This window comes from Ambystoma mexicanum, chromosome 2p, assembly GCF_040938575.1.
Source record: "Ambystoma mexicanum isolate Mex_15411 chromosome 2p, UKY_AmexF1_1, whole genome shotgun sequence".
In the NCBI taxonomy this organism is placed as follows: domain Eukaryota; kingdom Metazoa; phylum Chordata; class Amphibia; order Caudata; family Ambystomatidae; genus Ambystoma; species Ambystoma mexicanum.
The window spans coordinates 1,505,225,721-1,505,297,809 of NC_090923.1; positions in this window are offsets into that span (position 1 = coordinate 1,505,225,721).

A 72,089-nucleotide genomic window follows, 5' to 3' on the forward strand; every position below is an offset into this window, starting at 1 on the left:
CATGTTAGAGGTAGGATCTCAGGTTTGGTATTAGAGGCATTGAGATATGACATCTCATGCCATCAGAAGGGTCTCGGGATTGGAATGGGAAGGAGTTGGATATCACATCTCATGCTAAAGGGAGGGTCTAAGGTTTGGAAGGGGAAGGATTTGGACATCACATCTCATGTTATTGGAAGGATCTGAGGTTTGGTATTAGAAGCATTGAGATATCACATCTCATGCTATCGGAAGGGTCTCAGGTTTGGTATAAGCATTGAGATATCACATCTCTGCTATCGGAAGGGTCTCAGGATTGGAAGGGGAAGGATTTGGATATCACATCTCATGTTATTGGACCGGTCTCAGGTTTGGTATTAGAAGCATTGAGATATCAAGTCTCATGGTATAGGACGGGAGTTTGATATCACATCTCATGCCATGGTATGGTTCTCAGGTTTTGTAGAAGCATTGGGATATCACATCTCATGCTATCGGAAGGGTATCAGGATTGGATTTGGAAGGAGTTGGATATCCCATCTCATGCTATAGGAAGGGTCTCAGGTTGGAATAGAAGGAGTTGGATATCACATCTCATGTTATAGGAAGGGTCTCAGGATTGGAATGGGAAGGACTTGGATATCACATCTCATGTTATAGGAAGGATCTCAGGTTTTGTATTAGAAGCATTGAGATATCACATCTCATGCTATAGGAAGGGTCTCAGGATTGGAATGTGAAGGATTTGGATATCACATCTCATGCTAAAGGAAGGGTCTCAGGTTTGGTATAAGCATTGAGATATCACATCTCTGCTATCGGAAGGGTCTAAGGATTGGATTGGGAAGGAATTGGATATCCCTTCTCATGCTACAGGAAGGGTCTCAGGTTGGAATGGGTAGGAGTTGGATATCACATCTCATGTTATAGGAAGGGTCTCAAGATTGGAATGGGAAGGAATTGGATATCACATCTCTTGCTATAGGAAGGGTCTCAGGTTTTCTATTAGAAACATTGAGATATGACATCTCATGCTATAGGAAGGGTTTCAGTATTGGAATGGGAAGGATTTGGATATCACATCTCATGCTAAAGGAAGGGTCTCAGGTTTGGAAGGGGAAGGATTTGGATATCATATCTCATGTTATAGGACGTATCTCATGTTATAGGACGGGTCCCAGGTTTGGTATTAGAAGCATTGAGATATCACATCTCAAGCTATAGGAAGGGTCTCATGATTGGAATGGGAAGGAGTTGGATATCACATCTCATGCTATAGGAGGAGTCTCAGGATTGGAATGGGAAGGAGTTGGATATCACGTCTCATGTTATAGGAAGGGTCTCAGGATTGGAATGGGAAGGAGTTGAATATCACATCTCATGCTAAAGGAAGGGTATCAGGTTTGATAGAAGCATTGAGATATCACATCTCATGCTATAGGAAGGAACTCAGGATTGGAATGGGAAGGAGTTGGATATCACATCTAATGCCATAGGAAGGGTCATCAGGTTTGGTATAAGCATTGAGATATCACATCTCTGCTATCGGAAGGGTCTCAGGATAGGAATGGGAAGGACTTAGAATTCACATCTCATACTATTGGGAGGGTCTCAGTTTTGATATTAGAAGCATTGAGCTATCACATCTCATGCTATCGGAAGGGTCTCAGGATTGGAATGGGATGGAGTTGGATATCACATCTCAAGCTATCTCAGGATTGGAATGGGAAGGAGTTTGATATTTCATCTCAAGCTATAGGAAGGGTCTCAGGTTTGGAAAGGGAAGGATTTGGATTTCACATCTCATGTTATAGGATGGTTCTCATGTTTGGTTTTAGAAGCATTGAGATATCACATCTCATGCTATCGGAAGGGTCTCAGGTTTGGAAAGGGAAGGATTTGGATTTCACAGGTTATAGGATGGTTCTCAGGTTTGGTTTTAGAAGCATTAAATTATAACATCTCATGCTATAGGAAGGGTCTCAGGTTTGGAATGGGAAGGAGTTGGATATCACATCTCTGCTATCTGAAGGGTCTCAGGATTGGAATGGGAAGGAGTTGGATATCCCATCTCGTTATAGGAAGGGTCTCAGGTTTGGTATTAGAAGCAATGAGATATCACATCTAATGCTATAGGAAGGGTCTAAGGTTTGGAAGGGGACGGATTTGGGTATCACATCTCATGTTATAGGTCCGGTCTCAGGTTTGGTATTTGAAGCATTGAGGTATCAAGTCTCATGGTATAGGACGGGTCTCAGAATTAAAATGAGAAGGAGTTGGATATCACATCTCAAGCTATAGGAAGGGTCTCATGATTGGAATGGGAAGGAGTTGGATATCACATCTCATGTTATAGGAAGGGTCTCAGGATTGGAATGGGAAGGACTTGGATATCACATCTCATTCTATAGGAAGGCTCTCAGGGTTGGAAGGGGAAGGAGTTGGATATCACATTTCATGTTAGAGGTAGGATCTCAGGTTTGGTTTTAGAGGCATTGAGATATCACATCTCATGCCATCAGAAGGGTCTCATGATTGGAATGGGAAGGAGTTGGATATCAAATCTCATGCTAAAGGGATGGTCTAAGGTTTGGAAGGGGAGGGATTTGGACATCATATCTCATGTTATTGGAAGGATCTCAGGTTTGGTATTAGAAGCATTGAGATATCACATCTCATGCTATCGGAAGGGTCTTAGGTTTGGTATAAGCATTGAGATATCACATCTCTGCTATCGGAAGGGTCTCAGGATTGGAATGGGAAGGATTTGGATATCACAATTCATGTTATAGGAAGGGTCTCAGGTTTGGTATTAGAAGCATTGAGATATCACATCTCATGTTATAGGAAGGGTCTCAGGTTTAATATTAGAAGCATTGAGATATCACATCTCATGCTATAGGAAGGGTCTCAGGAATGGAATGGGAAGGACTTGGATATCACATCTCATGATAAAGGAAGGGTCTAAGGTTTGGAAGGGGAAGGATTTGGATATCACATCTCATGTTATTGGACCGGTCTCAGGTTTGGTATTAGAAGCATTGAGATATCAAGTCTCATGGTATAGGACGGGAGTTTGATATCACATCTCATGCCATGGTATGGGTCTCAGGTTTTGTAGAAGCATTGGGATATCACATCTCATGCTATCGGAAGGGTATCAGGATTGGATTTGGAAGGAGTTGGATATCCCATCTCATGCTATAGGAAGGGTCTCAAGTTGGAATAGAAGGAGTTGGATATCACATCTCATGTTATAGGAAGGGTCTCAGGATTGGAATGGGAAGGACTTCGATATCACATCTCATGCTGTAGGAAGGGTCTCAGGTTTGGAAAAGGAAGGAGTTGGATATCACATTTCATGTTAGAGGTAGGATCTCAGGTTTGGTATTAGAGGCATTGAGATATCACATCTCATGCTATCAGAAGGGTATCAGGATTGGAATGGGAAGGAGTTGGATATCACACCTCATGCTAAAGGAAGGGTCTCAGGTTTGGAAGGGGAAGGATTTGGATATCACATCTCATGTTATAGGACGGGTCTCAGGTTTGGTATTAGAAGCATTGTGATATCACATCTCATGCTATAGGATGTGTCTCAGGATTGGAATGGGAAGGAGTTGGATATCACATCTCATGCTATAGGAAGGGTTTCAGGTTTGGTAGAAGCATTGAGATATCACATCTCATGCTATAGGAAGAGTCTCAGGTTTGGGAAGGGAAGGATTTGGATTTCACATCTCATGTTATAGGATGGTTCTCATGTTTGGTTTTTGAAGCATTGAGATATCACAGCTCATGCTATCGGAAGGGTCTCAGGTTTGGAATGGGAAGGAGTTGGATATCACATCTCATGTTATAGGAAGGGTCTCAGGTTTGGAATGGGAAGGAGTTGGATATGACATCTCTTGTTATAAGGAGGGTCTCAGGATTTGAATGGTAAGGAGTTGGATATCACATCTCATGCTATAGGAAGGGTCTCAGGTTGGAATGGGAAGGAGTTGGATATCACATCTCATGTTATATACAGGAAGGGTCTCAGGATTGGAATGGGAAGGATTTGGATATCACATCTCTTGCTATAGGAAGGGTCTCAGGTTTTTTATTAGAAACCTTGAGATATCAAATCTCATGCTATAGGAAGGGTTTTAGGATTGGAATGGGAAGTATTTGGATATCACATCTCATGCTAAAGGAAGGGTCTCAGGTTTGGAAGGGGAAGGATTTGGATATCACATCTCATCCAATAGGAAGGGTCTCAGGTTTGGAATGGGAAGGAATTGGATATCACATCTCATGTTATAGGAAGGGTCTCAAGTTTTTTATTAGAAACATTGAGATATCACATCTCATGTTATAGGACGGTTCCCAGGTTTGGTATTAGAAGCATTGAGATATCACATCTCATGGTATAGGAAGGGTCTCAGGGTTGGAATGGGAAGGAGTTGGATATCACATCTCATCCAATAGGAAGGGTCTCAGGTTTGGAATGGGAAGGAATTGGATATCACATCTCATGTTATAGGAAGGATCTCAGGTTTGGTATTAGAAGCATTGAGATATCACATCTCATGCTATAGGAAGGGTCTCAGGATTGGAATGTGAAGGATTTGGATATCACATCTCATGCTAAAGGAAGGGTCTCAGGTTTGGTAGAAGCATTGAGAAATCACATCTCATGCTATAGGAAGGGTCTCAGGATTTGAATGGCAAGGAGTTGGATATCACATCTCATGCCATAGGAAGGGTCTCAGGTTTGGTATAAGCATTGAGATATCACATCTCTGCTATCGGAAGGTTCTCAGGATTGGATTGGGAAGGAGTTGGATATCCCTTCTCATGCTATAGGAAGTGTCTCAGGTTGGAATGGGAAGGAGTTGAATATCACATCTCATGTTATAGGAAGGGTCTCAGGATTGGAATGGGAATGATTTGGATATCACATCTCTTGCTATAGGAAGGGTCTCAGGATTGGAATGGGAAGGATTTGGATATCACATCTCATGTCATAGGAAGGATCTCAGGATTGGTATTAGAAGCATTGATATATCACATCTCATGCTATAGGAATGGTCTCAGGATTGGAATGGGTAGGAGTTGGATATTACATTCTTGCTATAGGAAGGGTCTCATGTTTGGAATGGGAAGGAGTTGGATATCACATATGCTATCTGAAGAGTCTCAGGTTTGGAACGGGAAGGAGTTGGATATCACATCTCACGTTATAGGAAGGGTCTCAGGTTTGGTATAAGCATTGAGATATCACATCTCTGCTATCAGGAGTGGCTCAGGATTGGAATGGGAAGGAGTTGGATATCCCATCTCATGTTAAAGGACGGGTCTCTGGTTTGGTATTAGAATCATTGAGATATCACATCGCATGCTGTAGGAAGGGTCTAAGGATTGGAATGGGATGGACTTGGATATCACATCTCATGCTATAGGTAGGCTCTCAGGTTTGGTATAAGCATTGAGATATCACATCTCATGCTATAGGAAGGGTCTCAGGATTGGAATGGGAAGGATTTGGATATCACATCTCATGCTATAGGAAGGGTCTCAGGTTTGGTATAAGCATGGAGATATCACTTCTCATGCTATAGGAAGGGTCTCAGGATTGGAATGGGAAGGTGTTGGATATCACATCTCATGCTATAGGAAGGGTCTCAGATTTGGTATAAGCATTGAGATATCACATCTCATGCTATAGGAAGGGTCTCAGGATTGGAATGGGAAGGAGTTTTATATGACATCTCAGGCCTTAGGAAGGGTCTCAGGTTTGGTATAAGCATTGAGATATCACATCTCTGCTATCGGAAGGGTCTCAGGATTGGAATGGGAAGGAGTTGGATATCCCATCTCATGTTATAGGAAGGGTCTCAGGTTTGGTATTAGAAGCATTGAGATATCACATCTCATGCTATAGGAAGGGTCTCAGGATTGGAATGGGAAGGACTTGGATGTCACATCTCATGCTATAGGGAGGGTCTCAAGTTTGATATTAGAAGCATTGAGATAACAAATCTCATGATATCGGAAGGGTCTCAGGATTGGAATGGGAAGGAGTTGGATATCACATCTCATGATAAAGGAAGGGTCTAAGGTTTGGAAGGGGAAGGATTTGGATATCACATCTCATGTTATAGGACGGGTCTCAGGTTTGGTATTAGAAGCATTGAGATATCAAGTCTCATGGTATAAGAAGGGTCTCAGAATTGGAATGGGAAGGAGTTGGATATCACATCTCAAGTTATAGGAAGCGTCTCAGGATTGGAATGGGAAGGAGTTTGATATCACATCTCATGCCATAGTATGGGTCTCAGGTTTGGTAGAAGCATTGGGATATCACATCTCATGCTATCGGAAGGGTATCAGTATTGGATTTGGAAGGAGTTGGATATCCCATCTCATGCTATAGGAAGGGTCTCAGGTTAGAATGGGAAGGAGTTGGATATCACATTTCATGTTATAGGAAGGGTCTCAGGATTGGAATGGGAAGGACTTGGATATCATATCTCATGCTATAGGAAGGCTCTCAGGTTTGGAAGGGGAAGGAGTTGGATATCACATTTCATGTTAGAGGAAGGATCTCAGGTTTGGTATTAGGGGCCTTGAGATATCACATCTCATGCTATAGGAAGGGTCTCAGGATTGAATGGGAAGGAGTTGGATATCACATCTCAAGCTATAGGAAGGGTCTCAGGTTTGGTATAAGCATTGAGATATCACATCTCATGCTATAGGAAGGGTCTCAGGATTGGAATGGGAAGAAGTTGGATATCACATCTCATGCTATAGGAAGGGTCTCAGGTTTGGTATAAGCATTGAGATATCACATCTCATGCTATAGGAAGGGTCTCAGGGTTGGAATGGGAAGGAGTTGTATATGACATCTCATGCCATAGGAAGGGTCTCAGGTTTGGTATAAGCATTGAGATATCACATCACATGCTATAGGAAGGGTCTCAGGATTGGAATGGGAAGGACTTGGATATCACATCTCATGCTATAGGCAGGGTCTCAGGTTTGGAAAGGGATGGAGATGGATATCACATTTCATGTTAGAGGTAGGATCTCAGGTTTGGTATTAGAGGCATTGAGATATCACATCTCATGCTATCAGAAGGGTCTCAGGATTGGAATGGGAAGGAGTTGGATATCACATTTCATGCTAAAGGGAGGGTCTCAGGTTTGGAAGGGGAAGGATTTGGAAATCACATCTCATATTATAGGAAGGATCTCAGGTTTGGTATTAGAAGCATTGAGATATCACATCTCATGCTATCGGAAGGATCTCAGGTTTGGTATAAGAGGCATTGAGATATCACATCTCATGCTATAGGAAGGGTCTCAGGATTGGAATGGGAAGGAGTTGGATATCACATCTCATGTTATAGGAAGGATCTCAGGTTTGGTATTAGAAGCATTGAGACATCACATCTCATGCTATAGGAAGGGTCTCAGGATTGGAATGGGAAGGAGTTGGATATCACATCTCATGCTATAGGAAGGGTCTCAGGTTTGGTATAAGCATTGAGATATCACATCTCATGCTATAGGAAGGGTCTCAGGATTGGAATGGGAAGGAGTTGGATATCACATCTCATGCTATAGGAAGGGTCTCAGGTTTGGTATAAGCATTGAGATATCACATCTTATGCTATAGGAAGGGTCTCAGGTTTGGTATAAGCATTGAGATATCACATCTCATGCTATAGGAAGGGTCTCAGGATTGGAATGGGAAGAAGTTGGATATCACATCTCATGCTATAGGAAGGGTCTCAGGTTTGGTATAAGCATTGAGATATCACATCTCATGCTATAGGAAGGGTCTCAGGGTTGGAATGGGAAGGAGTTGTATATGACATCTCATGCCATAGGAAGGGTCTCAGGTTTGGTATAAGCATTGAGATATCACATCACATGCTATAAGAAGGGTCTCAGGATTGGAATGGGAAGGACTTGGATATCACATCTCATGCTATAGGCAGGGTCTCAGGTTTTCTATTAGAAACATTGAGATATGACATCTCATGCTATAGGAAGGGTTTCAGTATTGGAATGGGAAGGATTTGGATATCACATCTCATGCTAAAGGAAGGGTCTCAGGTTTGGAAGGGGAAGGATTTGGATATCATATCTCATGTTATAGGACGTATCTCATGTTATAGGACGGGTCCCAGGTTTGGTATTAGAAGCATTGAGATATCACATCTCAAGCTATAGGAAGGGTCTCATGATTGGAATGGGAAGGAGTTGGATATCACATCTCATGCTATAGGAGGAGTCTCAGGATTGGAATGGGAAGGAGTTGGATATCACGTCTCATGTTATAGGAAGGGTCTCAGGATTGGAATGGGAAGGAGTTGTATATGACATCTCATGCCATAGGAAGGGTCTCAGGTTTGGTATAAGCATTGAGATATCACATCACATGCTATAGGAAGGGTCTCAGGATTGGAATGGGAAGGACTTGGATATCACATCTCATGCTATAGGCAGGGTCTCAGGTTTGGAAAGGGATGGAGATGGATATCACATTTCATGTTAGAGGTAGGATCTCAGGTTTGGTATTAGAGGCATTGAGATATCACATCTCATGCTATCAGAAGGGTCTCAGGATTGGAATGGGAAGGAGTTGGATATCACATTTCATGCTAAAGGGAGGGTCTCAGGTTTGGAAGGGGAAGGATTTGGAAATCACATCTCATATTATAGGAAGGATCTCAGGTTTGGTATTAGAAGCATTGAGATATCACATCTCATGCTATCGGAAGGATCTCAGGTTTGGTATAAGAGGCATTGAGATATCACATCTCATGCTATAGGAAGGGTCTCAGGATTGGAATGGGAAGGAGTTGGATATCACATCTCATGTTATACGAAGGATCTCAGGTTTGGTATTAGAAGCATTGAGACATCACATCTCATGCTATAGGAAGGGTCTCAGGATTGGAATGGGAAGGAGTTGGATATCACATCTCATGCTATAGGAAGGGTCTCAGGTTTGGTATAAGCATTGAGATATCACATCTCATGCTATAGGAAGGGTCTCAGGATTGGAATGGGAAGGAGTTGGATATCACATCTCATGCTATAGGAAGGGTCTCAGGTTTGGTATAAGCATTGAGATATCACATCTTATGCTATAGGAAGGGTCTCAGGTTTGGTATAAGCATTGAGATATCACATCTCATGCTATAGGAAGGGTCTCAGGATTGGAATGGGAAGAAGTTGGATATCACATCTCATGCTATAGGAAGGGTCTCAGGTTTGGTATAAGCATTGAGATATCACATCTCATGCTATAGGAAGGGTCTCAGGGTTGGAATGGGAAGGAGTTGTATATGACATCTCATGCCATAGGAAGGGTCTCAGGTTTGGTATAAGCATTGAGATATCACATCACATGCTATAAGAAGGGTCTCAGGATTGGAATGGGAAGGACTTGGATATCACATCTCATGCTATAGGCAGGGTCTCAGGTTTTCTATTAGAAACATTGAGATATGACATCTCATGCTATAGGAAGGGTTTCAGTATTGGAATGGGAAGGATTTGGATATCACATCTCATGCTAAAGGAAGGGTCTCAGGTTTGGAAGGGGAAGGATTTGGATATCATATCTCATGTTATAGGACGTATCTCATGTTATAGGACGGGTCCCAGGTTTGGTATTAGAAGCATTGAGATATCACATCTCAAGCTATAGGAAGGGTCTCATGATTGGAATGGGAAGGAGTTGGATATCACATCTCATGCTATAGGAGGAGTCTCAGGATTGGAATGGGAAGGAGTTGGATATCACGTCTCATGTTATAGGAAGGGTCTCAGGATTGGAATGGGAAGGAGTTGAATATCACATCTCATGCTAAAGGAAGGGTATCAGGTTTGATAGAAGCATTGAGATATCACATCTCATGCTATAGGAAGGAACTCAGGATTGGAATGGGAAGGAGTTGGATATCACATCTAATGCCATAGGAAGGGTCATCAGGTTTGGTATAAGCATTGAGATATCACATCTCTGCTATCGGAAGGGTCTCAGGATAGGAATGGGAAGGACTTAGAATTCACATCTCATACTATTGGGAGGGTCTCAGTTTTGATATTAGAAGCATTGAGCTATCACATCTCATGCTATCGGAAGGGTCTCAGGATTGGAATGGGATGGAGTTGGATATCACATCTCAAGCTATCTCAGGATTGGAATGGGAAGGAGTTTGATATTTCATCTCAAGCTATAGGAAGGGTCTCAGGTTTGGAAAGGGAAGGATTTGGATTTCACATCTCATGTTATAGGATGGTTCTCATGTTTGGTTTTAGAAGCATTGAGATATCACATCTCATGCTATCGGAAGGGTCTCAGGTTTGGAAAGGGAAGGATTTGGATTTCACAGGTTATAGGATGGTTCTCAGGTTTGGTTTTAGAAGCATTAAATTATAACATCTCATGCTATAGGAAGGGTCTCAGGTTTGGAATGGGAAGGAGTTGGATATCACATCTCTGCTATCTGAAGGGTCTCAGGATTGGAATGGGAAGGAGTTGGATATCCCATCTCGTTATAGGAAGGGTCTCAGGTTTGGTATTAGAAGCAATGAGATATCACATCTAATGCTATAGGAAGGGTCTAAGGTTTGGAAGGGGACGGATTTGTGTATCACATCTCATGTTATAGGACCGGTCTCAGGTTTGGTATTTGAAGCATTGAGGTATCAAGTCTCATGGTATAGGACGGGTCTCAGAATTAAAATGAGAAGGAGTTGGATATCACATCTCAAGCTATAGGAAGGGTCTCATGATTGGAATGGGAAGGAGTTGGATATCACATCTCATGTTATAGGAAGGGTCTCAGGATTGGAATGGGAAGGACTTGGATATCACATCTCATTCTATAGGAAGGCTCTCAGGGTTGGAAGGGGAAGGAGTTGGATATCACATTTCATGTTAGAGGTAGGATCTCAGGTTTGGTTTTAGAGGCATTGAGATATCACATCTCATGCCATCAGAAGGGTCTCAGGATTGGAATGGGAAGGAGTTGGATATCAAATCTCATGCTAAAGGGATGGTCTAAGGTTTGGAAGGGGAGGGATTTGGACATCATATCTCATGTTATTGGAAGGATCTCAGGTTTGGTATTAGAAGCATTGAGATATCACATCTCATGCTATCGGAAGGGTCTTAGGTTTGGTATAAGCATTGAGATATCACATCTCTGCTATCGGAAGGGTCTCAGGATTGGAATGGGAAGGATTTGGATATCACAATTCATGTTATAGGAAGGGTCTCAGGTTTGGTATTAGAAGCATTGAGATATCACATCTCATGTTATAGGAAGGGTCTCAGGTTTAATATTAGAAGCATTGAGATATCACATCTCATGCTATAGGAAGGGTCTCAGGAATGGAATGGGAAGGACTTGGATATCACATCTCATGATAAAGGAAGGGTCTAAGGTTTGGAAGGGGAAGGATTTGGATATCACATCTCATGTTATTGGACCGGTCTCAGGTTTGGTATTAGAAGCATTGAGATATCAAGTCTCATGGTATAGGACGGGAGTTTGATATCACATCTCATGCCATGGTATGGGTCTCAGGTTTTGTAGAAGCATTGGGATATCACATCTCATGCTATCGGAAGGGTATCAGGATTGGATTTGGAAGGAGTTGGATATCCCATCTCATTCTATAGGAAGGGTCTCAAGTTGGAATAGAAGGAGTTGGATATCACATCTCATGTTATAGGAAGGGTCTCAGGATTGGAATGGGAAGGACTTGGATATCACATCTCATGCTGTAGGAAGGGTCTCAGGTTTGGAAAAGGAAGGAGTTGGATATCACATTTCATGTTAGAGGTAGGATCTCAGGTTTGGTATTAGAGGCATTGAGATATCACATCTCATGCTATCAGAAGGGTATCAGGATTGGAATGGGAAGGAGTTGGATATCACATCTCATGCTAAAGGGAGGGTCTCAGGTTTGGAATGGGAAGGATTTGGATATCACATCTCATGTTATAGGAAGGACCTTAGGTTTGGTATTAGAAGCATTGAGATATCACATCTCATGCTATAGGAAGGGTCTCGGGATTGGAATGGGAAGGAGTTGGATATCACATCTCATGTTATAGGAAGGATCTCAGGTTTGGTATTAGAAGCATTGAGATATCACATCTCATGCTATAGGAAGGGTCTCAGGATTGGAATGGGAAGGAGTTGGATATCACATCTCATGCTATGGGAAGGGTCTCAGGTTTGGTATAAGCATTGAAATATCACATCTCTGCTATCGGAAGGGACTCAGGATTGGAATGGGAGGAGCTGAATATCACACCTCATGCTAAAGGAAGGGTCTCAGGTTTGGAAGGGGAAGGATTTGGATATCACATCTCATGTTATAGGACGGGTCTCAGGTTTGGTATTAGAAGCATTGTGATATCACATCTCATGCTATAGGATGTGTCTCAGGATTGGAATGGGAAGGAGTTGGATATCACATCTCATGCTATAGGAAGGGTTTCAGGTTTGGTAGAAGCATTGAGATATCACATCTCATGCTATAGGAAGAGTCTCAGGTTTGGGAAGGGAAGGATTTGGATTTCACATCTCATGTTATAGGATGGTTCTCATGTTTGGTTTTTGAAGCATTGAGATATCACAGCTCATGCTATCGGAAGGGTCTCAGGTTTGGAATGGGAAGGAGTTGGATATCACATCTCATGTTATAGGAAGGGTCTCAGGTTTGGAATGGGAAGGAGTTGGATATGACATCTCTTGTTATAAGGAGGGTCTCAGGATTTGAATGGTAAGGAGTTGGATATCACATCTCATGCTATAGGAAGGGTCTCAGGTTGGAATGGGAAGGAGTTGGATATCACATCTCATGTTATATACAGGAAGGGTCTCAGGATTGGAATGGGAAGGATTTGGATATCACATCTCTTGCTATAGGAAGGGTCTCAGGTTTTTTATTAGAAACCTTGAGATATCAAATCTCATGCTATAGGAAGGGTTTTAGGATTGGAATGGGAAGTATTTGGATATCACATCTCATGCTAAAGGAAGGGTCTCAGGTTTGGAAGGGGAAGGATTTGGATATCACATCTCATCCAATAGGAAGGGTCTCAGGTTTGGAATGGGAAGGAATTGGATATCACATCTCATGTTATAGGAAGGGTCTCAAGTTTTTTATTAGAAACATTGAGATATCACATCTCATGTTATAGGACGGTTCCCAGGTTTGGTATTAGAAGCATTGAGATATCACATCTCATGGTATAGGAAGGGTCTCAGGGTTGGAATGGGAAGGAGTTGGATATCACATCTCATCCAATAGGAAGGGTCTCAGGTTTGGAATGGGAAGGAATTGGATATCACATCTCATGTTATAGGAAGGATCTCAGGTTTGGTATTAGAAGCATTGAGATATCACATCTCATGCTATAGGAAGGGTCTCAGGATTGGAATGTGAAGGATTTGGATATCACATCTCATGCTAAAGGAAGGGTCTCAGGTTTGGTAGAAGCATTGAGAAATCACATCTCATGCTATAGGAAGGGTCTCAGGATTTGAATGGCAAGGAGTTGGATATCACATCTCATGCCATAGGAAGGGTCTCAGGTTTGGTATAAGCATTGAGATATCACATCTCTGCTATCGGAAGGTTCTCAGGATTGGATTGGGAAGGAGTTGGATATCCCTTCTCATGCTATAGGAAGTGTCTCAGGTTGGAATGGGAAGGAGTTGAATATCACATCTCATGTTATAGGAAGGGTCTCAGGATTGGAATGGGAAGGATTTGGATATCACATCTCTTGCTATAGGAAGGGTCTCAGGATTGGAATGGGAAGGATTTGGATATCACATCTCATGTCATAGGAAGGATCTCAGGATTGGTATTAGAAGCATTGATATATCACATCTCATGCTATAGGAATGGTCTCAGGATTGGAATGGGTAGGAGTTGGATATTACATTCTTGCTATAGGAAGGGTCTCATGTTTGGAATGGGAAGGAGTTGGATATCACATATGCTATCTGAAGAGTCTCAGGTTTGGAACGGGAAGGAGTTGGATATCACATCTCACGTTATAGGAAGGGTCTCAGGTTTGGTATAAGCATTGAGATATCACATCTCTGCTATCAGGAGTGGCTCAGGATTGGAATGGGAAGGAGTTGGATATCCCATCTCATGTTAAAGGACGGGTCTCTGGTTTGGTATTAGAATCATTGAGATATCACATCGCATGCTGTAGGAAGGGTCTAAGGATTGGAATGGGATGGACTTGGATATCACATCTCATGCTATAGGTAGGCTCTCAGGTTTGGTATAAGCATTGAGATATCACATCTCATGCTATAGGAAGGGTCTCAGGATTGGAATGGGAAGGATTTGGATATCACATCTCATGCTATAGGAAGGGTCTCAGGTTTGGTATAAGCATGGAGATATCATTTCTCATGCTATAGGAAGGGTCTCAGGATTGGAATGGGAAGGTGTTGGATATCACATCTCATGCTATAGGAAGGGTCTCAGATTTGGTATAAGCATTGAGATATCACATCTCATGCTATAGGAAGGGTCTCAGGATTGGAATGGGAAGGAGTTTTATATGACATCTCAGGCCTTAGGAAGGGTCTCAGGTTTGGTATAAGCATTGAGATATCACATCTCTGCTATCGGAAGGGTCTCAGGATTGGAATGGGAAGGAGTTGGATATCCCATCTCATGTTATAGGAAGGGTCTCAGGTTTGGTATTAGAAGCATTGAGATATCACATCTCATGCTATAGGAAGGGTCTCAGGATTGGAATGGGAAGGACTTGGATGTCACATCTCATGCTATAGGGAGGGTCTCAAGTTTGATATTAGAAGCATTGAGATAACAAATCTCATGATATCGGAAGGGTCTCAGGATTGGAATGGGAAGGAGTTGGATATCACATCTCATGATAAAGGAAGGGTCTAAGGTTTGGAAGGGGAAGGATTTGGATATCACATCTCATGTTATAGGACGGGTCTCAGGTTTGGTATTAGAAGCATTGAGATATCAAGTCTCATGGTATAAGAAGGGTCTCAGAATTGGAATGGGAAGGAGTTGGATATCACATCTCAAGTTATAGGAAGCGTCTCAGGATTGGAATGGGAAGGAGTTTGATATCACATCTCATGCCATAGTATGGGTCTCAGGTTTGGTAGAAGCATTGGGATATCACATCTCATGCTATCGGAAGGGTATCAGTATTGGATTTGGAAGGAGTTGGATATCCCATCTCATGCTATAGGAAGGGTCTCAGGTTAGAATGGGAAGGAGTTGGATATCACATTTCATGTTATAGGAAGGGTCTCAGGATTGGAATGGGAAGGACTTGGATATCATATCTCATGCTATAGGAAGGCTCTCAGGTTTGGAAGGGGAAGGAGTTGGATATCACATTTCATGTTAGAGGAAGGATCTCAGGTTTGGTATTAGGGGCCTTGAGATATCACATCTCATGCTATAGGAAGGGTCTCAGGATTGAATGGGAAGGAGTTGGATATCACATCTCAAGCTATAGGAAGGGTCTCAGGTTTGGTATAAGCATTGAGATATCACATCTCATGCTATAGGAAGGGTCTCAGGATTGGAATGGGAAGAAGTTGGATATCACATCTCATGCTATAGGAAGGGTCTCAGGTTTGGTATAAGCATTGAGATATCACATCTCATGCTATAGGAAGGGTCTCAGGGTTGGAATGGGAAGGAGTTGTATATGACATCTCATGCCATAGGAAGGGTCTCAGGATTGGAATGGGAAGGACTTGGATATCACATCTCATGCTATAGGCAGGGTCTCAGGTTTGGAAAGGGATGGAGATGGATATCACATTTCATGTTAGAGGTAGGATCTCAGGTTTGGTATTAGAGGCATTGAGATATCACATCTCATGCTATCAGAAGGGTCTCAGGATTGGAATGGGAAGGAGTTGGATATCACATTTCATGCTAAAGGGAGGGTCTCAGGTTTGGAAGGGGAAGGATTTGGAAATCACATCTCATATTATAGGAAGGATCTCAGGTTTGGTATTAGAAGCATTGAGATATCACATCTCATGCTATCGGAAGGATCTCAGGTTTGGTATAAGAGGCATTGAGATATCACATCTCATGCTATAGGAAGGGTCTCAGGATTGGAATGGGAAGGAGTTGGATATCACATCTCATGTTATAGGAAGGATCTTAGGTTTGGTATTAGAAGCATTGAGACATCACATCTCATGCTATAGGAAGGGTCTCAGGATTGGAATGGGAAGGAGTTGGATATCACATCTCATGCTATAGGAAGGGTCTCAGGTTTGGTATAAGCATTGAGATATCACATCTCATGCTATAGGAAGGGTCTCAGGATTGGAATGGGAAGGAGTTGGATATCACATCTCATGCTATAGGAAGGGTCTCAGGTTTGGTATAAGCATTGAGATATCACATCTTATGCTATAGGAAGGGTCTCAGGTTTGGTATAAGCATTGAGATATCACATCTCATGCTATAGGAAGGGTCTCAGGATTGGAATGGGAAGAAGTTGGATATCACATCTCATGCTATAGGAAGGGTCTCAGGTTTGGTATAAGCATTGAGATATCACATCTCATGCTATAGGAAGGGTCTCAGGGTTGGAATGGGAAGGAGTTGTATATGACATCTCATGCCATAGGAAGGGTCTCAGGTTTGGTATAAGCATTGAGATATCACATCACATGCTATAAGAAGGGTCTCAGGATTGGAATGGGAAGGACTTGGATATCACATCTCATGCTATAGGCAGGGTCTCAGGTTTTCTATTAGAAACATTGAGATATGACATCTCATGCTATAGGAAGGGTTTCAGTATTGGAATGGGAAGGATTTGGATATCACATCTCATGCTAAAGGAAGGGTCTCAGGTTTGGAAGGGGAAGGATTTGGATATCATATCTCATGTTATAGGACGTATCTCATGTTATAGGACGGGTCCCAGGTTTGGTATTAGAAGCATTGAGATATCACATCTCAAGCTATAGGAAGGGTCTCATGATTGGAATGGGAAGGAGTTGGATATCACATCTCATGCTATAGGAGGAGTCTCAGGATTGGAATGGGAAGGAGTTGGATATCACGTCTCATGTTATAGGAAGGGTCTCAGGATTGGAATGGGAAGGAGTTGAATATCACATCTCATGCTAAAGGAAGGGTATCAGGTTTGATAGAAGCATTGAGATATCACATCTCATGCTATAGGAAGGAACTCAGGATTGGAATGGGAAGGAGTTGGATATCACATCTAATGCCATAGGAAGGGTCATCAGGTTTGGTATAAGCATTGAGATATCACATCTCTGCTATCGGAAGGGTCTCAGGATAGGAATGGGAAGGACTTAGAATTCACATCTCATACTATTGGGAGGGTCTCAGTTTTGATATTAGAAGCATTGAGCTATCACATCTCATGCTATCGGAAGGGTCTCAGGATTGGAATGGGATGGAGTTGGATATCACATCTCAAGCTATCTCAGGATTGGAATGGGAAGGAGTTTGATATTTCATCTCAAGCTATAGGAAGGGTCTCAGGTTTGGAAAGGGAAGGATTTGGATTTCACATCTCATGTTATAGGATGGTTCTCATGTTTGGTTTTAGAAGCATTGAGATATCACATCTCATGCTATCGGAAGGGTCTCAGGTTTGGAAAGGGAAGGATTTGGATTTCACAGGTTATAGGATGGTTCTCAGGTTTGGTTTTAGAAGCATTAAATTATAACATCTCATGCTATAGGAAGGGTCTCAGGTTTGGAATGGGAAGGAGTTGGATATCACATCTCTGCTATCTGAAGGGTCTCAGGATTGGAATGGGAAGGAGTTGGATATCCCATCTCGTTATAGGAAGGGTCTCAGGTTTGGTATTAGAAGCAATGAGATATCACATCTAATGCTATAGGAAGGGTCTAAGGTTTGGAAGGGGACGGATTTGTGTATCACATCTCATGTTATAGGACCGGTCTCAGGTTTGGTATTTGAAGCATTGAGGTATCAAGTCTCATGGTATAGGACGGGTCTCAGAATTAAAATGAGAAGGAGTTGGATATCACATCTCAAGCTATAGGAAGGGTCTCATGATTGGAATGGGAAGGAGTTGGATATCACATCTCATGTTATAGGAAGGGTCTCAGGATTGGAATGGGAAGGACTTGGATATCACATCTCATTCTATAGGAAGGCTCTCAGGGTTGGAAGGGGAAGGAGTTGGATATCACATTTCATGTTAGAGGTAGGATCTCAGGTTTGGTTTTAGAGGCATTGAGATATCACATCTCATGCCATCAGAAGGGTCTCAGGATTGGAATGGGAAGGAGTTGGATATCAAATCTCATGCTAAAGGGATGGTCTAAGGTTTGGAAGGGGAGGGATTTGGACATCATATCTCATGTTATTGGAAGGATCTCAGGTTTGGTATTAGAAGCATTGAGATATCACATCTCATGCTATCGGAAGGGTCTTAGGTTTGGTATAAGCATTGAGATATCACATCTCTGCTATCGGAAGGGTCTCAGGATTGGAATGGGAAGGATTTGGATATCACAATTCATGTTATAGGAAGGGTCTCAGGTTTGGTATTAGAAGCATTGAGATATCACATCTCATGTTATAGGAAGGGTCTCAGGTTTAATATTAGAAGCATTGAGATATCACATCTCATGCTATAGGAAGGGTCTCAGGAATGGAATGGGAAGGACTTGGATATCACATCTCATGATAAAGGAAGGGTCTAAGGTTTGGAAGGGGAAGGATTTGGATATCACATCTCATGTTATTGGACCGGTCTCAGGTTTGGTATTAGAAGCATTGAGATATCAAGTCTCATGGTATAGGACGGGAGTTTGATATCACATCTCATGCCATGGTATGGGTCTCAGGTTTTGTAGAAGCATTGGGATATCACATCTCATGCTATCGGAAGGGTATCAGGATTGGATTTGGAAGGAGTTGGATATCCCATCTCATGCTATAGGAAGGGTCTCAAGTTGGAATAGAAGGAGTTGGATATCACATCTCATGTTATAGGAAGGGTCTCAGGATTGGAATGGGAAGGACTTGGATATCACATCTCATGCTGTAGGAAGGGTCTCAGGTTTGGAAAAGGAAGGAGTTGGATATCACATTTCATGTTAGAGGTAGGATCTCAGGTTTGGTATTAGAGGCATTGAGATATCACATCTCATGCTATCAGAAGGGTATCAGGATTGGAATGGGAAGGAGTTGGATATCACATCTCATGCTAAAGGGAGGGTCTCAGGTTTGGAATGGGAAGGATTTGGATATCACATCTCATGTTATAGGAAGGACCTTAGGTTTGGTATTAGAAGCATTGAGATATCACATCTCATGCTATAGGAAGGGTCTCGGGATTGGAATGGGAAGGAGTTGGATATCACATCTCATGTTATAGGAAGGATCTCAGGTTTGGTATTAGAAGCATTGAGATATCACATCTCATGCTATAGGAAGGGTCTCAGGATTGGAATGGGAAGGAGTTGGATATCACATCTCATGCTATGGGAAGGGTCTCAGGTTTGGTATAAGCATTGAAATATCACATCTCTGCTATCGGAAGGGACTCAGGATTGGAATGGGAGGAGCTGAATATCACACCTCATGCTAAAGGAAGGGTCTCAGGTTTGGAAGGGGAAGGATTTGGATATCACATCTCATGTTATAGGACGGGTCTCAGGTTTGGTATTAGAAGCATTGTGATATCACATCTCATGCTATAGGATGTGTCTCAGGATTGGAATGGGAAGGAGTTGGATATCACATCTCATGCTATAGGAAGGGTTTCAGGTTTGGTAGAAGCATTGAGATATCACATCTCATGCTATAGGAAGAGTCTCAGGTTTGGGAAGGGAAGGATTTGGATTTCACATCTCATGTTATAGGATGGTTCTCATGTTTGGTTTTTGAAGCATTGAGATATCACAGCTCATGCTATCGGAAGGGTCTCAGGTTTGGAATGGGAAGGAGTTGGATATCACATCTCATGTTATAGGAAGGGTCTCAGGTTTGGAATGGGAAGGAGTTGGATATGACATCTCTTGTTATAAGGAGGGTCTCAGGATTTGAATGGTAAGGAGTTGGATATCACATCTCATGCTATAGGAAGGGTCTCAGGTTGGAATGGGAAGGAGTTGGATATCACATCTCATGTTATATACAGGAAGGGTCTCAGGATTGGAATGGGAAGGATTTGGATATCACATCTCTTGCTATAGGAAGGGTCTCAGGTTTTTTATTAGAAACCTTGAGATATCAAATCTCATGCTATAGGAAGGGTTTTAGGATTGGAATGGGAAGTATTTGGATATCACATCTCATGCTGAAGGAAGGGTCTCAGGTTTGGAAGGGGAAGGATTTGGATATCACATCTCATCCAATAGGAAGGGTCTCAGGTTTGGAATGGGAAGGAATTGGATATCACATCTCATGTTATAGGAAGGGTCTCAAGTTTTTTATTAGAAACATTGAGATATCACATCTCATGTTATAGGACGGTTCCCAGGTTTGGTATTAGAAGCATTGAGATATCACATCTCATGGTATAGGAAGGGTCTCAGGGTTGGAATGGGAAGGAGTTGGATATCACATCTCATCCAATAGGAAGGGTCTCAGGTTTGGAATGGGAAGGAATTGGATATCACATCTCATGTTATAGGAAGGATCTCAGGTTTGGTATTAGAAGCATTGAGATATCACATCTCATGCTATAGGAAGGGTCTCAGGATTGGAATGTGAAGGATTTGGATATCACATCTCATGCTAAAGGAAGGGTCTCAGGTTTGGTAGAAGCATTGAGAAATCACATCTCATGCTATAGGAAGGGTCTCAGGATTTGAATGGCAAGGAGTTGGATATCACATCTCATGCCATAGGAAGGGTCTCAGGTTTGGTATAAGCATTGAGATATCACATCTCTGCTATCGGAAGGTTCTCAGGATTGGATTGGGAAGGAGTTGGATATCCCTTCTCATGCTATAGGAAGTGTCTCAGGTTGGAATGGGAAGGAGTTGAATATCACATCTCATGTTATAGGAAGGGTCTCAGGATTGGAATGGGAAGGATTTGGATATCACATCTCTTGCTATAGGAAGGGTCTCAGGATTGGAATGGGAAGGATTTGGATATCACATCTCATGCTATAGGAATGGTCTCAGGATTGGAATGGGTAGGAGTTGGATATTACATTCTTGCTATAGGAAGGGTCTCATGTTTGGAATGGGAAGGAGTTGGATATCACATATGCTATCTGAAGTGTCTCAGGTTTGGAACGGGAAGGAGTTGGATATCACATCTCACGTTATAGGAAGGGTCTCAGGTTTGGTATAAGCATTGAGATATCACATCTCTGCTATCAGGAGTGGCTCAGGATTGGAATGGGAAGGAGTTGGATATCCCATCTCATGTTAAAGGACGGGTCTCTGGTTTGGTATTAGAATCATTGAGATATCACATCGCATGCTGTAGGAAGGGTCTAAGGATTGGAATGGGATGGACTTGGATATCACATCTCATGCTATAGGTAGGCTCTCAGGTTTGGTATAAGCATTGAGATATCACATCTCATGCTATAGGAAGGGTCTCAGGATTGGAATGGGAAGGATTTGGATATCACATCTCATGCTATAGGAAGGGTCTCAGGTTTGGTATAAGCATGGAGATATCACTTCTCATGCTATAGGAAGGGTCTCAGGATTGGAATGGGAAGGTGTTGGATATCACATCTCATGCTATAGGAAGGGTCTCAGATTTGGTATAAGCATTGAGATATCACATCTCATGCTATAGGAAGGGTCTCAGGATTGGAATGGGAAGGAGTTGTATATGACATCTCAGGCCTTAGGAAGGGTCTCAGGTTTGGTATAAGCATTGAGATATCACATCTCTGCTATCGGAAGGGTCTCAGGATTGGAATGGGAAGGACCTGAGAACCTTCCTATAGCATGAGATGTGATGTCTCAATGCTTCTAATACCAAACCTGAGATCCTTCCTATAACATGAGATGTGATATCCAACTCCTTCCCATTCCAATCCTGAGACCCTTATGATAGAATGAGATGTGATATCTCAATGCCTCTTATACCAAACCTGAGATCCTTCCGATAGCATGCGATGTGATATCTCAATGCTTCTAATACCAAACCTGAGATCCTTCCTATAATATGATGTGATTTCCAAATCCTTCCCCTTCCAAACCTGAGACTCTCCCTTTAGCATGAAATGTGATATCCAACTCCTTCCCATTCCAATCCTGAGACCCTTCTGATAGCATGAGATGTGATATCTCAATGCCTCTAATACCAAACCTGAGATCCTACCTCTAACATGAAATGTGATATCCATCTCCTTCCCTTTCCAAACCGAGACCCTGCCTATAGCATGAGATGTGATATCCAAGTCCTTCCCATTCCAATCCTGAGACCCTTCTTATAGCATGTGATGTGATATCTCAATGCTTATACCAAACCTGAGACCCTTCCTATGGCATGAGATGTAATATACAACTCCTTCCTATTCCAACCCTGAGACCCTTCCTATAGCATGAGATGTGATATCTCAATGCTTATACCAAACCTGAGACCCTTCCTATAGCATGAGATGTGATATCCAACTTCTTCCCATTCCAATCCTGAGACTCTTCCTATAGCATGAGATGTGATATCTCAATGCTTATACCAAACCTGAGACCCTTCCTATAGCATAAGATGTGATATCTCAATGCTTATACCAAACCTGAGACCCTTCCTATAGCATGAGATGTGATATCCAACTCCTTCCCATTCCAATCCTGAGACCCTTCCTATAGCATGAGATGTGATATCTCAATGCTTATACCAAACCTGAGACCCTTCCTATAGCATGAGATGTGATATCCAACTCCTTCCCATTCCAATCCTGAGACCCTTCCTATAGCATGAGATGTGATCTCTCAATGCTTCTAATACCAAACATGAGATGTGATATCCAACTCCTTCCCATTCCAATCCTGAGACCCTTCCTATAGCATGAGATGTGATATCTCAATGCCTCTTATACCAAACCTGAGATCCTTCCGATAGCATGAGATGTGATATCTCAATGCTTCTAATACCAAACCTGAGATCCTTCCTATAATATGAGATGTGATTTCCAAATCCTTCCCCTTCCAAACCTGAGACCCTCCCTTTAGCATGAAATGTGATATCCAACTCCTTCCCATTCCAATCCTGAGACCCTTCTGATAGCATGAGATGTGATATCTCAATGCCTCTAATACCAAACCTGAGATCCTACCTCTAACATGAAATGTGATATCCATCTCCATCCCTTTCCAAACCTGAGACCCTGCCTATAGCATGAGATGTGATATCCAAGTCCTTCCCATTCCAATCCTGAGACCCTTCCTATAGCATGTGATGTGATATCTCAATGCTTATACCAAACCTGAGACCCTTCCTATGGCATGAGATGTCATATACAACTCCTTCCCATTCCAACCCTGAGACCCTTCCTATAGCATGAGATGTGATATCTCAATGCTTATACCAAACCTGAGACCCTTCCTATAGCATGAGATGTGATATCCAACTTCTTCCCATTCCAATCCTGAGACCCTTCCTATAGCATGAGATGTGATATCTCAATGCTTATACCAAACCTGAGACCCTTCCTATAGCTTGAGATGTGATATCCAACTCCTTCCCATTCAATCCTGAGACCCTTCCTATAGCATGAGATGTGATATCTCAAAGCCCCTAATACCAAACCTGAGATCCTTCCTCTAACATGAAATGTGATATCCAACTCCTTCCCCTTCCAAACCTGAGAGCCTTCCTATAGCATGAGATATGATATCCAAGTCCTTCCCATTCCAATCCTGAGACCCTTCCTATAACATGAAATGTGATATCCAACTCCTTCCCATTCTAACCTGAGACCCTTCCTATAGCATGAGATGGGATATCCAACTCCTTCCAAATCCAATACTGATACCCTTCCGATAGCATGAGATGTGATATCCCAATGCTTCTACCAAACCTGAGACCCATACTATGGCATGAGATGTGATATCAAACTCCTTCCCATTCCAATCCTGAGACGCTTCCTATAGCTTGAGATGTGATATCCAACTCCTTCCCATTCCAATTCTGAGACCCTTCTTATACCATGAGACTTGATATCTCAATGCTTCTAATACCAAACCTGAGACCCGTCCTATAACATGAGATGTGATATCCAAATCCTTCCCCTTCCAAACCTTAGACCCTTCCTTTATCATGAGATGTGATATCCAACTCCTTCCCATTCCAATCCTGAGACCCTTCCGATATCATGAGATTTGTTATCTCAATGCTTCTAATATCAAACTTGAGACCCTCCCTATAGCATGAGATGTGACATCCAAGTCCTTCCCATTCCAATCCTGAGACCCTTCCTATAGCATGAAATGTGATATCTCAATGCTTCTAATACCAAACCTGAGACCCTTCCTATAACATGAGATGGGATATCCAACTCCTTCCCATTCCAATCCTGAGACTCTTCCGATAGCAGAGATGTGATATCTCAATGCTTATACCAAACCTGAGACCCTTCCTAAGGCCTGAGATGTCATATACAACTCCTTCCCATTCCAATCCTGAGACCCTTCCTATAGCATGAGATGTGATAGCTCAATGCTTATACCAAATCTGAGACCCTTCCTATAGCATGAGATGTGATATCCAAATCCTTCCCATTCCAATCCTGAGACCCTTCCTATAGCATGAGATGTGATATCTCAATGCTTATACCAAACCTGAGAGCCTACCTATAGCATGAGATGTGATATCCAAGTCCATCCCATTCCAATCCTTAGACCCTTCCTACAGCATGCGATGTGATATCTCAATGATTCTAATACCAAACCAGAGACCCGTCCTTTAACATGAGATGGGATATCCAACTCCTTCCCATTCCAATCCTGAGTCACTCCTGATAGCAGAGATGTGATATCTCAATGCTTATACCAAACCTGAGACCCTTCCTATAACATGAGATGTGATATCCAACTCCTTCCCGTTCCAAACCTGAGACACTTCCTATAGCATATGTGATATCCAACTCCTTCCCATTCCAAACATGAGACCCTTCCTATAGCAAGAATGTAATATCCACCTCCTACCCATTCCAATCCTGAGACCATTCCTATAGCATGAGATGTGATATATCAATGCTTCTAATACCAAACCTGAGATCCTTCCTATGACATGAGATGTGATATCCATATCCTTCCCATTCCAATCCTGAGACCCTTCCTATAGTAAGAGATGTGATATCCAAATCCTTCCCATTCCAATCCTAAAACCCTTCCTATAACATGAGATGTGATATTCAACTCCTTCCCATTCCAACTTGAGACACTTCCTATAGCATGAGAAGGGATATCCAACTCCTTCCCAATCCAATCCTGAGAACCTTCCGATAGCAGATATGTGATATCTCAATGCTTATACCAAACCTGAGACCCTTCCTATGGCATGAGATGTGATATCCAACTCCTTGCCATTCAAATCCTGAGACCCTTCCTATAGCATGAGATGTGATTTCTCAATGCTTCTACCAAACCTGAGACCCTTCCTTTAGCATGAGATGTGATATCCAAATCCTTCACATTCCAATCCTGAGACCCTTCCTATAGCATGAGATGTGATATCTCAATGCTTCTAATACCAAACCTGAGATCCTTCCTATAACATGAGATGTGATATCCAATTCCTTCCCATTCCAAACCTGAGACCCTTCCTATTGGATGAGATGTGATATCCAACTCCTTCCCATTCCAACCCTGAGACCCTTCCTATACCATGAGATGTGATATCTCAATGCTTCTAATACCAAACCTGGGAACCGTCCTATAACATGAGATGTGATATCTCAATGTTTCTAATAAAAAACCTGAGACCCTTCCTATAACATGAGATGTGATATCCAATTCCTTCCCATTCCAAACCTGAGACCCTTCCTATTGGATGAGATGTGATATCCAAATCCTTCCCCTTCCAAACCTGAGACCCTTCCTTTAGCATGAGATGTGATATCCAAATACTTCCCATTCCAATCCTAAAACCCTTCCTATAGCATGAGATCTGATATCTCAATGTTTCTAATAAAAAACCTGAGACCCTTCCTATAGCAAGAGATGTGATATCCAAATCCTTCCCATTCCAATCCTGAGACCCTTCCTGTATATAACATGAGATGTGATATCCAACTCCTTCCCATTCCAACCTGAGACCCTTCCTATAGCATGAGATGTGATATCCAACTCCTTACCATTCAAATCCTGAGACCCTCCCTATAACAAGAGATGTCATATCCAACTCCTTCCCATTCCAAACCTGAGACCCTTCCTATAACATGAGATGTGATATCCAACTCCTTCCCATTCCAAACCTGAGACCCTTCCGATAGCATGAGCTGTGATATCTCAATGCTTCAAAAACCAAACATGAGAACCATCCTATAACATGAGATGTGAAATCCAAATCCTTCCCTTCGCAAACCTGAGACTCTTCCTATAGCATGAGATGTGATATCTCAATGCTTCTACCAAACCTGAAACCCTTCCTATAGCATGAGATGTGATATCCAACTCCTTCCCATTCCAATCCTGAGACACATCCTATAGCATGAGATGTGATATCACAATGCTTCTAATACCAAACCTGAGACCCGTCCTATAACATGAGATGTGATATCCAAATCCTTCCCCTTCCAAACCTGAGACCCTTCCTTTAGCATGAGGTGTGATATCCAGCTCCTCCCATTCCAATCCTGAGACCCTTCCGATAGCAGAGATGTGATATTTCAATGCTTATACCAAACCTGAGACCCTTCCCATAGCATGAGATGTGATATCCAACTCCTTCCCATTCCAATCCTGAGACCCTGCCTATAGCATGAGATGTGATATCCAAGTCCTTCCCATTCCAATCCTGAGACCCTTCCTATAGCATGTGATGTGATAACTCAATGCTTATACCAAACCTGAGACCCTTCCTATGGCATGAGATGTCATATACAACTCCTTCCCATTCCAACCCTGAGACCCTTCCTATAGCATGAGATGTGATATCTCAATGCTTATACCAAACCTGAGACCCTTCCTATAGCATGAGATGTGATATCCAACTTCTTCCCATTCCAATCCTGAGACCCTTCCTATAGCATGAGATGTGATATCTCAATGCTTATACCAAACCTGAGACCCTTCCTATAGCTTGAGATGTGATATCCAACTCCTTCCCATTCCAATCCTGAGACCCTTCCTATAGCATGAGATGTGATATCTCAAGGCCCCTAATACCAAACCTGAGATCCTTCCTCTAACATGAAATGTGATATCCAACTCCTTCCCCTTCCAAACCTGAGAGCCTTCCTATAGCATGAGATATGATATCCAAGTCCTTCCCATTCCAATCCTGAGACCCTTCCTATAGCTTGAGATGTGATATCCAACTCCTTCCCATTCCAATTCTGAGACCCTTCTTATACCATGAGACTTGATATCTCAATGCTTCTAATACCAAACCTGAGACCCGTCCTATAACATGAGATGTGATATCCAAATCCTTCCCCTTCCAAACCTTAGACCCTTCCTTTATCATGAGATGTGATATCCAACTCCTTCCCATTCCAATCCTGAGACCCTTCCGATATCATGAGATTTGTTATCTCAATGCTTCTAATATCAAACTTGAGACCCTCCCTATAGCATGAGATGTGACATCCAAGTCCTTCCCATTCCAATCCTGAGACCCTTCCTATAGCATGAGATGTGATATCTCAATGCTTCTAATACCAAACCTGAGACCCTTCCTATAACATGAGATGGGATATCCAACTCCTTCCCATTCCAATCCTGAGACCCTTCCGATAGCAGAGATGTGATATCTCAATGCTTATACCAAACCTGAGACCCTTCCTAAGGCCTGAGATGTCATATACAACTCCTTCCCATTCCAATCCTGAGACCCTTCCTATAGCATGAGATGTGATATCTCAATGCTTATACCAAATCTGAGACCCTTCCTATAGCATGAGATGTGATATCCAACACCTTCCCATTCCAATCCTGAGACCCTTCCTATAGCATGAGAAGTGATATCTCCATGCTTATACCAAACCTGAGACCCTTCCTATAGCATGAGATGTGATATCCAAATCCTTCCCATTCCAATCTTGAGACCCTTCCTATAGCATGAAATGTGATATCTCAATGCTTATACCAAACCTGAGAGCCTACCTATAGCATGAGATGTGATATCCAAGTCCATCCCATTCCAATCCTTAGACCCTTCCTACAGCATGCGATGTGATATCTCAATGATTCTAATACCAAACCAGAGACCCGTCCTTTAACATGAGATGGGATATCCAACTCCTTCCCATTCCAATCCTGAGCCACTCCTGATAGCAGAGATGTGATATCTCAATGCTTATACCAAACCTGAGACCCTTCCTATAACATGAGATGTGATATCCAACTCCTTCCCGTTCCAAACCTGAGACACTTCAGATAGCATATGTGATATCCAACTCCTTCCCATTCCAAACATGAGACCCTTCCTATAGCAAGAATGTAATATCCAACTCCTACCCATTCCAATCCTGAGACCATTCCTATAGCATGAGATGTGATATATCAATGCTTCTAATACCAATCCTGAGATCCTTCCTATGACATGAGATGTGATATCCAAATCCTTCCCATTCCAATCCTGAGACCCTTCCTATAGCAAGAGATGTGATATCCAAATCCTTCCCATTCCAATCCTGAGACCCTTCCTATAACATGAGATGTGATATTCAACTCCTTCCCATTCCAACCTGAGACACTTCCTATAGCATGAGAAGGGATATCCAACTCCTTCCCAATCCAATCCTGAGAACCTTCCGATAGCAGAGATGTGATATCTCAATGCTTATACCAAACCTGAGACCCTTCCTATGGCATGAGATGTGATATCCAACTCCTTGCCATTCAAATCCTGAGACCCTTCCTATAGCATGAGATGTGATTTCTCAATGCTTCTACCAAACCTGAGACCCTTCCTTTAGCATGAGATGTGATATCCAAATCCTTCACATTCCAATCCTGAGACCCTTCCTATAGCATGAGATGTGATATCTCAATGCTTCTAATACCAAACCTGAGATCCTTCCTATAACATGAGATGTGATATCCAATTCCTTCCCATTCCAAACCTGAGACCCTTCTTATTGGATGAGATGTGATATCCAACTCCTTCCCATTCCAACCCTGAGACCCTTCCTATACCATGAGATGTGATATCTCAATGCTTCTAATACCAAACCTGGGAACCGTCCTATAACATGAGATGTGATATCTCAATGTTTCTAATAAAAAACTTGAGACCCTTCCTATAACATGAGATGTGATATCCAATTCCTTCCCATTCCAAACCTGAGACCCTTCCTATTGGATGAGATGTGATATCCAAATCCTTCCCCTTCCAAACCTGAGACCCTTCCTTTAGCATGAGATGTGATATCCAAATACTTCCCATTCCAATCCTAAAACCCTTCCTATAGCATGAGATTTGATATCTCAAGGTTTCTAATAAAAAACCTGAGACCCTTCCTATAGCAAGAGATGTGATATCCAAATCCTTCCCATTCCAATCCTGAGACCCTTCCTGTATATAACAAGAGATGTCATATCCAACTCCTTCCCATTCCAAACCTGAGACCCTTCCTATAACATGAGATGTGATATCCAACTCCTTCCCATTCCAAACCTGAGACCCTTCCGATAGCATGAGCTGTGATATCTCAATGCTTCAAAAACCAAACATGAGAACCATCCTATAACATGAGATGTGAAATCCAAATCCTTCCCTTCCCAAACCTGAGACTCTTCCTATAGCATGAGATGTGATATCTCAATGCTTCTACCAAACCTGAAACCCTTCCTATAGCATGAGATGTGATATCCAACTCCTTCCCATTCCAATCCTGAGACACATCCTATAGCATGAGATGTGATATCACAATGCTTCTAATACCAAACCTGAGACCCGTCCTATAACATGAGATGTGATATCCAAATCCTTCCCCTTCCAAACCTGAGACCCTTCCTTTAGCATGAGGTGTGATATCCAGCTCCTCCCATTCCAATCTTGAGTCCCTTCCGATAGCAGAGATGTGATATTTCAATGCTTATACCAAACCTGAGACCCTTCCCATAGCATGAGATGTGATATCCAACTCCTTCCCATTCCAATCCTGAGACCCTTCCTATAGCATGAGATGTGATATCTCAATGCTTCTAATACCAAACCTGAGATCCTTCCTATAACATGAGATGTGATATCCAACTCCTTCCCATTCCAATCCCGAGACCCTTCCTATAGCATGAGATGTGATATCTCAATGCTTCTAATACCAAACCTAAGGTCCTTCCTATAACATGAGATGTGATATCCAAATCCTTCCCATTCCAAACCTGAGACCCTCCCTTTAGCATGAGATGTGATATCCAACTCCTTCCCATTCCAATCCTGATACCCTTCTGATAGCATGAGATGTGATATCTCAATGCCTCTAATACCAAACCTGAGATCCTACCTCTAACATGAAATGTGATATCCAACTCCTTCCTTTTCCAAACCTGAGACCCTTCATACAGCATGAGATGTGATATCCAAGTCCTTCCCATTCCAATCCTGAGACCCTTCCTATAACATGAGATGTGATATCCAACTCCTTCTATTCCAACTTGAGACCCTTCCTATAGCATGAGATGGGATATCCAACTCCTTCCAAATCCAATCCTGATACCCTTCCGATAGCATGAGATGTGATATCCCAATGCTTCTACAAAACCTGAGACCCATACCATGGCATGAGATGTGATATCAAACTCCCGTCCTACACCATGAGACTTGATATCTCAATGCTTCTAATACCAAACCTGAGACCGGTCCAATAACATGAGATGTGATATCCAAATCCTTCCCCTTCCAAACCTTAGACCCTTCCTTTATCATGAGATGTGATATCCAAGTCCTTCCCATTCCATTCCTGAGACCCTTCCTATAGCATGAGATGTGATATCTCAATGCTTCTAATACCAAACCTGAGACCCTTCCTATAACATGAGATGTGATATCTCAATGCTTCTAATACCAAACTTGAGACCCTTCCTATAACATGAATTGTGATATCCAAATCCTTCCCATTCCAATCCTGAGACCCTTCCGATAGCAGAGATGTGATATCTCAATGCTTATACCAAACCTAAGACCCTTCCGATAGCATGAGATGTGATATCTCAATGCTTCTAATACCAAACCTGAGATCCTTCCAATAACATGAGATATGATGTCCAAATCCCTCCCCTTCCAAACCTTAGACCATCCCTTTAGCATGAGATTTGATATCCAACTCCTTCCCATTCCAATCCTGAGACCCTTCTGATGGCATGAGATGTGATATCTCAATGCCTCTAAAACCAAACCTGAGATCCTACCTCTAACATGAAATGTGATATCCAACTCCTTCCCCTTCCAACCCTGAGAGCCTTCCTATAGAATGAGATGTGATATCCAAGTCCTTCCCATTCCAATCCTGAGACCCTTCCTATAACATGAGATGTGATATCCAACTCCTTCCCATTCCAATCATGAGACCCTTCCTATAGCTTGAGATGTGATATCCAACTCCTTCTCATTCCAATTCTGAGACCCTTCCTATAGCATGAGATGTGATATCTCAATGCTTATACCAAACCTGAGACCCTTCCTATAGCTTGAGATGTGATATCCAACTCCTTCCCATTCCAATCCTGACACCCTTCCTATAGCATGAGATGTGATATCTCAAGGCCCCTAATACCAAACCTGAGATCCTTCCTCTAACATGAAATGTGATATCCAACTCCTTCCCCTTCCAAACCTGAGAGCCTTCCTATAGCATGAGATATGATATCCAAGTCCTTCCCATTCCAATCCTGAGACCCTTCCTATAACATGAAATGTGATATCCAACTCCTTCCCATTCTAACCTGAGACCCTTCCTATAGCATGAGATGGGATATCCAACTCCTTCCAAATCCAATACTGATACCCTTCCGATAGCATGAGATGTGATATCCCAATGCTTCTACCAAACCTGAGACCCATACTATGGCATGAGATGTGATATCAAACTCCTTCCCATTCCAATCCTGAGACGCTTCCTATAGCTTGAGATGTGATATCCAACTCCTTCCCATTCCAATTCTGAGACCCTTCTTATACCATGAGACTTGATATCTCAATGCTTCTAATACCAAACCTGAGACCCGTCCTATAACATGAGATGTGATATCCAAATCCTTCCCCTTCCAAACCTTAGACCCTTCCTTTATCATGAGATGTGATATCCAACTCCTTCCCATTCCAATCCTGAGACCCTTCCGATATCATGAGATTTGTTATCTCAATGCTTCTAATATCAAACTTGAGACCCTCCCTATAGCATGAGATGTGACATCCAAGTCCTTCCCATTCCAATCCTGAGACCCTTCCTATAGCATGAGATGTGATATCTCAATGCTTCTAATACCAAACCTGAGACCCTTCCTATAACATGAGATGGGATATCCAACTCCTTCCCATTCCAATCCTGAGACCCTTCCGATAGCAGAGATGTGATATCTCAATGCTTATACCAAACCTGAGACCCTTCCTAAGGCCTGAGATGTCATATACAACTCCTTCCCATTCCAATCCTGAGACCCTTCCTATAGCATGAGATGTGATATCTCAATGCTTATACCAAATCTGAGACCCTTCCTATAGCATGAGATGTGATATCCAACACCTTCCCATTCCAATCCTGAGACCCTTCCTATAGCATGAGATGTGATATCTCCATGCTTATACCAAACCTGAGACCCTTCCTATAGCATGAGATGTGATATCCAAATCCTTCCCATTCCAATCCTGAGACCCTTCCTATAGCATGAGATGTGATATCTCAATGCTTATACCAAACCTGAGAGCCTACCTATAGCATGAGATGTGATATCCAAGTCCATCCCATTCCAATCCTTAGACCCTTCCTACAGCATGCGATGTGATATCTCAATGATTCTAATACCAAACCAGAGACCCGTCCTTTAACATGAGATGGGATATCCAACTCCTTCCCATTCCAATCCTGAGCCACTCCTGATAGCAGAGATGTGATATCTCAATGCTTATACCAAACCTGAGACCCTTCCTATAACATGAGATGTGATATCCAACTCCTTCCCGTTCCAAACCTGAGACACTTCAGATAGCATATGTGATATCCAACTCCTTCCCATTCCAAACATGAGACCCTTCCTATAGCAAGAATGTAATATCCAACTCCTACCCATTCCAATCCTGAGACCATTCCTATAGCATGAGATGTGATATATCAATGCTTCTAATACCAATCCTGAGATCCTTCCTATGACATGAGATGTGATATCCAAATCCTTCCCATTCCAATCCTGAGACCCTTCCTATAGCAAGAGATGTGATATCCAAATCCTTCCCATTCCAATCCTGAGACCCTTCCTATAACATGAGATGTGATATTCAACTCCTTCCCATTCCAACCTGAGACACTTCCTATAGCATGAGAAGGGATATCCAACTCCTTCCCAATCCAATCCTGAGAACCTTCCGATAGCAGAGATGTGATATCTCAATGCTTATACCAAACCTGAGACCCTTCCTATGGCATGAGATGTGATATCCAACTCCTTGCCATTCAAATCCTGAGACCCTTCCTATAGCATGAGATGTGATTTCTCAATGCTTCTACCAAACCTGAGACCCTTCCTTTAGCATGAGATGTGATATCCAAATCCTTCACATTCCAATCCTGAGACCCTTCATATAGCATGAGATGTGATATCTCAATGCTTCTAATACCAAACCTGAGATCCTTCCTATAACATGAGATGTGATATCCAATTCCTTCCCATTCCAAACCTGAGACCCTTCCTATTGGATGAGATGTGATATCCAACTCCTTCCCATTCCAACCCTGAGACCCTTCCTATACCATGAGATGTGATATCTCAATGCTTCTAATACCAAACCTGGGAACCGTCCTATAACATGAGATGTGATATCTCAATGTTTCTAATAAAAAACTTGAGACCCTTCCTATAACATGAGATGTGATATCCAATTCCTTCTAATTCCAAACCTGAGACCCTTCCTATTGGATGAGATGTGATATCCAAATCCTTCCCCTTCCAAACCTGAGACCCTTCCTTTAGCATGAGATGTGATATCCAAATACTTCCCATTCCAATCCTAAAACCCTTCCTATAGCATGAGATTTGATATCTCAAGGTTTCTAATAAAAAACCTGAGACCCTTCCTATAGCAAGAGATGTGATATCCAAATCCTTCCCATTCCAATCCTGAGACCCTTCCTGTATATAACATGAGATGTGATATCCAACTCCTTCCCATTCCAACCTGAGACCCTTCCTATAGCATGAGATGTGATATCCAACTCCTTACCATTCAAATCCTGAGACCCTCCTTATAACAAGAGATGTCATATCCAACTCCTTCCCATTCCAAACCTGAGACCCTTCCTATAACATGAGATGTGATATCCAACTCCTTCCCATTCCAAACCTGAGACCCTTCCGATAGCATGAGCTGTGATATCTCAATGCTTCAAAAACCAAACATGAGAACCATCCTATAACATGAGATGTGAAATCCAAATCCTTCCCTTCCCAAACCTGAGACTCTTCCTATAGCATGAGATGTGATATCTCAATGCTTCTACCAAACCTGAAACCCTTCCTATAGCATGAGATGTGATATCCAACTCCTTCCCATTCCAATCCTGAGACACATCCTATAGCATGAGATGTGATATCACAATGCTTCTAATACCAAACCTGAGACCCGTCCTATAACATGAGATGTGATATCCAAATCCTTCCCCTTCCAAACCTGAGACCCTTCCTTTAGCATGAGGTGTGATATCCAGCTCCTCCCATTCCAATCCTGAGTCCCTTCCGATAGCAGAGATGTGATATTTCAATGCTTATACCAAACCTGAGACCCTTCCCATAGCATGAGATGTGATATCCAACTCCTTCCCATTCCAATCCTGAGACCCTTCCTATAGCATGAGATGTGATATCTCAATGCTTCTAATACCAAACCTGAGATCCTTCCTATAACATGAGATGTGATATCCAACTCCTTCCCATTCCAATCCCGAGACCCTTCCTATAGCATGAGATGTGATATCTCAATGCTTCTAATACCAAACCTAAGGTCCTTCCTATAACATGAGATGTGATATCCAAATCCTTCCCATTCCAAACCTGAGACCCTCCCTTTAGCATGAGATGTGATATCCAACTCCTTCCCATTCCAATCCTGATACCCTTCTGATAGCATGAGATGTGATATCTCAATGCCTCTAATACCAAACCTGAGATCCTACCTCTAACATGAAATGTGATATCCAACTCCTTCCTTTTCCAAACCTGAGACCCTTCCTACAGCATGAGATGTGATATCCAAGTCCTTCCCATTCCAATCCTGAGACCCTTCCTATAACATGAGATGTGATATCCAACTCCTTCTATTCCAACTTGAGACCCTTCCTATAGCATGAGATGGGATATCCAACTCCTTCCAAATCCAATCCTGATACCCTTCCGATAGCATGAGATGTGATATCCCAATGCTTCTACAAAACCTGAGACCCATACCATGGCATGAGATGTGATATCAAACTCCCGTCCTATACCATGAGACTTGATATCTCAATGCTTCTAATACCAAACCTGAGACCGGTCCAATAACATGAGATGTGATATCCAAATCCTTCCCCTTCCAAACCTTAGACCCTTCCTTTATCATGAGATGTGATATCCAAGTCCTTCCCATTCCATTCCTGAGACCCTTCCTATAGCATGAGATGTGATATCTCAATGCTTCTAATACCAAACCTGAGACCCTTCCTATAACATGAGATGTGATATCTCAATGCTTCTAATACCAAACTGGAGACCCTTCCTATAACATGAATTGTGATATCCAAATCCTTCCCATTCCAATCCTGAGACCCTTCCGACAGCAGAGATGTGATATCTCAATGCTTATACCAAACCTAAGACCCTTCCGATAGCATGAGATGTGATATCTCAATGCTTCTAATACCAAACCTGAGATCCTTCCAATAACATGAGATATGATGTCCAAATCCCTCCCCTTCCAAACCTTAGACCATCCCTTTAGCATGAGATTTGATATCCAACTCCTTCCCATTCCAATCCTGAGACCCTTCTGATGGCATGAGATGTGATATCTCAATGCCTCTAAAACCAAACCTGAGATCCTACCTCTAACATGAAATGTGATATCCAACTCCTTTCCCTTCCAACCCTGAGAGCCTTCCTATAGAATGAGATGTGATATCCAAGTCCTTCCCATTCCAATCCTGAGACCCTTCCTATAACATGAGATGTGATATCCAACTCCTTCCCATTCCAATCATGAGACCCTTCCTATAGCTTGAGATGTGATATCCAACTCCTTCTCATTCCAATTCTGAGACCCGTCCTATACCATGAGACTTGATACCTCAATGCTTCAAATACCAAACCTGAGACCGGTCCTATAACATGAGATGTGATACCCAAATCCGTCCCCTTCCAAACCTTAGACCCTTCCTATAGCATGAGATGTGATATCTCATTGCTTCTAATACCAAACCTGAGACCCTTCCTATAACGAGATGGGATATACAACTCCTTCCCATTCCAATCCTGAGACCCTTCAGATAGCAGAGATGTGATATCCAACTCCTTCCCATTCCAAACCTGAGACCCTTCCTATAGCATGAGATGTTATAATTTAATGCTTCTAAAACCAAACCTGAGAACCATCCTATAACCTGTGAAATCCAAATCCTTCCCTTTCCAAACCTGAGACCCTTCCGATAGCATGAGATGTGATATCTCAATGCTTCTAAAACCAAACATGAGAACCATCCTATAACATGAGATGTGAAATCCAAATCCTTCCCTTTCCAAACCTGAGACCCTTCCTATAGCTTGAGATGAAATATCAAACTCCTTCCCATTCCAATCCTGAGATAGCTTGAGATGTGATATCCAACTCCATCCCATTCCAATCCTGAGACCCTTCCGATAGCATGAGATGTGATAGCTCAATGCTTCTAATATCAAAACTGAGACCCTCCCAATAGTATGAGATGTGAATTCTAAGTCCTTCCCATTCCTATCCTGAGACCCTTCCGATAGCAGAGATGTGATATCTCAATGCTTATACCAAACCTGATGACCCTTCCTATGGCATTAGATGTGATATCCAACTCCTTCCCATTCCAATTCTGAGTTCCTTCCTATAGCATGAGATGTGATATCTCAATGCTTCTATCAAACCTGATACCCTTCCTTTAGCATGAGATGTGATATTCAACTCCTTCCCATTCCAATCCTGAGACCCTTCCTATAACATGAGACGTGATATCCAACTCCTTCCCATTCCAATCCTGAGACTCCTCCTATAGCATGAGATGTGATATCCAACTCCTTCCCATTCCAATCATGAGACCCTTCCTATAGCTTGAGATGTGATATCTCAATGCTTCTAATACCAAACCTGGGACCCGTCCTATAACATGAGATACGTTCTATAACATGAGATATGATATCCAAATCCTTCCCCTTCCAAACCTGAGACCCTTCCTTTAGCATGAGATGTGATATCCAAATCCTTCCCATTCCAATACTGAAACCCCTCCTATAGCATGAGATGTCATATCTCAATGTTTCTAATAGAAAACCTGAGACCCTTCCTATAGCAAGAGATGTGATATCCAAATCCTTCCCATTTCAATCTTGAGACCCTTCCTATAACATGAGATGTGATATCCAACTCCTACCCATTCCAACCTGAGACCCTTCCTATAGCATGAGAAGGGATATCCAATTCCTTCCCAATCCAATCCTTAGACCCTTCCGATAGCAGAGATGTGATATCTCAATGCTTATACCAAACCTGAGACCCTTCCTTTAGCATGAGATGTGATATCCAAATCCTTCACATTCCAATCCTGAGACCCTTCCTATAGCATGAGATGTGATATCTCAATGCTTCTAATACAAAACCTGAGATCCTTCCTATAACATGAGATGTGATATCCAAGTCCTTCCCATTCCAATCCTGAGACCCTTCCTATAACATGAGATGTGATATCCAACTCCTTCTATTCCAACCTGAGACCCTTCCTATAACATGAGACGTGATATCCAACTCCTTCCCAATCCAATCCTTAGACCCTTCCGATAGCAGAGATGTGATATCTCAATGCTTATACCAAACCTGATGACCCTTCCTATGGCATTAGATGTGATATCCAACTCCTTCCCATTCCAATCCTGAGTTCCTTCCTATAGCATGAGATGTGATATCTGAATGCTTCTATCAAACCTGATACCCTTCCTTTAGCATGAGATGTGATATTCAACTCCTTCCCATTCCAATCCTGAGACCCTTCCTATAACATGAGACGTGATATCCAACTCCTTCCCATTCCAATCCTGAGACTCCTCCTATAGCATGAGATGTGATATCTCAATGCTTCTAATACCAGCCCTGGGACCGGTCCTATAACATGAGATATGATATCCAAATCCTTCCCCTTCCAAACCTGAGACCCTTCCTATAGCAAGAGATGTGATATCCAATTCCTTCCCATTCCAATCCTGAGACCCTTCCTATAACGAGATGTGATATCCAACTCCTTCCCATTCCAACCTGAGACCCTTCCTGTAGCATGAGAAAGGAGATCCAACTCCTTCCCATTCCAATCGTGAGACCCTTCCTATACCATGAGATGTGATATCTCAATGCTTCTAATACCAAACCTGGGACCCGTCCTATAACATGAGATACGTCCTATAACATGAGATATGATATCCAAATCCTTCCCCTTCCAAACCTGAGACCCTTCCTTTAGCATGAGATGTGATATCCAAATCCTTCCCATTCCAATACTGAAACCCTTCCTATAGCATGAGATGTCATATCACAATGTTTCTAATAGAAAACCTGAGACCCTTCCTATAGCAAGAGATGTGATATCCAAATCCTTCCCATTTCAATCTTGAGACCCTTCCTATAACATGAGATGTGATATCCAACTCCTACCCATTCCAACCTGAGACCCTTCCTATAGCATGAGAAGGGATATCCAATTCCTTCCCAATCCAATCCTTAGACCCTTCCGATAGCAGAGATGTGATATCTCAATGCTTATACCAAACCTGACACCCTTCCTTTAGCATGAGATGTGATATCCAAATCCTTCACATTCCAATCCTGAGACCCTTCCTATAGCATGAGATGTGATATCTCAATGCTTCTAATACAAAACCTGAGATCCTTCCTATAACATGAGATGTGATATCCAAGTCCTTCCCATTCCAATCCTGAGACCCTTCCTATAACATGAGATGTGATATCCAACTCCTTCTATTCCAACCTGAGACCCTTCCTATAGCATGAGATGGGATATCCAACTCCTTCCAAATCCAATCCTGATACCCTTCCGATAGCATGAGATGTGATATCCCAATGCTTCTACAAAACCTGAGACCCATACCATGGCATGAGATGTGATATCAAACTCCCGTCCTATACCATGAGACTTGATATCTCAATGCTTCTAATACCAAACCTCAGATCCTTCCAATAACATGAGATGTGATGTCCAAATCCTTCCCCTTCCAAACCTTAGACCCTTCCTTTATCATGAGATGTGATATCCAAGTCCTTCCCATTCCATTCCTGAGACCCTTCCTATAGCATGAGATGTGATATCTCAATGCTTCTAATACCAAACCTCAGATCCTTCCAATAACATGAGATGTGATGTCCAAATCCTTCCCCTTCCAAACCTTAGACCCTCCCTTTAGCATGAGATGTGATATCCAACTCCTTCCCATTCCAATCCCGAGACCCTTCTGATGGCATGAGATGTCATATCTCAATGCCTCTAATAGCAAACCTGAGATCCTACCTCTAACATGAGATGTGATATCAAACTCCTTCCCATTCCAAACCTGAGACCCTTCCGATAGCATGAGATGTGATATTTCAATGCTTCTAAAACCAAACATGAGAACCATCCTATAACATGAGATGTGAAATCCAAATCATTCCCTTTCCAAACCTGAGGCCCTTCCTATAGCTTGAGATGTGATATCAAACTCCTTCCCATTCAATGTGATATCCAACTCCTTCCCATTCCAATCCTGGGACCCTTCCTATACCATGAGATGTGATATTTCAATGCTTCTAATACCAAACCTGAGACCCGTCCTAAAACATGAGATGTGAGATCCAAATCCTTCCCCTTCCAGACCTGAGACCTTTCCTTTAGCATGAGATGTGATATCCAACTCCTTCCCATTCCAAACCTGAGACCCTTCCCATAGCATGAGATGTGATATCTCAATGCTTTTAAAACCAAACATGAGAACCATCCTATAACATGAGATGTGAAATCCAACTCCTTCCCGTTCCAAACCTGATACCCTTCCTATAGCATGAGATGTGATATCCAATTCCTTCCCATCCCAATCCTGAGACACCTCCGATAGCAGAGATGTGAAATCTCAATGCTTATACCAAACCTGAGACTCTTAATATAACATGAGATGTGATATCTAACTCCTTCCCGTTCCAAACCTGAGACCCTTCCTATAGCATGAGATGCAATATCCAACTCCTTCCCATTCCAATCCTGAGACCCTTCCCATAGCATGAGATGTGATATCTCAATGCTTCTAATACCAAACCTGTGAACCTTCCTATAACAAGAGATGTGATATCCAAATCCTTCCCCTTCCAAATCTGAGACCCTCCCTTTAGCATGAGATGTGATATCTCAATGCCTCTAATACCAAACCTGAGATCCTTCCGATAGCATGAGATGTGATATCTCAATGCTTCTAATACCAAACCTAAGATCCTTCCTATAACATGAGATGTAATATCCAAATCCTTCCCCTTCCATTCCTGAGACCCTCCTTTTAGCATGAGATGTTATATCCAACTCCTTCCCATTCCAATCCTGAGACCCTTCTGATAGCATGAGATGTGATATCTCAATGCCTCTAATACCAAACCTGAGATCCTACATCTAACATGAAATGTGATATCCAACTCCTTCCCTTTCCAAACGTGAGACCCTCCCTATAGAATGAGATGTGATATCCAAGTCCTTCCCATTCCAATCCTGAGACCCTTCCTATAGCATGAGATGTGATATCTCAATGCTTCTAATACCAAACCTGAGACCCTTCCTATAACGTAAGATGGGATATCCAACTCCTTCCCATTCCAATCCTGAGACCCTTCCGATAGCAGAGATGTGATATCTCAATGCTTATACCAAACCTGAGACCCTTCCTGTGGCATGAGATGTCATATACAACTCCTTCCCATTCCAATCCTGAGACCCTTCCTATAGCATGAGATGTGATATCTCAATGCTTCTAATACCAAACCTGAGACCCTTCCTATAACGTAAGATGGGATATCCAACTCCTTCCCATTCCAATCCTGAGACCCTTCCGATAGCAGAGATGTGATATCTCAATGCTTATACCAAACCTGAGACCCTTCCTGTGGCATGAGATGTCATATACAACTCCTTCCCATTCCAAACCTGAGACCCTTCCTATAGCATGAGATGTGATATCCAACTCCTTCCTATTCCAATCCTGAGACCCTTCCTATAACATGAGATGTTATGTCTCAATGCTTCTAATACCAAACCTGAGATCCTTCCTATGGCATGAGATGTCATATAAAACTCCTTCCCATTCCAATCCTGAGACCCTTCCCATAGCATGAGATGTGATATCGAACTCCTTCCCATTCCAATCCTGCGACCCTTCCTATAGCATGAGATTTGATATCTCAATGCTTCTAATACCAAACCTGAGATCCTTCCGATAGCATGAGATGTGATGTCTGAATGCTTCTAATACCAAACCTGAGATCATTCCTATAACACGAGATGTAATATCCAAATCCTTCCCCTTCCAAACCTGAGACCCTCCCTTTAGCATGAGATGTGATATTCAACTACTTTCCATTCCAATCCTGAGACCCTTCCTATAGCATGAGATGTGATGTCTCAATGCTTCTAATACCAAACCTGAGATCCTTCCTATAACATGAGATGTGATATCCAACTCCTTCCCATTCCAATCCTGAGACACTTCCTATAGCATGAGAAGTGATATCTCCATGCTTATACCAAACCTGAGACCCTTCCTATAGCATGAGATGTGATATCCAAATCCTTCCCATTCCAATCCTGAGACCCTTCCTATAGCATGAGATGTGATATCTCAATGCTTATACCAAACCTGAGAGCCTACCTATAGCATGAGATGTGATATCCAACTCCTTCCCGTTCCAAACCTGAGACCCTTCCTATAGCATATGTGATATCCAACTCCTTCCCATTCCAAACATGAGACCCTTCCTATAGCAAGAATGTAATATCCAACTCCTACCCATTCCAATCCTGAGACCATTCCAATAGCATGAGATGTGATATCTCAATGCTTCTAATACCAAACCTGAGATACTTCCTATGACATGAGATGTGATATCCAATTCCTTCCCATTCCAAACCTGAGATCCTTCCTACAGCATGCGATGTGATATCTCAATGCTTCAAATACCAAACCTGAGACCCGTCCTATAACATGAGATGGGATATCCAACTCCTTCCCGTTCCAAACCTGATACCCTTCCTGTAGCATGAGATGTGATATCCAACTCCTTCCCATCCCAATCCTGAGACACCTCCGATAGCAGAGATGTGATATCTCAATGCTTATACCAAACCTGAGACTCTTCCTTTAACATGAGATATGATATCCAACTCCTTCCCGTTCCAAACCTGAGACCCTTTCTATAGCATGAGATGTGATATCCAACTCCTTCCCATTCCAATCCTGAGACCCTTCTGATAGCATGAGATGTGATATCTCAATGCTTCTAATACCAAACCTGTGATCCTTCCTATAGCATGAGATGTGATATCCAACTCCTTCCCATCCCAATCCTGAGACACCTCCGATAGCAGAGATGTGATATCTCAATGCTTATACCAAACCTGAGACTCTTCCTTTAACATGAGATATGATATCCAACTCCTTCCCGTTCCAAACCTGAGACCCTTTCTATAGCATGAGATGTGATATCCAACTCCTTCCCATTCCAATCCTGAGACCCTTCTGATAGCATGAGATGTGATATCTCAATGCTTCTAATACCAAACCTGTGATCCTTCCTATAGCATGAGATGTGATATCCAACTCCTTCCAATTCCAATCCTGAGACCCTTCCTACAGCATGAGATGTGATATCTCAATGCTTCTAATACAAAACCTGAGACCCTTCCTATAACATGAGATGGGAATATCCAACTCCTTCCCATTCCAATCCTGAGACCCTTCCGATAGCAGAGATGTGATATCTCAATGCTTATACCAAACCTGAGATCCTTCCTATAACATGAGATGTGATATCCAACTCCTTCCCTTTCCAATCCTGAGACCCTTCCTATAGTATGAGATGTGATATCTCACTGCTTATACCAAACCTGAGACCCTTCCTATAGCATGAGATGTGATATCCAACTCCTTCCCATTCCAATCCTGAGACCCTTCCTATAGCATGAGATGTGATATCTCAATGCTTCTAATATCAAACTTGAGACCCTCCCTATAGCATGAGATGTGATATCCAAGTCCTTCCCATTCCAATCCTGAGACACTTCCTATAGCATGATATGTGATATCCAATGCTTCTAATACCAAACCTGAGACTCTTCCTATAACATGAGATGGGATATCCAACTCCTTCCCATTCCAATCCTGAGACCCTTCCGATAGCAGAGATGTGATATCTCAATGCTTATACGAAACCTGAGACCCTTCCTACGGCATGAGATGTCATATACAACTCCTTCCCATTCCAATCCTGAGACCCTTCCTATAGCATGAGATGTGATATCTCAATGCTTATACCAAACCTGAGACCCTTCCTATAGCATGAGATGTGATATCCAACTCCTTCCCATTCCAATCCTGAGACCCTTCCTATAGCATGAGATGTGATGTCTCAATGCTTCTAATACCAAACCTGAGATCCTTCCTATAACATGAGATGTGATATCCAACTCCTTCCATTCCAATCCTGAGACCCTTCCTATAGCATGAGATGTTATATCTAATACTTATACCAATCCTGAGACCCTTCCTATAGCATGAGATGTGATACCCAACTCCTTCCCATTCCAATCCTGAGACGCTTCCTATAGCATGAGATGTGATATCTCAATGCCTCTAATACCAAACCTGAGATCCTTCCTCTAACATGAAATGTGATATCCAACTCCTTCCCTTTCCAAATCTGAGAGCCTATCTATAGCATGAGATGTGATATCCAAGTCCTTCCCATTCCAATCCTTAGACCCTTCCTGCAGCGTGCAATATGATATCTCAATGATTCTAATAACAAACCTGAGACCCGTCCTATAACATGAGATGGGATATCCAACTCCTTCCCATTCCAATCTTGAGACACTTCTGATAGCAGAGATGTGATATCTCACTGCTTATACCAAACCTGAGACCCTTCCTATAACATGAGATCGGATATCCAACTCCTTCCCGTTCCAAACCTGAGACCCTTCCTATAGCATATGTGATATCCAACTCCTTCCCATTCCAAACATGAGACCCTTCCGATAGCATGAGATGTGATATCTGAATGCTTCTAATACCAAACCTGAGATCATTCCTATAACACGAGATGTAATATCCAAATCCTTCCCCTTCCAAACCTGAGACCCTCCCTTTAGCATGAGATGTGATATTCAACTACTTCCCATTCCAATCCTGAGACCCTTCCTATAGCATGAGATGTGATGTCTCAATGCTTCTAATACCAAACCTGAGATCCTTCCTATAACATGAGATGTGATATCCAACTCCTTCCCATTCCAATCCTGAGACACTTCCTATAGCATGAGAAGTGATATCTCCATGCTTATACCAAACCTGAGACCCTTCCTATAGCATGAGATGTGATATCCAAATCCTTCCCATTCCAATCCTGAGACCCTTCCTATAGCATGAGATGTGATATCTCAATGCTTATACCAAACCTGAGAGCCTACCTATAGCATGAGATGTGATATCCAACTCCTTCCCGTTCCAAACCTGAGACCCTTCCTATAGCATATGTGATATCCAACTCCTTCCCATTCCAAACATGAGACCCTTCCTATAGCAAGAATGTAATATCCAACTCCTACCCATTCCAATCCTGAGACCATTCCAATAGCATGAGATGTGATATCTCAATGCTTCTAATACCAAACCTGAGATACTTCCTATGACATGAGATGTGATATCCAATTCCTTCCCATTCCAAACCTGAGATCCTTCCTACAGCATGCGATGTGATATCTCAATGCTTCAAATACCAAACCTGAGACCCGTCCTATAACATGAGATGGGATATCCAACTCCTTCCCGTTCCAAACCTGAGACCCTTCCTATAGCATGAGATGTGATATCCAACTCCTTCCCATTCCAATCCTGAGACCCTTCTGATAGCATGAGATGTGATATCTCAATGCTTCTAATACCAAACCTGTGATCCTTCCTATAGCATGAGATGTGATATCCAACTCCTTCCAATTCCAATCCTGAGACCCTTCCTACAGCATGAGATGTGATATCTCAATGCTTCTAATACAAAACCTGAGACCCTTCCTATAACATGAGATGGGAATATCCAACTCCTTCCCATTCCAATCCTGAGACCCTTCCGATAGCAGAGATGTGATATCTCAATGCTTATACCAAACCTGAGATCCTTCCTATAACATGAGATGTGATATCCAACTCCTTCCCTTTCCAATCCTGAGACCCTTCCTATAGTATGAGATGTGATATCTCACTGCTTATACCAAACCTGAGACCCTTCCTATAGCATGAGATGTGATATCCAAGTCCTTCCCATTCCAATCCTGAGACACTTCCTATAGCATGATATGTGATATCCAATGCTTCTAATACCAAACCTGAGACTCTTCCTATAACATGAGATGGGATATCCAACTCCTTCCCATTCCAATCCTGAGACCCTTCCGATAGCAGAGATGTGATATCTCAATGCTTATACGAAACCTGAGACCCTTCCTACGGCATGAGATGTCATATACAACTCCTTCCCATTCCAATCCTGAGACCCTTCCTATAGCATGAGATGTGATATCTCAATGCTTATACCAAACCTGAGACCCTTCCTATAGCATGAGATGTGATATCCAACTCCTTCCCATTCCAATCCTGAGACCCTTCCTATAGCATGAGATGTGATGTCTCAATGCTTCTAATACCAAACCTGAGATCCTTCCTATAACATGAGATGTGATATCCAACTCCTTCCATTCCAATCCTGAGACCCTTCCTATAGCATGAGATGTTATATCTCAATACTTATACCAATCCTGAGACCCTTCCTATAGCATGAGATGTGATACCCAACTCCTTCCCATTCCAATCCTGAGACGCTTCCTATAGCATGAGATGTGATATCTCAATGCCTCTAATACCAAACCTGAGATCCTTCCTCTAACATGAAATGTGATATCCAACTCCTTCCCTTTCCAAATCTGAGAGCCTATCTATAGCATGAGATGTGATATCCAAGTCCTTCCCATTCCAATCCTTAGACCCTTCCTGCAGCGTGCAATATGATATCTCAATGATTCTAATAACAAACCTGAGACCCGTCCTATAACATGAGATGGGATATCCAACTCCTTCCCATTCCAATCTTGAGACACTTCTGATAGCAGAGATGTGATATCTCACTGCTTATACCAAACCTGAGACCCTTCCTATAACATGAGATCGGATATCCAACTCCTTCCCGTTCCAAACCTGAGACCCTTCCTATAGCATATGTGATATCCAACTCCTTCCCATTCCAAACATGAGACCCTTCCTATAGCAAGAATGTAATATCCAACTCCTTCCCATTCCAACCCTGAGACCATTCCTATAGCATGAGATGTGATATCTCAATGCTTCTAATACCAAACCTGAGATCCTTCCTATGACATGAGATGTGATATCCAATTCTTCCCCATTCCAAACCTGAGAACCTTCCTACAGCATGCGATGTGATATCTCAATGCTTCTAATACCAAACCTGAGACCAGTCCTATAACATGAGATTGGATATCCAACTCCTTCCCCTTCCAAACCTGAGACCCTTCCTATAGCATGAGATGTGATATCCAACTTCTTCCCATTCCAATCCTGAGACCCTTCCTATAACATGAGATGTGATGTCTCAATGCTTCTAATACCAAACCTGAGATCTTTCCTATAACATGAGATGTGATATCCAACTCCTTCCCATTCCAATCCTGAGACCCTTCCTATAGCATGAGATGTGATATCTCAATGCTTATACCAAACCTGAGACCCTTCCTATAGCTTGAGATGTGATATCCAACTCCTTCCCATTCCAATCCTGAGACCCTTCCTATAGCATGAGATGTGATATCTCAAGGCCTCTAATACCAAACCTGAGATCCTTCCTCTAACATGAAATGTGATATCCAACTCCTTCCCCTTCCAAACCTGAGTGCCTTCCTATAGCATGAGATATGATATCCAAGTCCTTCCCATTCCAATCCTGAGACCCTTCCTATAACATGAAATGTGATATCCAACTCCATCCCATTCCAACCTGAGACCTTTCCTATAGCATGAGATGGGATATCCAACTCCTTCCAAATCCAATACTGATACCATTCCGATAGCATGAGATGTGATATCCCAATGCTTCTACCAAATCTGAGACCCATACTATGGCATGAGATGTGATATCAAACTCCTTCCCATTCCAATCCTGAGACCCTTCCTATAGCTTGAGATGTGATATCCAACTTCTTCCCATTCCAATTCTGAGACCCTTCCTATACCATGAGACTTGATATCTCAATGCTTCTAATACCAAACCTGAGACCCGTCCTATAACATGAGATGTCATATCCAAATCCTTCCCCTTCCAAACCTTAGACCCTTCCTTTATCATGAGATGTGATATCCAACTCCTTCCCATTCCAATCCTGAGACCCTTCCGATATCATGACATTTGTTATCTCAATGCTTCTAATATCAAACTTGAGACCCTCCCTATAGCATGAGATGTGACATCCAAGTCCTCCCCATTCCAATCCTGAGACCCTTCCTATAGCATGAGATGTGATATCTCAATGCTTCTAATACCAAACCTGAGACCCTTCCTATAACATGAGATGGGATATCCAACTCAGATGGGATATCCAACTCCTTCCCATTCCAATCCTGAGACCCTTCCGATAGCAGAGATGTGATATCTCAATGCTTATATCAAACCTGAGACCCTTCCTATGGCCTGAGATGTCATATACAACTCCTTCCCATTCCAATCCTGAGACCGTTGCTATAGCATGAGATGTGATATCTCAATGCTTATACCAAATCTGAGACCCTTCCTATAGCATGAGATGTGATATCCAACTCCTTCCCATTCCAATCCTGAGACCCTTCCTATAGCATGAGATGTGATGTCTCAATGCTTCCAATACCAAACCTGAGATCCTTCCTATAACATGAGATGTGATATCCAACTCCTTCCCATTCCAATCCTGAGACCCTTATGATAGCATGAGATGTGATATCTCAATGCCTCTTATATCAAACCTGAGATCCTTCCGATAGCATGAGATGTGATATCTCAATGCTTCTAATACCAAACCTGAGATCCTTCCTATAATATGAGATGTGATTTCCAAATCCTTCCCCTTCCAAACCTGAGACCCTCCCTTTAGCATGAGATGTGATATCCAACTCCTTCCCATTCCATTCCTGAGACCCTTCTGATAGCATGAGATGTGATATCTCAATGCCTCTAATACCAAACCTGAGATCCTACCTCTAACATGAAATGTGATATCCATCTCCTTCCCTTTCCAAACCTGAGACCCTGCCTATAGCATGATATGTGATATCCAAGTCCTTCCCATTCCAATCCTGAGACCCTTCCTATAGCATGTGATGTGATATCTCAATGCTTATACCAAACCTGAGACCCTTCCTATGGCATGAGATGGCATATACAACTCCTTCCCATTCCAATCCTGAGACCCTTCCTATAGCATGAGATGTGATATCTCAATGCTTATACCAAACCTGAGACCCTTCCTATAGCATGAGATGTGATATCCAACTTCTTCCCATTCCAATCCTGAGACCCTTCCTATAGCATGAGATGTGATATCTCAATGCTTATACCAAACCTGAGACCCTTCCCATAGCTTGAGATGTGATATCCAACTCCTTCCCATTCCAATCCTGAGACCCTTCCTATAGCATGAGATATGATATCCAAGTCCTTCCCATTCCAATCCTGAGACCGTTCCGATATCATGAGATGTGATATCTCAATGCTTATACCAAATCTGAGACACTTCCTATGGCCTGAGATGTCATATACAACTCCTTCCCATTCCAATCCTGAGACCCTTCCTATAGCATGAGATGTGATATCTCAATGCTTATACCAAACCTGAGACCCTTCCTATAGCATAAGATGTGATATCCAAATCCTTCCCATTCCAATCCTGAGACCCTTCCTATAGCATGAGATGTGATATCTCAATGCTTATACCAAACCTGAGACCCTTCCTATAGCATGAGATGTGATATCCAACTCCTTCCCATTTCAATCCTGAGAACCTTCCTATAGCATGAGATGTGATGTCTCAATGCTTCTAATACCAAACCTGAGATCCTTCCTATAACATGAGATGTGATATCCAACTCCTTCCCATTCCAATCCTGAGACCCTTATGATAGCATGAGATGTGATATCTCAATGCCTCTTATACCAAACCTGAGATCCTTCCGATAGCATGAGATGTGATATCTTAATGCTTCTAATACCAAACCTGAGATCCTTCCTATAATATGATGTGATTTCCAAATCCTTCCCCTTCCAAACCTGAGACTCTCCCTTTAGCATGAAATGTGATATCCAACTCCTTCCCATTCCAATCCTGAGACCCTTCTGATAGCATGAGATGTGATATCTCAATGCCTCTAATACCAAACCTGAGATCCTACCTCTAACATGAAATGTGATATCCATCTCCTTCCCTTTCCAAACCGAGACCCTGCCTATAGCATGAGATGTGATATCCAAGTCCTTCCCATTCCAATCCTGAGACCCTTCTTATAGCATGTGATGTGATATCTCAATGCTTATACCAAACCTGAGACCCTTCCTATGGCATGAGATGTCATATACAACTCCTTCCCATTCCAACCCTGAGACCCTTCCTATAGCATGAGATGTGATATCTCAATGCTTATACCAAACCTGAGACCCTTCCTATAGCATGAGATGTGATATCCAACTTCTTCCCATTCCAATCCTGAGACCCTTCCTATAGCATGAGATGTGATATCTCAATGCTTATACCAAACCTGAGACCCTTCCTATAGCATAAGATGTGATATCTCAATGCTTATACCAAACCTGAGACCCTTCCTATAGCATGAGATGTGATATCCAACTCCTTCCCATTCCAATCCTGAGACCCTTCCTATAGCATGAGATGTGATATCTCAATGCTTATACCAAACCTGAGACCCTTCCTATAGCATGAGATGTGATATCCAACTCCTTCCCATTCCAATCCTGAGACCCTTCCTATAGCATGAGATGTGATGTCTCAATGCTTCTAATACCAAACCTGAGATCCTTCCTATAACATGAGATGTGATATCCAACTCCTTCCCATTCCAATCCTGAGACCCTTCCTATAGCATGAGATGTGATATCTCAATGCCTCTTATACCAAACCTGAGATCCTTCCGATAGCATGAGATGTGATATCTCAATGCTTCTAATACCAAACCTGAGATCCTTCCTATAATATGAGATGTGATTTCCAAATCCTTCCCCTTCCAAACCTGAGACCCTCCCTTTAGCATGAAATGTGATATCCAACTCCTTCCCATTCCAATCCTGAGACCCTTCTGATAGCATGAGATGTGATATCTCAATGCCTCTAATACCAAACCTGAGATCCTACCTCTAACATGAAATGTGATATCCATCTCCATCCCTTTCCAAACCTGAGACCCTGCCTATAGCATGAGATGTGATATCCAAGTCCTTCCCATTCGAATCCTGAGACCCTTCCTATAGCATGTGATGTGATATCTCAATGCTTATACCAAACCTGAGACCCTTCCTATGGCATGAGATGTCATATACAACTCCTTCCCATTCCAACCCTGAGACCCTTCCTATAGCATGAGATGTGATATCTCAATGCTTATACCAAACCTGAGACCCTTCCTATAGCATGAGATGTGATATCCAACTTCTTCCCATTCCAATCCTGAGACCCTTCCTATAGCATGAGATGTGATATCTCAATGCTTATACCAAACCTGAGACCCTTCCTATAGCTTGAGATGTGATATCCAACTCCTTCCCATTCAATCCTGAGACCCTTCCTATAGCATGAGATGTGATATCTCAAGGCCCCTAATACCAAACCTGAGATCCTTCCTCTAACATGAAATGTGATATCCAACTCCTTCCCCTTCCAAACCTGAGAGCCTTCCTATAGCATGAGATATGATATCCAAGTCCTTCCCATTCCAATCCTGAGACCCTTCCTATAACATGAAATGTGATATCCAACTCCTTCCCATTCTAACCTGAGACCCTTCCTATAGCATGAGATGGGATATCCAACTTCTTCCAAATCCAATACTGATACCCTTCCGATAGCATGAGATGTGATATCCCAATGCTTCTACCAAACCTGAGACCCATACTATGGCATGAGATGTGATATCAAACTCCTTCCCATTCCAATCCTGAGACGCTTCCTATAACTTGAGATGTGATATCCAACTCCTTCCCATTCCAATTCTGAGACCCTTCTTATACCATGAGACTTGATATCTCAATGCTTCTAATACCAAACCTGAGACCCGTCCTATAACATGAGATGTGATATCCAAATCCTTCCCCTTCCAAACCTTAGACCCTTCCTTTATCATGAGATGTGATATCCAACTCCTTCCCATTCCAATCCTGAGACCCTTCCGATATCATGAGATTTGTTATCTCAATTCTTCTAATATCAAACTTGAGACCCTCCCTATAGCATGAGATGTGACATCCAAGTCCTTCCCATTCCAATCCTGAGACCCTTCCTATAGCATGAGATGTGATATCTCAATGCTTCTAATACCAAACCTGAGACCCTTCCTATAACATGAGATGGGATATCCAACTCCTTCCCATTCCAATCCTGAGACCCTTCCGATAGCAGAGATGTGATATCTCAATGCTTATACCAAACCTGAGACCCTTCCTAAGGCCTGAGATGTCATATACAACTCCTTCCCATTCCAATCCTGAGACCCTTCCTATAGCATGAGATGTGATATCTCAATGCTTATACCAAATCTGAGACCCTTCCTATAGCATGAGATGTGATATCCAACACCTTCCCATTCCAATCCTGAGACCCTTCCTATAGCATGAGAAGTGATATCTCCATGCTTATACCAAACCTGAGACCCTTCCTATAGCATGAGATGTGATATCCAAATCCTTCCCATTCCAATCCTGAGACCCTTCCTATAGCATGAGATGTGATATCTCAATGCTTATACCAAACCTGAGAGCCTACCTATAGCATGAGATGTGATATCCAACTCCTTCCCGTTCCAAACCTGAGACCCTTCCTATAGCATATGTGATATCCAACTCCTTCCCATTCCAAACATGAGACCCTTCCTATAGCAAGAATGTAATATCCAACTCCTACCCATTCCAATCCTGAGACCATTCCAATAGCATGAGATGTGATATCTCAATGCTTCTAATACCAAACCTGAGATACTTCCTATGACATGAGATGTGATATCCAATTCCTTCCCATTCCAAACCTGAGATCCTTCCTACAGCATGCGATGTGATATCTCAATGCTTCAAATACCAAACCTGAGACCCGTCCTATAACATGAGATGGGATATCCAACTCCTTCCCGTTCCAAACCTGAGACCCTTCCTATAGCATGAGATGTGATATCCAACTCCTTCCCATTCCAATCCTGAGACCCTTCTGATAGCATGAGATGTGATATCTCAATGCTTCTAATACCAAACCTGTGATCCTTCCTATAGCATGAGATGTGATATCCAACTCCTTCCAATTCCAATCCTGAGACCCTTCCTACAGCATGAGATGTGATATCTCAATGCTTCTAATACAAAACCTGAGACCCTTCCTATAACATGAGATGGGAATATCCAACTCCTTCCCATTCCAATCCTGAGACCCTTCCGATAGCAGAGATGTGATATCTCAATGCTTATACCAAACCTGAGATCCTTCCTATAACATGAGATGTGATATCCAACTCCTTCCCTTTCCAATCCTGAGACCCTTCCTATAGTATGAGATGTGATATCTCACTGCTTATACCAAACCTGAGACCCTTCCTATAGCATGAGATGTGATATCCAAGTCCTTCCCATTCCAATCCTGAGACACTTCCTATAGCATGATATGTGATATCCAATGCTTCTAATACCAAACCTGAGACTCTTCCTATAACATGAGATGGGATATCCAACTCCTTCCCATTCCAATCCTGAGACCCTTCCGATAGCAGAGATGTGATATCTCAATGCTTATACGAAACCTGAGACCCTTCCTACGGCATGAGATGTCATATACAACTCCTTCCCATTCCAATCCTGAGACCCTTCCTATAGCATGAGATGTGATATCTCAATGCTTATACCAAACCTGAGACCCTTCCTATAGCATGAGATGTGATATCCAACTCCTTCCCATTCCAATCCTGAGACCCTTCCTATAGCATGAGATGTGATGTCTCAATGCTTCTAATACCAAACCTGAGATCCTTCCTATAACATGAGATGTGATATCCAACTCCTTCCATTCCAATCCTGAGACCCTTCCTATAGCATGAGATGTTATATCTCAATACTTATACCAATCCTGAGACCCTTCCTATAGCATGAGATGTGATACCCAACTCCTTCCCATTCCAATCCTGAGACGCTTCCTATAGCATGAGATGTGATATCTCAATGCCTCTAATACCAAACCTGAGATCCTTCCTCTAACATGAAATGTGATATCCAACTCCTTCCCTTTCCAAATCTGAGAGCCTATCTATAGCATGAGATGTGATATCCAAGTCCTTCCCATTCCAATCCTTAGACCCTTCCTGCAGCGTGCAATATGATATCTCAATGATTCTAATAACAAACCTGAGACCCGTCCTATAACATGAGATGGGATATCCAACTCCTTCCCATTCCAATCTTGAGACACTTCTGATAGCAGAGATGTGATATCTCACTGCTTATACCAAACCTGAGACCCTTCCTATAACATGAGATCGGATATCCAACTCCTTCCCGTTCCAAACCTGAGACCCTTCCTATAGCATATGTGATATCCAACTCCTTCCCATTCCAAACATGAGACCCTTCCTATAGCAAGAATGTAATATCCAACTCCTTCCCATTCCAACCCTGAGACCATTCCTATAGCATGAGATGTGATATCTCAATGCTTCTAATACCAAACCTGAGATCCTTCCTATGACATGAGATGTGATATCCAATTCTTCCCCATTCCAAACCTGAGAACCTTCCTACAGCATGCGATGTGATATCTCAATGCTTCTAATACCAAACCTGAGACCAGTCCTATAACATGAGATTGGATATCCAACTCCTTCCCCTTCCAAACCTGAGACCCTTCCTATAGCATGAGATGTGATATCCAACTTCTTCCCATTCCAATCCTGAGACCCTTCCTATAACATGAGATGTGATGTCTCAATGCTTCTAATACCAAACCTGAGATCTTTCCTATAACATGAGATGTGATATCCAACTCCTTCCCATTCCAATCCTGAGACCCTTCCTATAGCATGAGATGTGATATCTCAATGCTTATACCAAACCTGAGACCCTTCCTATAGCTTGAGATGTGATATCCAACTCCTTCCCATTCCAATCCTGAGACCCTTCCTATAGCATGAGATGTGATATCTCAAGGCCTCTAATACCAAACCTGAGATCCTTCCTCTAACATGAAATGTGATATCCAACTCCTTCCCCTTCCAAACCTGAGTGCCTTCCTATAGCATGAGATATGATATCCAAGTCCTTCCCATTCCAATCCTGAGACCCTTCCTATAACATGAAATGTGATATCCAACTCCATCCCATTCCAACCTGAGACCTTTCCTATAGCATGAGATGGGATATCCAACTCCTTCCAAATCCAATACTGATACCATTCCGATAGCATGAGATGTGATATCCCAATGCTTCTACCAAATCTGAGACCCATACTATGGCATGAGATGTGATATCAAACTCCTTCCCATTCCAATCCTGAGACCCTTCCTATAGCTTGAGATGTGATATCCAACTTCTTCCCATTCCAATTCTGAGACCCTTCCTATACCATGAGACTTGATATCTCAATGCTTCTAATACCAAACCTGAGACCCGTCCTATAACATGAGATGTCATATCCAAATCCTTCCCCTTCCAAACCTTAGACCCTTCCTTTATCATGAGATGTGATATCCAACTCCTTCCCATTCCAATCCTGAGACCCTTCCGATATCATGACATTTGTTATCTCAATGCTTCTAATATCAAACTTGAGACCCTCCCTATAGCATGAGATGTGACATCCAAGTCCTCCCCATTCCAATCCTGAGACCCTTCCTATAGCATGAGATGTGATATCTCAATGCTTCTAATACCAAACCTGAGACCCTTCCTATAACATGAGATGGGATATCCAACTCAGATGGGATATCCAACTCCTTCCCATTCCAATCCTGAGACCCTTCCGATAGCAGAGATGTGATATCTCAATGCTTATATCAAACCTGAGACCCTTCCTATGGCCTGAGATGTCATATACAACTCCTTCCCATTCCAATCCTGAGACCGTTGCTATAGCATGAGATGTGATATCTCAATGCTTATACCAAATCTGAGACCCTTCCTATAGCATGAGATGTGATATCCAACTCCTTCCCATTCCAATCCTGAGACCCTTCCTATAGCATGAGATGTGATGTCTCAATGCTTCCAATACCAAACCTGAGATCCTTCCTATAACATGAGATGTGATATCCAACTCCTTCCCATTCCAATCCTGAGACCCTTATGATAGCATGAGATGTGATATCTCAATGCCTCTTATATCAAACCTGAGATCCTTCCGATAGCATGAGATGTGATATCTCAATGCTTCTAATACCAAACCTGAGATCCTTCCTATAATATGAGATGTGATTTCCAAATCCTTCCCCTTCCAAACCTGAGACCCTCCCTTTAGCATGAGATGTGATATCCAACTCCTTCCCATTCCATTCCTGAGACCCTTCTGATAGCATGAGATGTGATATCTCAATGCCTCTAATACCAAACCTGAGATCCTACCTCTAACATGAAATGTGATATCCATCTCCTTCCCTTTCCAAACCTGAGACCCTGCCTATAGCATGATATGTGATATCCAAGTCCTTCCCATTCCAATCCTGAGACCCTTCCTATAGCATGTGATGTGATATCTCAATGCTTATACCAAACCTGAGACCCTTCCTATGGCATGAGATGGCATATACAACTCCTTCCCATTCCAATCCTGAGACCCTTCCTATAGCATGAGATGTGATATCTCAATGCTTATACCAAACCTGAGACCCTTCCTATAGCATGAGATGTGATATCCAACTTCTTCCCATTCCAATCCTGAGACCCTTCCTATAGCATGAGATGTGATATCTCAATGCTTATACCAAACCTGAGACCCTTCCCATAGCTTGAGATGTGATATCCAACTCCTTCCCATTCCAATCCTGAGACCCTTCCTATAGCATGAGATATGATATCCAAGTCCTTCCCATTCCAATCCTGAGACCGTTCCGATATCATGAGATGTGATATCTCAATGCTTATACCAAATCTGAGACACTTCCTATGGCCTGAGATGTCATATACAACTCCTTCCCATTCCAATCCTGAGACCCTTCCTATAGCATGAGATGTGATATCTCAATGCTTATACCAAACCTGAGACCCTTCCTATAGCATAAGATGTGATATCCAAATCCTTCCCATTCCAATCCTGAGACCCTTCCTATAGCATGAGATGTGATATCTCAATGCTTATACCAAACCTGAGACCCTTCCTATAGCATGAGATGTGATATCCAACTCCTTCCCATTTCAATCCTGAGAACCTTCCTATAGCATGAGATGTGATGTCTCAATGCTTCTAATACCAAACCTGAGATCCTTCCTATAACATGAGATGTGATATCCAACTCCTTCCCATTCCAATCCTGAGACCCTTATGATAGCATGAGATGTGATATCTCAATGCCTCTTATACCAAACCTGAGATCCTTCCGATAGCATGAGATGTGATATCTTAATGCTTCTAATACCAAACCTGAGATCCTTCCTATAATATGATGTGATTTCCAAATCCTTCCCCTTCCAAACCTGAGACTCTCCCTTTAGCATGAAATGTGATATCCAACTCCTTCCCATTCCAATCCTGAGACCCTTCTGATAGCATGAGATGTGATATCTCAATGCCTCTAATACCAAACCTGAGATCCTACCTCTAACATGAAATGTGATATCCATCTCCTTCCCTTTCCAAACCGAGACCCTGCCTATAGCATGAGATGTGATATCCAAGTCCTTCCCATTCCAATCCTGAGACCCTTCTTATAGCATGTGATGTGATATCTCAATGCTTATACCAAACCTGAGACCCTTCCTATGGCATGAGATGTCATATACAACTCCTTCCCATTCCAACCCTGAGACCCTTCCTATAGCATGAGATGTGATATCTCAATGCTTATACCAAACCTGAGACCCTTCCTATAGCATGAGATGTGATATCCAACTTCTTCCCATTCCAATCCTGAGACCCTTCCTATAGCATGAGATGTGATATCTCAATGCTTATACCAAACCTGAGACCCTTCCTATAGCATAAGATGTGATATCTCAATGCTTATACCAAACCTGAGACCCTTCCTATAGCATGAGATGTGATATCCAACTCCTTCCCATTCCAATCCTGAGACCCTTCCTATAGCATGAGATGTGATATCTCAATGCTTATACCAAACCTGAGACCCTTCCTATAGCATGAGATGTGATATCCAACTCCTTCCCATTCCAATCCTGAGACCCTTCCTATAGCATGAGATGTGATGTCTCAATGCTTCTAATACCAAACCTGAGATCCTTCCTATAACATGAGATGTGATATCCAACTCCTTCCCATTCCAATCCTGAGACCCTTCCTATAGCATGAGATGTGATATCTCAATGCCTCTTATACCAAACCTGAGATCCTTCCGATAGCATGAGATGTGATATCTCAATGCTTCTAATACCAAACCTGAGATCCTTCCTATAATATGAGATGTGATTTCCAAATCCTTCCCCTTCCAAACCTGAGACCCTCCCTTTAGCATGAAATGTGATATCCAACTCCTTCCCATTCCAATCCTGAGACCCTTCTGATAGCATGAGATGTGATATCTCAATGCCTCTAATACCAAACCTGAGATCCTACCTCTAACATGAAATGTGATATCCATCTCCATCCCTTTCCAAACCTGAGACCCTGCCTATAGCATGAGATGTGATATCCAAGTCCTTCCCATTCGAATCCTGAGACCCTTCCTATAGCATGTGATGTGATATCTCAATGCTTATACCAAACCTGAGACCCTTCCTATGGCATGAGATGTCATATACAACTCCTTCCCATTCCAACCCTGAGACCCTTCCTATAGCATGAGATGTGATATCTCAATGCTTATACCAAACCTGAGACCCTTCCTATAGCATGAGATGTGATATCCAACTTCTTCCCATTCCAATCCTGAGACCCTTCCTATAGCATGAGATGTGATATCTCAATGCTTATACCAAACCTGAGACCCTTCCTATAGCTTGAGATGTGATATCCAACTCCTTCCCATTCAATCCTGAGACCCTTCCTATAGCATGAGATGTGATATCTCAAGGCCCCTAATACCAAACCTGAGATCCTTCCTCTAACATGAAATGTGATATCCAACTCCTTCCCCTTCCAAACCTGAGAGCCTTCCTATAGCATGAGATATGATATCCAAGTCCTTCCCATTCCAATCCTGAGACCCTTCCTATAACATGAAATGTGATATCCAACTCCTTCCCATTCTAACCTGAGACCCTTCCTATAGCATGAGATGGGATATCCAACTTCTTCCAAATCCAATACTGATACCCTTCCGATAGCATGAGATGTGATATCCCAATGCTTCTACCAAACCTGAGACCCATACTATGGCATGAGATGTGATATCAAACTCCTTCCCATTCCAATCCTGAGACGCTTCCTATAACTTGAGATGTGATATCCAACTCCTTCCCATTCCAATTCTGAGACCCTTCTTATACCATGAGACTTGATATCTCAATGCTTCTAATACCAAACCTGAGACCCGTCCTATAACATGAGATGTGATATCCAAATCCTTCCCCTTCCAAACCTTAGACCCTTCCTTTATCATGAGATGTGATATCCAACTCCTTCCCATTCCAATCCTGAGACCCTTCCGATATCATGAGATTTGTTATCTCAATTCTTCTAATATCAAACTTGAGACCCTCCCTATAGCATGAGATGTGACATCCAAGTCCTTCCCATTCCAATCCTGAGACCCTTCCTATAGCATGAGATGTGATATCTCAATGCTTCTAATACCAAACCTGAGACCCTTCCTATAACATGAGATGGGATATCCAACTCCTTCCCATTCCAATCCTGAGACCCTTCCGATAGCAGAGATGTGATATCTCAATGCTTATACCAAACCTGAGACCCTTCCTAAGGCCTGAGATGTCATATACAACTCCTTCCCATTCCAATCCTGAGACCCTTCCTATAGCATGAGATGTGATATCTCAATGCTTATACCAAATCTGAGACCCTTCCTATAGCATGAGATGTGATATCCAACACCTTCCCATTCCAATCCTGAGACCCTTCCTATAGCATGAGAAGTGATATCTCCATGCTTATACCAAACCTGAGACCCTTCCTATAGCATGAGATGTGATATCCAAATCCTTCCCATTCCAATCCTGAGACCCTTCCTATAGCATGAGATGTGATTTCTCAATGCTTATACCAAACCTGAGAGCCTACCTATAGCATGAGATGTGATATCCAAGTCCATCCCATTCCAATCCTTAGACCCTTCCTACAGCATGCGATGTGATATCTCAATGATTCTAATACCAAACCAGAGACCCGTCCTTTAACATGAGATGGGATATCCAACTCCTTCCCATTCCAATCCTGAGCCACTCCTGATAACAGAGATGTGATATCTCAATGCTTATACCAAACCTGAGACCCTTCCTATAACATGAGATGTGATATCCAACTCCTTCCCGTTCCAAACCTGAGACACTTCCTATAGCATATGTGATATCCAACTCCTTCCCATTCCAAACATGAGACCCTTCCTATAGCAAGAATGTAATATCCACCTCCTACCCATTCCAATCCTGAGACCATTCCTATAGCATGAGATGTGATATATCAATGCTTCTAATACCAAACCTGAGATCCTTCCTACGACATGAGATGTGATATCCATATCCTTCCCATTCCAATCCTGAGACCCTTCCTATAGCAAGAGATGTGATATCCAAATCCTTCCCATTCCAATCCTGAGACCCTTCCTATAACATGAGATGTGATATTCAACTCCTTCCCATTCCAACTTGAGACACTTCCTATAGCATGAGAAGGGATATCCAACTCCTTCCCAATCCAATCCTGAGAACCTTCCGATAGTAGAGATGTGATATCTCAATGCTTATACCAAACCTGAGACCCTTCCTATGGCATGAGATGTGATATCCAACTCCTTGCCATTCAAATCCTGAGACCCTTCCTATAGCATGAGATGTGATTTCTCAATGCTTCTACCAAACCTGAGACCCTTCCTTTAGCATGAGATGTGATATCCAAATCCTTCACATTCCAATCCTGAGACCCTTCCTATAGCATGAGATGTGATATCTCAATGCTTCTAATACCAAACCTGAGATCCTTCCTATAACATGAGATGTGATATCCAATTCCTTCCCATTCCAAACCTGAGACCCTTCCTATTGGATGAGATGTGATATCCAACTCCTTCCCATTCCAACCCTGAGACCCTTCCTATACCATGAGATGTGATATCTCAATGCTTCTAATACCAAACCTGGGAACCGTCCTATAACATGAGATGTGATATCTCAATGTTTCTAATAAAAAACCTGAGACCCTTCCTATAACATGAGATGTGATATCCAATTCCTTCCCATTCCAAACCTGAGACCCTTCCTATTGGATGAGATGTGATATCCAAATCCTTCCCCTTCCAAACCTGAGACCCTTCCTTTAGCATGAGATGTGATATCCAAATACTTCCCATTCCAATCCTAAAACCCTTCCTATAGCATGAGATTTGATATCTCAATGTTTCTAATAAAAAACCTGAGACCCTTCCTATAGCAAGAGATGTGATATCCAAATCCTTCCCATTCCAATCCTGAGACCCTTCCTGTATATAACATGAGATGTGATATCCAACTCCTTCCCATTCCAACCTGAGACCCTTCCTATAGCATGAGATGTGATATCCAACTCCTTACCATTCAAATCCTGAGACCCTCCCTATAACAAGAGATGTCATATCCAACTCCTTCCCATTCCAAACCTGAGACCCTTCCTATAACATGAGATGTGATATCCAACTCCTTCCCATTCCAAACCTGAGACCCTTCCGATAGCATGAGCTGTGATATCTCAATGCTTCAAAAACCAAACATGAGAACCATCCTATAACATGAGATGTGAAATCCAAATCCTTCCCTTCCCAAACCTGAGACTCTTCCTATAGCATGAGATGTGATATCTCAATGCTTCTACCAAACCTGAAACCCTTCCTATAGCATGAGATGTGATAACTCAATGCTTATACCAAACCTGAGACCCTTCCTATGGCATGAGATGTCATATACAACTCCTTCCCATTCCAACCCTGAGACCCTTCCTATAGCATGAGATGTGATATCTCAATGCTTATACCAAACCTGAGACCCTTCCTATAGCATGAGATGTGATATCCAACTTCTTCCCATTCCAATCCTGAGACCCTTCCTATAGCATGAGATGTGATATCACAATGCTTCTAATACCAAACCTGAGACCCGTCCTATAACATGAGATGTGATATCCAAATCCTTCCCCTTCCAAACCTGAGACCCTTCCTTTAGCATGAGGTGTGATATCCAGCTCCTCCTATTCCAATCCTGAGACCCTTCCGATAGCAGAGATGTGATATTTCAATGCTTATACCAAACCTGAGACCCTTCCCATAGCATGAGATGTGATATCCAACTCCTTCCCATTCCAATCCTGAGACCCTGCCTATAGCATGAGATGTGATATCCAAGTCCTTCCCATTCCAATCCTGAGACCCTTCCTATAGCATGTGATGTGATAACTCAATGCTTATACCAAACCTGAGACCCTTCCTATGGCATGAGATGTCATATACAACTCCTTCCCATTCCAACCCTGAGACCCTTCCTATAGCATGAGATGTGATATCTCAATGCTTATACCAAACCTGAGACCCTTCCTATAGCATGAGATGTGATATCCAACTTCTTCCCATTCCAATCCTGAGACCCTTCCTATAGCATGAGATGTGATATCTCAATGCTTATACCAAACCTGAGACCCTTCCTATAGCTTGAGATGTGATATCCAACTCCTTCCCATTCCAATCCTGAGACCCTTCCTATAGCATGAGATGTGATATCTCAAGGCCCCTAATACCAAACCTGAGATCCTTCCTCTAACATGAAATGTGATATCCAACTCCTTCCCCTTCCAAACCTGAGAGCCTTCCTATAGCATGAGATATGATATCCAAGTCCTTCCCATTCCAATCCTGAGACCCTTCCTATAACATGAAATGTGATATCCAACTCCTTCCCATTCTAACCTGAGACCCTTCCTATAGCATGAGATGGGATATCCAACTCCTTCCAAATCCAATACTGATACCCTTCCGATAGCATGAGATGTGATATCCCAATGCTTCTACCAAACCTGAGACCCATACTATGGCATGAGATGTGATATCAAACTCCTTCCCATTCCAATCCTGAGACGCTTCCTATAGCTTGAGATGTGATATCCAACTCCTTCCCATTCCAATTCTGAGACCCTTCTTATACCATGAGACTTGATATCTCAATGCTTCTAATACCAAACCTGAGACCCGTCCTATAACATGAGATGTGATATCCAAATCCTTCCCCTTCCAAACCTTAGACCCTTCCTTTATCATGAGATGTGATATCCAACTCCTTCCCATTCCAATCCTGAGACCCTTCCGATATCATGAGATTTGTTATCTCAATGCTTCTAATATCAAACTTGAGACCCTCCCTATAGCATGAGATTTGACATCCAAGTCCTTCCCATTCCAATCCTGAGACCCTTCCTATAGCATGAGATGTGATATCTCAATGCTTCTAATACCAAACCTGAGACCCTTCCTATAACATGAGATGGGATATCCAACTCCTTCCCATTCCAATCCTGAGACCCTTCCGATAGCAGAGATGTGATATCTCAATGCTTATACCAAACCTGAGACCCTTCCTAAGGCCTGAGATGTCATATACAACTCCTTCCCATTCCAATCCTGAGACCCTTCCTATAGCATGAGATGTGATATCTCAATGCTTATACCAAATCTGAGACCCTTCCTATAGCATGAGATGTGATATCCAACACCTTCCCATTCCAATCCTGAGACCCTTCCTATAGCATGAGAAGTGATATCTCCATGCTTATACTAAACCTGAGACCCTTCCTATAGCATGAGATGTGATATCCATATCCTTCCCATTCCAATCCTGAGACCCTTCCTATAGCAAGAGATGTGATATCCAAATCCTTCCCATTCCAATCCTGAGACCCTTCCTATAACATGAGATGTGATATTCAACTCCTTCCCATTCCAACTTGAGACACTTCCTATAGCATGAGAAGGGATATCCAACTCCTTCCCAATCCAATCCTGAGAACCTTCCGATAGCAGAGATGTGATATCTCAATGCTTATACCAAACCTGAGACCCTTCCTATGGCATGAGATGTGATATCCAACTCCTTGCCATTCAAATCCTGAGACCCTTCCTATAGCATGAGATGTGATTTCTCAATGCTTCTACCAAACCTGAGACCCTTCCTTTAGCATGAGATGTGATATCCAAATCCTTCACATTCCAATCCTGAGACCCTTCCTATAGCATGAGATGTGATATCTCAATGCTTGTAATACCAAACCTGAGATCCTTCCTATAACATGAGATGTGATATCCAATTCCTTCCCATTCCAAACCTGAGACCCTTCCTATTGGATGAGATGTGATATCCAACTCCTTCCCATTCCAACCCTGAGACCCTTCCTATACCATGAGATGTGATATCTCAATGCTTCTAATACCAAACCTTGGAACCGTCCTATAACATGAGATGTGATATCTCAATGTTTCTAATAAAAAACCTGAGACCCTTCCTATAACATGAGATGTGATATCCAATTCCTTCCCATTCCAAACCTGAGACCCTTCCTATTGGATGAGATGTGATATCCAAATCCTTCCCCTTCCAAACCTGAGACCCTTCCTTTAGCATGAGATGTGATATCCAAATACTTCCCATTCCAATCCTAAAACCCTTCCTATAGCATGAGATTTGATATCTCAATGTTTCTAATAAAAAACCTGAGACCCTTCCTATAGCAAGAGATGTGATATCCAAATCCTTCCCATTCCAATCCTGAGACCCTTCCTGTATATAACATGAGATGTGATATCCAACTCCTTCCCATTCCAACCTGAGACCCTTCCTATAGCATGAAATGTGATATCCAACTCCTTACCATTCAAATCCTGAGACCCTCCCTATAACAAGAGATGTCATATCCAACTCCTTCCCATTCCAAACCTGAGACCCTTCCTATAACATGAGATGTGATATCCAACTCCTTCCCATTCCAACCTGAGACCCTTCCTATAGCATGAGATGTGATATCCAACTCCTTACCATTCAAATCCTGAGACCCTCCCTATAACAAGAGATGTCATATCCAACTCCTTCCCATTCCAAACCTGAGACCCTTCCTATAACATGAGATGTGATATCCAACTCCTTCCCATTCCAAACCTGAAACCCTTCCTATAGCATGAGATGTGATAACTCAATGCTTATACCAAACCTGAGACCCTTCCTATGGCATGAGATGTCATATACAACTCCTTCCCATTCCAACCCTGAGACCCTTCCTATAGCATGAGATGTGATATCTCAATGCTTATACCAAACCTGAGACCCTTCCTATAGCATGAGATGTGATATCCAACTCCTTCCCATTCCAATCCTGAGACCCTTCTGATAGCATGAGATGTGATATCTCAATGCCTCTAATACCAAACCTGAGATCCTACCTCTAACATGAAATGTGATATCCATCTCCTTCCCTTTCCAAACCGAGACCCTGCCTATAGCATGAGATGTGATATCCAAGTCCTTCCCATTCCAATCCTGAGACCCTTCTTATAGCATGTGATGTGATATCTCAATGCTTATACCAAACCTGAGACCCTTCCTATGGCATGAGATGTCATATACAACTCCTTCCCATTCGAACCCTGAGACCCTTCCTATAGCATGAGATGTGATATCTCAATGCTTATACCAAACCTGAGACCCTTCCTATAGCATGAGATGTGATATCCAACTTCTTCCCATTCCAATCCTGAGACCCTTCCTATAGCATGAGATGTGATATCTCAATGCTTATACCAAACCTGAGACCCTTCCTATAGCATAAGATGTGATATCTCAATGCTTATACCAAACCTGAGACCCTTCCTATAGCATGAGATGTGATATCCAACTCCTTCCCATTCCAATCCTGAGACCCTTCCTATAGCATGAGATGTGATATCTCAATGCTTATACCAAACCTGAGACCCTTCCTATAGCATGAGATGTGATATCCAACTCCTTCCCATTCCAATCCTGAGACCCTTCCTATAGCATGAGATGTGATGTCTCAATGCTTCTAATACCAAACCTGAGATCCTTCCTATAACATGAGATGTGATATCCAACTCCTTCCCATTCCAATCCTGAGACCCTTCCTATAGCATGAGATGTGATATCTCAATGCCTCTTATACCAAACCTGAGATCCTTCCGATAGCATGAGATGTGATATCTCAATGCTTCTAATACCAAACCTGAGATCCTTCCTATAATATGAGATGTGATTTCCAAATCCTTCCCCTTCCAAACCTGAGACCCTCCCTTTAGCATGAAATGTGATATCCAACTCCTTCCCATTCCAATCCTGAGACCCTTCTGATAGCATGAGATGTGATATCTCAATGCCTCTAATACCAAACCTGAGATCCTACCTCTAACATGAAATGTGATATCCATCTCCATCCCTTTCCAAACCTGAGACCCTGCCTATAGCATGAGATGTGATATCCAAGTCCTTCCCATTCCAATCCTGAGACCCTTCCTATAGCATGTGATGTGATATCTCAATGCTTATACCAAACCTGAGACCCTTCCTATGGCATGAGATGTCATATACAACTCCTTCCCATTCCAACCCTGAGACCCTTCCTATAGCATGAGATGTGATATCTCAATGCTTATACCAAACCTGAGACCCTTCCTATAGCATGAGATGTGATATCCAACTTCTTCCCATTCCAATCCTGAGACCCTTCCTATAGCATGAGATGTGATATCTCAATGCTTATACCAAACCTGAGACCCTTCCTATAGCTTGAGATGTGATATCCAACTCCTTCCCATTCAATCCTGAGACCCTTCCTATAGCATGAGATGTGATATCTCAAGGCCCCTAATACCAAACCTGAGATCCTTCCTCTAACATGAAATGTGATATCCAACTCCTTCCCCTTCAAAACCTGAGAGCCTTCCTATAGCATGAGATATGATATCCAAGTCCTTCCCATTCCAATCCTGAGACCCTTCCTATAACATGAAATGTGATATCCAACTCCTTCCCATTCTAACCTGAGACCCTTCCTATAGCATGAGATGGGATATCCAACTCCTTCCAAATCCAATACTGATACCCTTCCGATAGCATGAGATGTGATATCCCAATGCTTCTACCAAACCTGAGACCCATACTATGGCATGAGATGTGATATCAAACTCCTTCCCATTCCAATCCTGAGACGCTTCCTATAACTTGAGATGTGATATCCAACTCCTTCCCATTCCAATTCTGAGACCCTTCTTATACCATGAGACTTGATATCTCAATGCTTCTAATACCAAACCTGAGACCCGTCCTATAACATGAGATGTGATATCCAAATCCTTCCCCTTCCAAACCTTAGACCCTTCCTTTATCATGAGATGTGATATCCAACTCCTTCCCATTCCAATCCTGAGACCCTTCCGATATCATGAGATTTGTTATCTCAATGCTTCTAATATCAAACTTGAGACCCCACCTATAGCATGAGATGTGACATCCAAGTCCTTCCCATTCCAATCCTGAGACCCTTCCTATAGCATGAGATGTGATATCTCAATGCTTCTAATACCAAACCTGAGACCCTTCCTATAACATGAGATGGGATATCCAACTCCTTCCCATTCCAATCCTGAGACCCTTCCGATAGCAGAGATGTGATATCTCAATGCTTATACCAAACCTGAGACCCTTCCTAAGGCCTGAGATGTCATATACAACTCCTTCCCATTCCAATCCTGAGACCCTTCCTATAGCATGAGATGTGATATCTCAATGCTTATACCAAATCTGAGACCCTTCCTATAGCATGAGATGTGATATCCAACACCTTCCCATTCCAATCCTGAGACCCTTCCTATAGCATGAGAAGTGATATCTCCATGCTTATACCAAACCTGAGACCCTTCCTATAGCATGAGATGTGATATCCAAATCCTTCCCATTCCAATCCTGAGACCCTTCCTATAGCATGTGATGTGATATCTCAATGCTTATACCAAACCTGAGAGCCTACCTATAGCATGAGATGTGATATCCAAGTCCATCCCATTCCAATCCTTAGACCCTTCCTACAGCATGCGATGTGATATCTCAATGATTCTAATACCAAACCAGAGACCCGTCCTTTAACATGAGATGGGATATCCAACTCCTTCCCATTCCAATCCTGAGCCACTCCTGATAGCAGAGATGTGATATCTCAATGCTTATACCAAACCTGAGACCCTTCCTATAACATGAGATGTGATATCCAACTCCTTCCCGTTCCAAACCTGAGACACTTCCTATAGCATATGTGATATCCAACTCCTTCCCATTCCAAACATGAGACCCTTCCTATAGCAAGAATGTAATATCCACCTCCTACCCATTCCAATCCTGAGACCATTCCTATAGCATGAGATGTGATATATCAATGCTTCTAATACCAAACCTGAGATCCTTCCTATGACATGAGATGTGATATCCATATCCTTCCCATTCCAATCCTGAGACCCTTCCTATAGCAAGAGATGTGATATCCAAATCCTTCCCATTCCAATCCTGAGACCCTTCCTATAACATGAGATGTGATATTCAACTCCTTCCCATTCCAACTTGAGACACTTCCTATAGCATGAGAAGGGATATCCAACTCCTTCCCAATCCAATCCTGAGAACCTTCCGATAGCAGAGATGTGATATCTCAATGCTTATACCAAACCTGAGACCCTTCCTATGGCATGAGATGTGATATCCAACTCCTTGCCATTCAAATCCTGAGACCCTTCCTATAGCATGAGATGTGATTTCTCAATGCTTCTACCAAACCTGAGACCCTTCCTTTAGCATGAGATGTGATATCCAAATCCTTCACATTCCAATCCTGAGACCCTTCCTATAGCATGAGATGTGATATCTCAATGCTTCTAATACCAAACCTGAGATCCTTCCTATAACATGAGATGTGATATCCAATTCCTTCCCATTCCAAACCTGAGACCCTTCCTATTGGATGAGATGTGATATCCAACTCCTTCCCATTCCAACCCTGAGACCCTTCCTATACCATGAGATGTGATATCTCAATGCTTCTAATACCAAACCTGGGAACCGTCCTATAACATGAGATGTGATATCTCAATGTTTCTAATAAAAAACCTGAGACCCTTCCTATAACATGAGATGTGATATCCAATTCCTTCCCATTCCAAACCTGAGACCCTTCCTATTGGATGAGATGTGATATCCAAATCCTTCCCCTTCCAAACCTGAGACCCTTCCTTTAGCATGAGATGTGATATCCAAATACTTCCCATTCCAATCCTAAAACCCTTCCTATAGCATGAGATTTGATATCTCAATGTTTCTAATAAAAAACCTGAGACCCTTCCTATAGCAAGAGATGTGATATCCAAATCCTTCCCATTCCAATCCTGAGACCCTTCCTGTATATAACATGAGATGTGATATCCAACTCCTTCCCATTCCAACCTGAGACCCTTCCTATAGCATGAGATGTGATATCCAACTCCTTACCATTCAAATCCTGAGACCCTCCCTATAACAAGAGATGTCATATCCAACTCCTTCCCATTCCAAACCTGAGACCCTTCCTATAACATGAGATGTGATATCCAACTCCTTCCCATTCCAAACCTGAGACCCTTCCGATAGCATGAGCTGTGATATCTCAATGCTTCAAAAACCAAACATGAGAACCATCCTATAACATGAGATGTGAAATCCAAATCCTTCCCTTCCCAAACCTGAGACTCTTCCTATAGCATGAGATGTGATATCTCAATGCTTCTACCAAACCTGAAACCCTTCCTATAGCATGAGATGTGATAACTCAATGCTTATACCAAACCTGAGACCCTTCCTATGGCATGAAATGTCATATACAACTCCTTCCCATTCCAACCCTGAGACCCTTCCTATAGCATGAGATGTGATATCTCAATGCTTATACCAAACCTGAGACCCTTCCTATAGCATGAGATGTGATATCCAACTCCTTCCCATTCCAATCCTGAGACCCTTCTGATAGCATGAGATGTGATATCTCAATGCCTCTAATACCAAACCTGAGATCCTACCTCTAACATGAAATGTGATATCCATCTCCTTCCCTTTCCAAACCGAGACCCTGCCTATAGCATGAGATGTGATATCCAAGTCCTTCCCATTCCAATCCTGAGACCCTTCTTATAGCATGTGATGTGATATCTCAATGCTTATACCAATCCTGAGACCCTTCCTATGGCATGAGATGTCATATACAACTCCTTCCCATTCCAACCCTGAGACCCTTCCTATAGCATGAGATGTGATATCTCAATGCTTATACCAAACCTGAGACCCTTCCTATAGCATGAGATGTGATATCCAACTTCTTCCCATTCCAATCCTGAGACCCTTCCTATAGCATGAGATGTGATATCTCAATGCTTATACCAAACCTGAGACCCTTCCTATAGCATAAGATGTGATATCTCAATGCTTATACCAAACCTGAGACCCTTCCTATAGCATGAGATGTGATATCCAACTCCTTCCCATTCCAATCCTGAGACCCTTCCTATAGCATGAGATGTGATATCTCAATGCTTATACCAAACCTGAGACCCTTCCTATAGCATGAGATGTGATATCCAACTCCTTCCCATTCCAATCCTGAGACCCTTCCTATAGCATGAGATGTGATGTCTCAATGCTTCTAATACCAAACCTGAGATCCTTCCTATAACATGAGATGTGATATCCAACTCCTTCCCATTCCAATCCTGAGACCCTTCCTATAGCATGAGATGTGATATCTCAATGCCTCTTATACCAAACCTGAGATCCTTCCGATAGCATGAGATGTGATATCTCAATGCTTCTAATACCAAACCTGAGATCCTTCCTATAATATGAGATGTGATTTCCAAATCCTTCCCCTTCCAAACCTGAGACCCTCCCTTTAGCATGAAATGTGATATCCAACTCCTTCCCATTCCAATCCTGAGACCCTTCTGATAGCATGAGATGTGATATCGCAATGCCTCTAATACCAAACCTGAGATCCTACCTCTAACATGAAATGTGATATCCATCTCCATCCCTTTCCAAACCTGAGACCCTGCCTATAGCATGAGATGTGATATCCAAGTCCTTCCCATTCCAATCCTGAGACCCTTCCTATAGCATGTGATGTGATATCTCAATGCTTATACCAAACCTGAGACCCTTCCTATGGCATGAGATGTCATATACAACTCCTTCCCATTCCAACCCTGAGACCCTTCCTATAGCATGAGATGTGATGTCTCAATGCTTCTAATACCAAACCTGAGATCCTTCCTATAACATGAGATGTGATATCCAACTCCTTCCCATTCCAATCCTGAGACCCTTCCTATAGCATGAGATGTGATATCTCAATGCCTCTTATACCAAACCTGAGATCCTTCCGATAGCATGAGATGTGATATCTCAATGCTTCTAATACCAAACCTGAGATCCTTCCTATAATATGAGATGTGATTTCCAAATCCTTCCCCTTCCAAACCTGAGACCCTCCCTTTAGCATGAAATGTGA